This window comes from Mus caroli, unplaced genomic scaffold (assembly GCF_978045245.1).
Source record: "Mus caroli unplaced genomic scaffold, Mus_caroli_1 scaffold_12, whole genome shotgun sequence".
Classification (NCBI taxonomy): Eukaryota; Metazoa; Chordata; class Mammalia; order Rodentia; family Muridae; genus Mus; species Mus caroli.
Genome location: NW_028227267.1, coordinates 98,279,633 through 98,351,721, shown reverse-complemented (window position 1 = coordinate 98,351,721; position 72,089 = coordinate 98,279,633). Strand labels below are relative to the sequence as shown.

The window sequence follows — 72,089 nt, the reverse complement described above, 5'->3', positions numbered from 1 at the left end:
ACTTCCTGCCTCCTGGAAGTTAGATCTAAAGGCTGGGTTGGAACCCACTTGCTCTTATGAATGAAGACCATCTGGATTGGGGTGATGGTTTCTGTTTGTCCCGAAGCCTTTTTTTTTTTTTTTTTTTTTTTTTTTTTTTTTTTTTTTATTGGCACCGGCTGTAATCACTGGGTCTGTTTAGAAGAGCTGGCCGACAAACTTCAGGGATTGTTCTTGCTATGGCCGGAGGCCACCAACTGGACCACCCCTCTCTGCCTGCTGCCTACACTCTTATTAGGCTAAACCCAAGAGGAGAGTGGGATGGTTAAAGAAAACAGGAAGATGTTTCTCTCCTTTTCTCTATCACAGAACTGCTGTCTTTATAGTAAAAACTTAATATAATGCTAAATGGTTTTATTTAAGGGAGCAAGGGAAGGGTTGATGTTTTGAGGCAAGCCCTCATTAGTGTAGGCTATAATGGCCTGGAATTCATGCCAATCCCCATACCTTGGTTGGCCAGTCCAGTGCTGAAATTACAAGTGTGAGCTACCACCCTGATAAAAACACAGAATATCATACTGAAATACATAGAAACACCAGAGCTTCAGTATTGCCAGTGCAGCGGGACAGGAAGTTCTTAGGATTCCTATATAAGCACATGCTATCTGAAATGCCTCCTGTGGTCACAAGTGGTTTGAACAAGAAATGCCCACCCTAGACACAAGTATGTGAACACTTGGCCCCCAGCTGTTTGGAGAGGCTTATAGAACCTTTAGGAAGTGCAGGCTTGCTGGAGAAGTATGTCGCTGGGAGCTGGCTTTGGGTGTTTACAGCTTCACCTTGTTTCCAGCTTGCTCTCTCTCTCTCTCTCTCTCTCTCTCTCTCTCTCTCTCTCTCTCTCTCTCTCTCTCTCTGTCTGTCTTCTGGGTGTGGTTGGAAAGCCTCCCTAGCCGTTATGGACCCTGAGGCAAAATAAACTATCATGAGTTGCTTTAGTCATGGTGTTTTCTCACAGGAAAATAAGCAACTAATACATTGCCGCAGAGCCCGATGTTTCACTCTGCAGGCAGCTGCCCAGGATGAGCAGTGCACAGGCCTGGGACCCCGAACAACTTAGGTTACCAGATACCAGATCTCCAGGTTCATCGTCGGAAAAGTGTGAAGACAGTAACATCTCGAAAGGATTGTTTTTTTTCTTATGTATTTTATTTTATTTTTTAAATTTAATTTATTTATTTGGCTTTTTGGAGTCAGGGTGTCTCTGTGAAATACTGGCTGTCCTGGAATTCACAGTGTAGACCAGGCTGGCCTCAAACTCAGAAATCTGCCTACCTCTGCCTCCCAAGTGCTGAGATTAAAGGCGTGCACCACCATTGCCCAGTGAAAGGATTGTCTTATAAAATAATTAAATATGATGGTGTTTGTAAAAGCCCAGGAGTATACGTACCACAAAAGAGGTATTCTTTTCTTTTGGGCACACTGTGTGTGTGTGTGTATGTGTGTGTGTGCATATCTGTTTTCACATACAGAATTTTCCTACTGAATAGGGACGCCGTTTTACTTGTTCAAATGAAGATATTGCAAGAGGTATAGAACCTTGAAAATGGTTTAAAGTCAACTTGGCCACCAGCCATGGCTCATCTTAAGGAGTTAAGGCAGCAGGTTCACGACTCAGAACACCTAAGCATAATTCTTTGCTTCATTATTTCATGGAAATTAAGTGTCTGGGACCAGTGAGATAGCTCAGCAGGAAAAGATGCTTGATGTCAAGCCTGACTACCTGAATTTGATCTGGAAGCTCATATGGCAGAAGAAAAAAACAGATTCCTGTATGTTGTCCTCTGACCTTTATACATGTGCTATAATACATGTGTGTGCATGCACACACACACACACACACACACACAAATACAAACATAATAAAAAAGTTAAGCATCCTGCATACATATGGTGCACAGCCATACACTCAGGCACACAAAATAAGATGAAATGTTTAAATAGTTTAAAAAGTTAAGCATCAGAAAATGTGTTGTCCAAGAAAAGTTAGGGTACTTTTAGAAAACATAGAGGAGAGCATGTGGCTCATACCTTTAGTCACAGCACTCAGGAGGCTGATGGAGGAGCGCAGGAAGCCCCAGGCCAACCTGGACTACAGAAAAAATTAAGTAAACAAGCAATATAGTCGCACTGTTTTCTATGCATTAGCAATGGGATGCGATGTTCATTTAATTGGTGAAATGAGGGCCACAATCTTTCTAGAAACTCATTTAACACACATGGCTAAAAATCCCCATGGTCTATTCAAGGGACTGTATCCTAAAGACAAATACAGACTGAACATCTGCAACAGATGCAGACATGCCCCACCCAAACCTTCTTTTTTAGGAACACTTGCAGCCCAACACTGGGAAGTATGGTCACACATCAGGATGTGTGACACTCCCAGCTGTCACACATCCTAGGTTGGTCTCTACCACAGAAGCAGCCTCACCTGGGGCCATGCTCTCTCAGAGCAGCTGTCTCTTCTACCGACTGAATGACTTCAGACAGAAAACCTCGGCTGTCCGTTTTCAGCCTTGCAACGGACAAGGCTAGTTGGTCTTCCCCAATGGATCCTGGAGTTGATTGATTTACTCATCTTGTGTAAGCTTCTATCTAGTTTCCCCTACCCATGCAATCACACTCCTTTCACCAGCTCTGATCCCTGCTCCTGTCTTGCACCATAAAATAATCACAATTTGCTCCACTCTCTAGAGAAATCAAAATCAACTGTGAGAACCTTAGTGTGACTGGTTACAAAGTCAGAATCCCAAAGAAATCAAGACCTCCCCTAATTGAGGAGGTAGAATAAATAGAAGTTCCTCCCTGGAGTTAGATACCATGCCATCATTAAAAAACCATAAGATAGTCAATGACACAGAAAGAGGCTTAAAATATACTACAAAGAGTAAGATATAGGTGTGTGCCCCTGGGTTTCACCTTCTTAAGAGAATAGACCAGGAGGATTATTTTTGAGCCAGAAATACCAGACCAGACTGGACAACTTAGTAAGCCCCTATTACAAATATATAAATTCATTAAATATATTTCTAGGAGGAAAAAATACTATATATATATATATATATATATATATATATATATATATATATATATATTTCCCTTAATGCAGCATCTTAAATCAGGAATATATTTTTGAGACAGAATATCTTATAGCCCAGACTAGCCTTAAACTTTCTCTGTAGCAAAGGCTGGACTTGAACTCCTGATTTTGTCTTAGTTTTTCACGTTGCAGGGTTACAATTGTGTGCCATCAAGACCAGCTAACTGTTAATATTTTTGAAATTAATGAATGTTACTACATAGTAAACAAAAAAGGGGGGGGGACTTTAACAATGGCTATTTCTAGTAGCCCTGGCTATCCTGGAACTCATTTTGAAGAACAGGCTGGCCTCAGACTCAGAGATCCACCTGTCTCTGCCTCACAAGTGCTGGGATTAAAGATGTGCACCACCGTACCTAGGTCCCCATCCCAACCCCACCCCTGTACATTAGTTTTGTAAGTGAGAAAACTTGTATGACACAAATGTTTTCAAACTTGACTTTGCATCTCATGCCACGAACTTTAATTTCCTCCTCCTTCTCTGTGATGGTGAACGGTACAGAGCTCACAATTTGTGGCATGATGCTGGACTTCATCTCTCCTCTGCAAGTCTACCCCATTCCGAGTTCCATCAATCTTGTTTTCCTTGTTTTTCCAGTGGACTCTGTTCTTCCCACCGTTGCTACTTCTTTAGTTCAGTTCCTCAGCATTCTGCTAGATTTCAGAAATAGTATAACATTGCTAAAATGTAGGCCTCACATAGTTCTTCCCCACCATCCCCATCAATTAAATAACCATGTATTTTTTTGTTTGCTTGGAGCTTCTTTTCTTCTTTAACTGTACATTTTGTATTTCCTTTTGCTTCATCTTCTCCTTTTCATTGTAGATCTGCATTAAGAGTTATTACCAATAAGCATGCAACATAGTCAACATTAGGCTGACTTGAAGTCTACTCTGTCAAAAGAAAAATTAATCTATCACTTTTTACTTTAGTCTCAGGCAGATTCTTAGATCAAGGGCAGAAAGCAACCAAATTTCTTGCCAAATTATCACAAAGTTGACCTCTAGCGCAATTGGATTGTGGAAGTCCTTGCTTCCTTTTCCTGCTAAGCAGGACTTCCACAGGCTACATAGCTCTCAGCACTGTCTTCTAAGCTAGGATGGCTCATCAATCCCAGTTTCTAGCATTCAACTGTTTTTCTAGTCTAAAGGTCCAAAGTCTTCCATTAAAAATAAATAAATAAAAAATAAAAAACACAAGGTAAAAGTCTGTCTGATCAATAACCCCACTCCTGGTTCAGACTACTACATTAGATTACTTTTCTATTATGGTAATAAAGCATCATGACCAATATAATGTAACTTACAAAACAAAGCATTTAATTTGGGCCTACAGTTTCAGAGGGCTACGTCCATGAAGGTGGAACACAGACGTGGCAGGAGGAACAGTGGAGAGATCAAGTGTCAAAAGGTAAGCAGCAAGTCAAGAGCACAACGGAAGTTGTTCCAGTCCTTTAAAACCTCAAAGCTGCCTCAGAGTGACACACCTCTTTCAACACGAACACACCTCTCAATTCTTCCCGAGCAGTTCTGCCAACTGAGGACCAAGTATTGAGATGCGAGCCCATGGAATTCTTCCCATTCAAACCACCACCTCAGGCTTCTCCCTTGAAGCATAAAATGTGCTTTATCTGCCCGCATTTCTCCTGAATGCTGCTCTTTCTTTCCTTGCAGAAACCTTAAACCTATCGTGGCAAATTCTGACTAAGTTGGATATATCTTCTTTATGCAAGCATAACCTCTTCCCCACTTCATGTTGTTGATTTCCTGACTGAGCCAGGTATCTGGTTGGTTTTTGTTTGGTTGGTTGTTTTTTTTTTTTGGGGGGGGGGTGTTTGTTTTGTTTGTTTGTTTTGAGACAGGGTTTCTCTGTGTACCTTGGCTGTCCTGGAACTCACTCTATAGACCAGGCTGGCCTTGAAGTCAGAAATCCGCCCGCCTCTGCCTCCCAAGTGCTGGGATTAAAGGCGTGCACCACCACGCCCGGCCCTGGTTGATTCTTGATTTATAACTCACTATATAGAACAAAGTGTGTCTAGTGTAAGAACAACAACAACAAAAAATATCACTGATTAGCCAGGAATAGTGGTACACACCTGTAATTCTAGCATTTAGGAGGTAAAGGCAGGAATTCAATATTATACTTGAGTATGTAGTAAGATCAAGATGAGCCTGAGCTACCACAGAAGACCCTGTCTCAAAACAAAATCAAAATCAAGAAACAAGAAAAGGAGAAAAGAAAACAACTGATTATTATTGCAGCCAATGCAAAAATACTTTACTGCAGGGGTTCTTGGTAGAAGCATTAAAATAATGGGAACTAGATAACTCCTTTTTGGAGGGTCAATCCTACACTGGATACTGGATACTGTAGGCTATTTAGGAGCCTCCCTTTCTTATTCCTACCAAATGTCAGTACAGTCCCTGTAGATGTACCCATCAAAATTCTTCAGACACTCACTGCTGAGTGTCCCTCAGGGCAAATTGCCCATATTGGTTATCCCATTATTCTGGGTTCTCAAAGACAGATTGACTTTGTTAGAAAACATTTTGGTCCATCAGGAGTGTATCTTAGATCCATGTTTCTTGCCACATATGAGTTGAGTATGCTTGAAAGGACTTAGGATGAATAGGATGGGAAACTTCTTGGAAGGAAACTGAACAATGTCAGGGCAAAGGGATGAGGGATCTGGTACTGGGCAGAGTTGAAAACAGCAGACGACAGTGGGAATTAGCCTAATAAAATCATTCAAATTTTTACTGAACCTGGTCATTGCTCATGACAGTGCTTGCCCTTGTGAATTCACAGACAGCTAACATCCGGATCACATACGTATTTCTTGTGCTTTCTAGCAGCATAATTAACAAGAATCACTGCTAGAAAGTAGATAAAGAATATAATATATATAACAATAATTATAATGATCCCATCTCTAATTACTCCATGTCAACCTATTAAAAAGCATCCTTCAGGGTTAATGATGAGAGGATTATGGTGTTGACAGCCCTTACATAAAGGTATTCAGACAGGAAGGTACAATTCTGTATTTGGACATGAAAGCCTGTAAAGTGAGAGAAGCCACAGTGTTATAGATAATGGTTAAGAAATGAAGGAAATGGGGGAAATGCAAGCACCAGGAAGCTCATGAAGAACTTTGCAAGGTGCATTCCGCCATCAGCAGGCAGATTGGAGTTCTCAGGGCAGCTTGTGGAGGAGGGGTGCTTTTCCCTAGAGCACTAGGGCAGGGTTCCTAAATGTGTCTTCGGATTCTGTTGAATGGTTAGCCAGCCAAGAAGGGAGAGACAAGGCGAGAAGCTCCTGTTTCTTATCGACCTTCCCCCGGGATGGGCAGACCTGTCATTAAGAGATCAACTGAGATGGCAACTTTCAAAACATGGGGCCAAACCAGCAATTTAAAGAGCAGTGGGTTATTTTCTGCCAACAGTAAAGATCTTAAGACGTTTCTGAATCTCTCTTTTCTTCTTTTTTTCTTTTTCTTTTTGAACCTAAAGAAGAGTTTTACACCATCCCACTCAAATTATTCACATAAATTTAAGGCAGTTCTTTCTCTCAGGGTCTCTCATTATAGCCGGAATTAGGCAGCCATATTGTAATTCTCCAAGTGAGAGCGATGACATCAAAGGGGCTTACCCTAGAATTAGCTTTAAAATAATCTATTGGGGCTCCTGGGAAAGAAGGAATGAGCCTGTGTTTACAGAAGTTCTCTCCCTGAAGCTCAGTGAAATGAACAAAATAAAGACGACATTTTTCCTAGAAAGATATTTTTAGTAAGGATAGTCAAAGCCAAAAATAACCAACTCTCCTTTCCCCTACAACATATTTATGGTTTTCTTTATGTCTTTCTGCTTGGGCAGAGAATTTCTACCTAATCTCCCACTAGCTATATTCAATAGGAGACCTTCCTATGGTCTCAGTTTGTTCTCCTAAAAGTATGGGGAAAGACTTAAATATTATTCATACTCTAGAACTGTGACAGCTGCTGAGTATTGGGGTGTAACCCATAATCTGAGGTACTCGAGAGTCTGGAGCAGGGGGATTGTAGGCTTGAAGTCAATCTGGGCTATATTGAAACCCTAGTCCAAAAGATCAAAAAAAAATGAAAAAGATGTAATTAAAAGATTAAACTACAGGGCTGGAGAGATGGCTCAGAGGTTAGGAACACTGACTGCTCTTCCAGAGGTCCTGAGTTCAATTCCCAGCAACCACATGGGGGCTCACAACCATCTGTAATGGGATCCAATTCCCTCTCCTGGAGTGTCTGAAGACAGCAAACTCACATATATGAAATAAATAAAAATGATTTATTTAAAAAAAAAAAAGATTAAACTATAGAACTGACTGGTCCTCAGAACAAGGGGCTCGGGTTGTACCTGTCTTTACCATTTGATCACAGGGATATCAAGCAGTCGATCAACTCTGCACAATGAGAAGAAGCTTTAAACGCACTATGAGCTGGATTTTCTGACTTCGTTCATTGTCCCAGTGTGACCAGGAAATTTGTCTTTAGGGAAACAGGTCCTCCCAACCTAAAAGTTAGAACATGCTTGCCAGATAACCAGCTAAGTCAGAAGACTCTCCAAGAAAGAAGGTGAGGTACTTTTCAGAGATTAGGGATCAGTTAGAGTGTTCAAAGGGGTCAGGACCCAAATCACATGGGCTCTGTTTAGTGTTTTGTGAGTTCTTGGACTGGATATAGAAATGAGTCTATTATAGACCTCACTGGTTCCTGTTGATCAAAAAAATACTAGTCAAACCAAACTAGTTCAGTCCATTGTAATTGAAGTTAAAAAAAAAAAATCCACAGAACAAGAGCTTTCTGTAGACAGAGAAGACACCTGTCTATCTACGTCTTTATTTCTGTTAGTGAAGCAATCCAGTAGGAGAGGAATCACTTTCTAAAACTCTGATATGACTCAGAGTCACACAGCACACAGACACACACACACGTTCATGTACACATGCATCCATGTGCATCCATGATTTTCTGTTAGGTCTTAACAACATGAACAATAATGTTGGGGGCATACAGGCAGAAGAATTAAGGGAAAAAGCTTGATGCTGTGTTGCATATATCATGGACGGGAAAAATTCATTGCTAGAATGCTGACAACTATTTCATTCTGCAACTGTAGATATTCGCCATCTCTGTCTCTTCCACTATAGCTCAAACTCTTAAGTGTGTGTCTTATATGGAGTCTTCTCATTGTATCCAATATGTCCCAAAGTAAAACCAGCTCCTGTAGGTAGTAAGTACAATGTTTTCCAAATAGAGAAATAGGCCCTCGGGAAGATCTATAAAATATTTCATGTGAAGAAACAAGATTAAAATCCATTCCAATCCAAAACTTCTCAGTTGTAGAAACTTAGGGTAAGGGCTGCACAATAGCTTTTCTGTAGTGGTACCTGAGGAGTGACTAGTGTCCAACATGAGACAAAGGACCACTGGGAAGGGCCACTGCCTGTCACAGATGGGGAGACTGAAGCCAAAACTGAGACACTAACGAAGTCAACAACTGAACCAAGATGAATGGTGACACATGCTCTTGAGAAGGCTTGGCGAGGCTGTAGGAAGACGGGTAAGCAATAGGAAAGGACCAGTGATAGTTCAGATTGGGAGGCCAAAATAGGACTGAGGTTGAGTCAAACCTGAACTACATGTAAGATATCAAAAGAACAAATGAGAGAGAAGAGAAGAAAGAGAGGGGGGAGGGAGAAGGGAGGGGAAGAGAGAGAGGAAGGGAAGGGCAGAAGAAGAAGAATTTGCTGTAAACATAATGAAAGACTAATTTTATGTCATAAATTTTGTTTTTGTAAATGCTGATTTTATTTTCTCAGATGAAGGGATGAGATGAGAGCCATACTCAAGCTGTGCAAATACAGGGCTTGGGCTGAGCCCAGGGCATTTCTGTCTCTGTTCTAACTATCCCTAGGCTTAGGCCTGGGAGCTAATCTTCCAAGAGGATTCATTCAATCTGGCTTCTCTCAGCTTCTCATTGAATTGCTCTGTTTGGCCTCACACTAACTTTGGCAATCTGTTCTCATCTTCTGGCTCCTTCACGTTCTCTGGCTCGTTCTGTCTTCACCTGTGTCAAGCTTGTTTTCTCTGCAACTTAGATCTATAAAACTCCCAGCAAAACTGCCACACATACACACCTCCACCTCCACCTCTCTCTCTCTCTCTCTCTCTCTCTCTCTCTCTCTCTCTCTCTCTCTCTCTCTCTGTGCCTCTTTTCTCTGTTGTTCTCATAAGAGTTGGGCATATCCTATCTCTGACTCAGTCTGTCAAACTTTCTCTGATTCATCACTTCCAAATATGGCTGCTTCCTTCCACAAACACTAAACGTATTTTCATGATTAAGGATTAAAGATGTGTACCAAGGGTGTATCTATAGTCCAGCCAGATCTTACTGTAATCCATAATGAGTCTGCATTCCAGCCGGATCACATAGGAGTCGAAGGTCTTTGGATGTGATCCTTGGCCAGAGCAGCCAAATTGCTGAATTAAAATTTTTCTTCTAGCCGGGTGTGGTAGCCCACGCCTTTAATCCCAGCACTCGTGAAGCAGAGGCAGGTGGATTTCTGAGTTCGAGGCCAGCCTGGTCTACAGAGTGAGTTCTAGGACAGCCAAGGCTACACGGAGAAACCCTGTCTTGAAAAACCAAAATAAATAAATAAATAAAATTCCTCCTCTGTTTCTTTCTTTTGTGTTTTGTATGCATTATAATGTTGGCATGTGCCCGTGTATCTTGCATGTGTATGTGGAAGGCCAAGGGTCAACATTGGGTATCATCCTCTATATTTCTCTACCTTACTGTTCAGACAGGGTCTCTCACTGACCCTGGAACTGCATGATTTAGTTAGACTGACTGACAGCAACGCTTAGGGAGCCTCCTGTCTCCACCTCCCCAGCATTGGGGCTTCCACGCATGCGCCACCAGGCCCAGCTTTGTGTACGGGTGCTGGAGATCAAACTCAGTTCCTCACACTTAAACACAGCCCCTCAGGTTACAGATTTGTTTCTTAAGAGATTTAAAAATTCTTCCAACTATCTTCTATTTTTTTCTTTTGAGATGAGATCTGTGTGGTCCAGGCTGGCTAGGAACTCATTATACGGGTCCTCTAACTCAGCCTTTTAAATAAAGTGAGCCTTTAAAAAGCATGTGCTGCACTTGGGAGGCAGAGGCAGGCAGATTTCTGAGTTCATGGCCAGCTTGGTCTACAGAGTGAGTTCCAGGACAGCCAGGGCTACACAGAGAACCCTGTCTCGAAAAACCTAAATAGCCGGGCGTGGTGGCACACGCCTTTAATCCCAGCACTCGGGAGGCAGAGGCAGGCGGATTTCTGAGTTCGAGGCCAGCCTGGTCTACAAAGTGAGTTCCAGGACAGCCAGGGCTATACAGAGAAACCCTGTCTCGAAAAACCAAAAAAAAAAAAAAAAAAAAAAAAAAAGAAAGAAAAACCTAAATAAATAAATAAATAAATAAATAAATAAAGCATGTGCTCTGAATACCCAGTGGTCAGAAAAAATAATTCATAGTAAGTATTTGCCAAAGAAATCACTTACCCATAAAAGCACTACTACCAAGAAAGAAGTTTGTGAGGTGCTAAATTGAAGGAGCTATTCTTCTTGTGCATAGATAAATCACTCGAACCCAGATACCAGCGTTCCCTCTGTTTACTGCTTTATTGAGTAGACTTAATACCTGAGTAGGGTAGTGGTTGTAAATCAGTGTGATCCCAGCCCTAAGCATCATTTCTGGTTTGATCTCTTGAAAGGAGCTCCAGGCTTACATTTCTTAGGGGTCTTAAAAGCACACTTAAGAGTTAGGAGCATTTTATGCCGGGCGTGGTGGCGCACGCCTTTAGTCCCAGCACTCGGGAGGCAGAGGCAGGTGGATTTCTGAGTTCAAGGCCAGCCTGGTCTACAAAGTGAGTGCCAGGACAGCCAGGGCTACACAGAGAAACCCTGTCTCGATAAAAACCAAAAAAAAAAAAAAAAAGAGTTAGGAGCATTTTAAATTAAAAGTATACTTACAGACAATTATAAGATTTAGAGAAGAAAGGAGAAAAGCTTTCGAAGGAAAATCCAGCAGGATCCTCAGGATAAATGAATGGTACACAAACCTAGACTCCATGGCTTTGAGTGGCTTGAGTGACTTTTTTGGTAACATTTGCACGTGCCTTTCTACCAGGACATGGAAAGCATGAGAGAAACTGCAGCACGCCTCATGCTGTCATCTCCCAGTGCCAGGCCCAAAGAGTGACTACAGACTGGTAAGAGAAGACCCAAGCTCTGCAGTCTTGTCGTTACTGATGATCAAAATCCAGTTTGAGGATGTCTGCAAAATCGACTTGATTTTATTTTGGTTGCAGTATTTAGTTCTTGCTTTTCTATTAACTTCTTCCTTTCTGTCCACACAAGCTCCAAAATAAAAGTCAAGTGGAGTTCCACTCCCTTCTCTGTTTTGAAACAGTAATGTACGCAAAGAACCATTCTTGGCTTCCCTGTTATGAAGATATCGGCAATCTACAGAGACACAGACCTTGCCGAGTGGCTTCCAAATTCCAGGCCTTAGAATGGTATTCTTAATATAAGAATTCCAACTGTAAAAAGCAGGACTCTCACATATTCTTGTCTTCAAAGCACTCATTAAAAAAAAAAAAGTAGCCGGTCGTGGTGGCGCACGCCTTTAATCCCAGCACTTGGGAGGCAGAGGCAGGCGGATTTCTGAGTTCGAGGCCAGCCTGGTCTACAAAGTGAGTGCCAGGACAGCCAAGGCTACACAGAGAAACCCTGTCTCGAAAAACCAAAAAAAAAAAAAAAAGTAAAATAGGTTTACCCTATACCCATCTATTAACTAACTTGGGCTAGCCCTGCAAGTCTAACACCACCTGGAAACCCACCCAAATTTAAATACGCATAAAAGAAGCATCAATAATAACAATAATCTGAAATGTTAAAATAATGGCTTAGAGTGATTTCAATCCTATAAATGTAGCTACAAAGATATATATATATATTTATATATATATATTATATGTATAGATATGTATATATACATATACATACAAATAATAACACCCTTCACCTACAAAAGTAAATGATTCAGATAAAAATGTTTTCCTAATGAGCAGTGTGCTTAGGTATAGGATTATTACAGAAAAGATCAAAATTCTAATCATCCTTGCTCAATTGCATGTCTGCTAACTTCAGCTGTTTTGATTTTTTTTTTTTTCCAGTTAAATCATTTCTAAGAAACAGCAGTGTGCTGGGCTCCTCGGTGCATGGGAATGAAAGGTGATCTAGTCTTTCCATCTCCTTATTAAATTCTCTTTTAAAAGGTAAATCTGGTGATTCGGGAGATAAACTTTGGAACCGCTTTCAATGGAGCCTATTGTTGTATGTGTGAGGGGAGTAATGATAAATGCCAAATCAATGCCAGCCTTTATGTACAGCATTAATAATTCTCTTACAAAACCTGCATCAAAGTACTTTGGCTTAAGGTATTGAATTGTGCCTAGACTACTCAGTGCCAAGAATGAGTCAAGGTCTCTCACGGAAAATCTGAGCCCTGGGCTCAGTGAGTAGAAGTCCTTTCTACCAACCTAAAGGCCCTTGGGCCCACATGGTAGGTGGAGACAATAAAATTTCACAAGTTTGTCTTTTGACCTTTCGAATATGTGTGCCTTCTTACCCCATAAATAAACTCCGTGAGGGAGAGGAGAAAAACCAGCCTGAGTTCTGTTTACAATGGAGTGATTTTAGGCCACTGTTGAAGGTTCTGAAAACTCTCTTTTAATAGAATCCCATTTTGCATCATTACTGCAATGTATGTCATCAGTGAAGTGCTGACAACAGCAGAATTCCATTTATGAAGGTCATAAGTTCTAGAATGAAGCGGTTCCCATAATATATCCACTTAGGGGACACCCAGCTTTGGATGTAGTTTCGGTGCCATGACCAAGGCATTGTGTGTTGGAATTTAACTCCATTGCAAGACGTAAAATGAGATCGGAATATACTGTGAGATGTGCACCGTTGTGCAGCCTCTGTGGTGATGAGAGTTAAAATCCTTAGCATGGCACCCCCATGACTGGATCCTGGTGTTGCTTCCCATATGTGATGGCTAGTCTTGGTTGCCCAGTTGGCTACATCTGGAATGAACTACAATCCTGAATACTTGTGAGAGACTTATTTTTGCTTAGGTGAATTCACTTCTAGTCCAGACCTTTGAGGTAGGAAGACACACACTTTTGATCTGGATCTGGAAGCTGCAAGGCACACCTTTAGTCTGGGCTATACCTTCTGCTCAGAGCCTATCTCTAGAAAGAACACTGAAGAAGGAAGCTTGTGCTTTTTGCTCACTTTCTCAGTCCTACCAAGTCCGTTCCTTCACTGGTATTAGGACCTACTTCTTCAGCACCTCCTGAAGACCAGCAGAGAGACACACAGCCCTCTGGACTGAGCTACTTCAGCATTCTTGCACTTTCTGTTCATAGCCTGACCTTGTTGGTTTAGTTGAACAGTAGTCTGTAAGGAATTCTAATACATTGTGTGTGTGTGTGTGTGTGTGTGTGTGTGTGTGTGTGTGTGAAGAGATTCATTCTATAAGAGAATCCTGGCTAATATACCATGCCATTCCCTCCACTGGTTACAGGCTCTGGAAGCAAGAAGAACATCACCAACTACTTAACCTTACACTCGGAGCCATGAACCAAAAAAAAAAAAAAAACTTCTGTCCTGACACCTAAGCAGATTGTGGTCCTGTGTTATTGACATCATAAAGTACAGTGCTATGGTGGGAAATAGTCCTTCCAGGTACTAGGGAAGCTCTTTTCCTCTCTTAAAACACCCATCAGCTAGAATCTGCAAGTTCTGTGGAAAATGTACCCCTCTTGATGTCCAAGGTCAGCAATAATTCAACTGAATTAAAAAAAAAATCAGTAAATCTCTCAAAAGTGTGGTCATGGAACCTATAACTTTAGGATCATCAGGGTACTGACTAAAAATAGCACAGTTTCCAGCACCTACCAGCTGCGTTGGAATTTGCATTAACAAGATCTAGGATTTCATGTGCTCACTGAAGCTTGAAGTGTGCAGCCGGACAATTCCCCCACACACCCTGAGTCTCTCTGTTATCTCTTTCTTCCCTAAAGGACCTTCAAATCCCTCTGGTGATTGTGCCAGCTAAGACTTCATTTCCCTTGCTCAACTAAGTATCACAACTTTCTCTTTGTCCACCTCCTTCCCCAGATCATGCTAAGCATCCCCAAATCCTACCTGAGAGACACTGACAGACTGTGTTTGCTATTGGAAGATATTAAGCTTTGAGGTGATTTGTTAGAAGGCAGATAACAAATATAACCAATATAAGCAGAGGGAAGAAGTCTTGCCTGGATGCCGGTCTTTTCACTCCTGTACCATGGATATAGAGGACACCTATATCAGCAGAACATGTCTGGGAACTCAGAAGAAAGAACACAGCTGGGTGTGTCCCAGCAAGTGCAGAAACATGGCCCTTATATGAACAGCACAGATGGTTACTAAGATCTTACTTAATAGCTGACTCACGCAGGCAGGAGACATGACATATCCTTCATTTAGGGCTCCAGCTGCAAGGTTCTCTGGATATCCAGAGGTGAAGCCTGCATTAGACAGACTCCGCTTGCTAGAAAATGGCTCAGGTGGAAATGACAAAGATGTCATCTGTCGGGAGTTTACTTGTCTGGCACAGTTAACTTAGAATGCTCACTTATGGAGGTCAGAGAGTAGGTAGGGGTGGCCTTATTTAAGGCTTGCTTCAGCTGCAAGGGTTCTGGCAGAGGACACTAGGATAGAAAGCTACTCACCATACAGGTGACATTTCATGGAATACAAGAGACGTGTGTCCTTTTGCGGAGTAGGGGGTGGGGTGAATGGACAGACTCTCCAAGGTGGCAAGAAAGGGGAAATGGTTTGTTTCCTTGTTTTTGTTTTTTGTTTGTTTTGTTTTGTTTGTCTGTTTTTTCAGGACAGGGTTTCTCTGTGTCACCTTCACTGCCCTGGAACTCACTCTGTAGACCAGGCTGGTTTCTAACTCACATCTTCCTGCCTCTGCCTCTGAAGTGCTGGGATTGAAAGCACACACCACCACTGCCCAGTGGGAAAACAATTTCCTGATTCAACTCAACTTCCAAGTTCGTTCATTTCCAGTTGTGGGTCCAGAAGGAAGGCACTGTGCTATAGTCAGTGATCTGATGGGGACAAGGGTGTTCTTCTCCCACTCATAACCTCCTCACTTCAGCTGGAGTCAGAGTCCACAGGATGTGAAGAATCATAAGCCTTGATCTTGAAGAATCAAGCTCTAGCCGGGCGTGGTGGTGCACGCCTTTAATCCCAGCACTCGGGAGGCAGAGGCAGGCGGATTTCTGAGTTCAAAGCCAGCCTGGTCTACAAAGTGAGTTCCAGGACAGCCAGGGCTACACAGAGAAACCCTGTCTCGAAAAACCAAAAAAAAAAAAAAAAAAAAAAAAAAAAAAAAAAAAGAATCAAGCTCTAGTGTACAAAGCAGTCCTGAGCAAGCTTTTTATGCCAATAGCAACTCAAGTTCTTCCAAAAGTCTGTGACATGAAACTTGGAGATAAACATTTGAATGCCAAGGTGACATAAGACTAGCCAGCACAGAAATGTTCTTCAACAACTCCTAGCAAGACAGAGTTGTCCTGTTTCACGAAGCAACCATTCTAAGCTCCAAATAGCCCCCCAAAACTTGAGGGCACAGGGAAGCACTCAGAAAGTACTATGAGAAAACAAGGACTGACCAAGGGGAACTTGCCTAGGAACACTTTTTTATAACCTTCCTAACAAGAGTAGGTGTTTTGTTAAAAAAAAAAAAAAAAGTAGCAGTTCAAAATTGTACTGAAAGCCTATCTAAAAATAGGCCTGTAGTCATCCTAAAAATAAGTTGCCTCTCCTATGATAAGAGGAGTGACAGATATGATCAGACCAGCATGTGAAGCATCTTTGATATCAATTTGGAAAATGGCCTGGTGGAAGAACCTGAAGGAAAGAGAGTAGAGGAAAGATGAGGAAGGGAGAGAGGAAGGGAGGGAAGGAGGGAGAGAGGTGAGGAGGGAGGGAAGGACAAGAAAACTGGAAGGCACACACTGTTTTCATCCAGTGCATATTGATCTCAGCAGATTCAAAGTAGGCAATGCAGTTCTTTTCTAAGAACACTCTAAGTCAAGTTAAAATATAATAAACTGCATGACACCAAACCTGCAAAGATCCACTGGGTTTCCAAACCATTACTGCTGAGGGTGGCTACTGGTGTGGCTCAGTCTTCTTTAGAGGCCACTGATAGAATTCTCAGGCAGATGCTGTGACCAAGCAGTAGGCCCAAGGGTTGTCACTACAGATGACTACTCTGGAAAGAGATAGATCTTATCAGGCATCTTAGAGCAAAGTGGACTCTGCCAGCAAGATGAAGGCAGGGAAAGTGGCCGACAGGCAAAGACCAACCGGTTGCTGAGGCTTCCCTTTGGGTGTCAGGCTTAAAGAATACCTATGCCAATGAATTAGGTAAAGGAATGGAGAAACGAAGTATCATATCTAAGACAGGAGTCTTTTCTTCTCAGAGAAAAGGGAGAGGATGATGATGTCATATGTCCCAGGAGTGCTGCCAGAGGTACAGGAGGTGCAGAAGCTGTGCCCAGGCGCTGAGGACAGACACCTCCAGTGACAGAACCAACAGCTTACTTTGTTTTATCACTCCCCCTGACTGGTTTAACATCCCACATTGATCACCAGCGGGATGCAGGGAGGGAAACAGGAGAGACCACAGAGGTGGTGATGGGTACTAAACCTCCTTCCCTTCCCAGCCACTACAGCAAGGGTGGTGCCCACTGACTCCCCTAAATTTGGGCCTAACTGTAGGGGGACAGGGAGAATCTTGGGAAATGATCAGGGAAGCTATGGGGACTGCTTTCCCTATGCATGGCTCAGTGACATAGGATGATAATCCAAGGGCTTTCCAACCACAGGGGAGGCGGTGGTCAAATGGAGAGCATCTCCTATGATTTGGTACCCAGAGGGAGAGAGAATTGGAGCCAGTGCTTCTCTGTTCCTCATGCCCCCCCCCTGGCTCAGTTGGGTGCACACAGGCTTATTGAGTCCTTTTGACTTCAGGGCAACAGGCCAGATGTCTATTTCAAACTAAGCCACACCCTCAAGTTATTTACTTCAGTACTCAGTTCTGGTGCCAGGACTGGTGACACCAGGACAGGCAGGTTGGGCAAACTAGGGTCTGTCCCATGGGAGAATTGAGATGCTTCAACAGAAACTTTTGATCATAAGCAATACCTGCTCCTCCTGGCTCAGTGAAGAATAGCATCCCTCCAGGGTGTGGTGTGTTGGCCTGATGTAGTTGCGCTGAGGGGAAGACTTAAATGGCTATGGCTGGCCTCTGCCCGAGCTGGCTGCTGCTGCCAAACAGCATGAACCTTGTTGGGGCACAGCTTTGTGGCTTTGTGTGGCAGAAGCAATGGTTCTGGGATTAAAGGCATGTTCCACCACTGTTGTCCATGGGCAAACTTTTAGGTATATACAAAATCAATAATCAATAATGTAGGTATGTACAAAATTAACTCACAAGTCAGTAGCCCTCCTATATAAAAATGACAAATGGTATGAGAAAGAACTCAAGGCAACAGCCCATTCATAAATAGCTTCTGAGGTGATGTGACTCAAAATTGCCCTTGGGCTCAAGGAGAAGCACTATTAGGAGGTGTGGATTTGTTGTAGTTGGTGTGGCCTTGTTGGAAGTGGGTCACTAGGGGGTAGGCTTTGAGGTTCGAAATGTTCGAGGTAGGCCCAGTGTCTCTCTCACTTCCTCCTGTGTGTCAATCTGAATGTCAACTCTTGGCTCTTTCTCCAGCACTGTGTCTGCCTACATGCTGTCGTCATGCTTCCTGCCATGACAATAATGGACAAAGCCTCTGAAACTGTAAGTCAACACTAATTAAATGTTTTCCTATTAAGAATTGTCGAGGACATGGTGCCTCTTCATAGCAATAAAACCCTAACTAAAATAATTGTTATTGTTGTGGTCTATATAAAATGATTCATCTCAGACCAAAATATAGCCTAAAAGAAGTGTACAGTTGAAAGAGATATAGCTCATTAAGGTTGGGAAGGCAGAGCCACAAGTGTATGAGGTAGTTGGTCACATCAGATCCCTAGTCAGGAAGCCAGGATGTAAGTCTGGCTACAACTAGCAAACACTATTAATAATGAAGCAACATAGCCGGGCGTGGTGGTGCTCGCCTTTAATCCCAGCACTCGGGAGGCAGAGGCAGGCGAATTTCTGAGTTCGAGGCCAGCCTGGTCTACAAAGTGAGTTCCAGGGCAGCCAGGGATATAAAGAGAAACCCTGTCTCAAAAACAAAAAACAAAAAACAAAACATAAACAAAAAAAAAGAAGCAACATACAAAATTAACTTACAAAAGTCAGTAGCCTTCCTATATACAAATGACAAATGGTCTTAGACTTGACCCATCCCAGCAAGCTTCCAACTCTTCTTCTTTTTTTAAATTTTATTTTATTTTTAATTTATTTTTTACACTCCATATTCTGCCCTACCCATTCACCCTCCAACTGTTCCACATCCCACACCTCCTCCCCACTCCACCCCGTCTCTACCTGGATGCACCTGACCTCTCAACTCCCTGGGGCCTCCAGTCTCTTGAGGGTTAGGTGCATCATCTCTGAATAAACACAGACTTGGAAAGTCCTCTACTGTATGTGTGTTGGGTGCCTCATATCAGCTGGTGTTTGCTGCCTGTTTGGTGGTCCAGTGTTTGAGAGATCTCAGGAGTCCAGATTAATTGAGACTGCCGGTCCTGCTACAGGGTCACCCTTCTCCTCAGCTTCTTTCAGCTTTTCCCCAATTCAACAACAGGGGTCAGCTGCTTCTGTCCATTGGTTGGACACAAATATCTACATCTGACTCCAGCTTCCAACTCTTTTTTTTTGTTGTTGTTTTTCGAGACAGGGTTTCTCTGTGTAGCCCTGGCTGTCCTGGCACTTACTTTGTAGACCAGGCTGGCCTCGAACTCAGAAATCCGCCTGCCTCTGCCTCCCGAGTGCTGGGATTAAAGGCGTGCGCCACCACGCCCGGCTAGCTTCCAACTCTTAAAGGTTCCCAGCCTTTTAAAACAATGCCATCAACTGGTGACCACATGTCTGAAGACCTAATGAGGGATGTTTCACATTGAAGCCGTATGTAGTTTGTATATCTGAAAGCTGTTATAATTTCCTAGGTAATTTCAGTTCATTTAGTGACAGTTTCCACTAAAGGTTATATCCAGTGGTGGGCTCTCAACCACACTGCCCATCAGAGGAGCTACAGACAACAGCCTGCCTTCACTGTCTTAGAGGGCTGCCTTGGGGTATGTAGTTGTCAACTATAGAAATGTCACAGTGAGGGCCTTCACCTAACAAACAGATATAAATAACAGGTTCAGAATAACCCAAAGACACAGATTTAGAGTAACTTAAAAACAAAACAAAACAAAACAAACAAGTAAGAATATGTAAGAAATGAGATCAAAATAGCTATGACACACTGGCAATGCCCTCCGAGGCCTTAAGAGTCTTTTTTGTTGTTTTTTTGTTTTTGTTTTTGTTTTTCAAGACAGGACTTCTCCACGTAGACTTGGCTGTCCTGGAACTTGTTCTGTAGACCAAGCTGTTCCTTGAACTTGAAAATGGATCCTTGTGCCTCTACTTCTCTGCTAGGATAAAAAGCAAGTGCCATCTTTTTTTTTTTTTTTTTTTTTTTTACAGTCCAATCTTTATCCGCCTCCCAGTCTGTCCTCTGACTGTTCCTCATCCCATTCCTCCTCCCTGTCTCCAAGAGGATGTCCTCCACCACCCCATCAAACCTCCCCACTCCCTGGGGCCTTGAGTCTCTCGAGGGTTAGGTTCATCTTCTCTCACCAGGCAGTCTTCTGCTGTGTATGTGTCAGGGGAGTTTTATTTATATATGTTCATGTGATCAAATTTTATATCAAAATAAAGGAAATGATGATCCACTTTCTGCTACGTGAACAGAGCATATTCCATACTTCTGCTCTGATAATAATTTAATGAAAATACAAGGAACAAATCTGTTTGTTTATTTTACATCCTGACTTCAGTTTCCCTTGCCACTCTCTCCTTCCAGTCCCTCCTCCCAACCTCCCCTCTCCCCTGCCCCTTTGTCTTCAGGAAAGGGCAGACCTCTCACTGATATCAAAGAACCACAGCATATCAAGTTGCAGAAAAGACTAAGCACCTCCTTGTTGTTCCCACTCAGGAATCATTCTCGGACCCCAAAAGACCACCAAGGACCTTATTCTGATGCCAATCACACTAGGGTCTTATTTTAATTTAAGCTGGAGCTTGGGCTCATTGCTGACCCTGACTAAACAGGATGGGAGGGTGAAGCCCTGAGCCCTCAGCAGGACAAGGTTTTATAGGAAATGTCAAGCAAGCGAGGGGGTTTCCAAACTGGCAAGCATAGAATTGCATGACTATTATAACATATGTAAGCCAACAGGTGGGTGCTCTAAAGCAAAACCATCAACAATCACAAACGGTCTGAAAGTACACCTGGAACAATCAAAGTAATCTTGATTGGCTGTTACTAAGGAGTAGCTAGGGAGTAAGTCTGGGGCATGGGCCAGAGGCAAACTCTGTGGTTCTTCCTAGAATGGGTGCAGCTTGGGTTTAGCTGAGGTCAAGTTCTTGGGCTCTTTTTCTTTTAAAATGGAGGCTGGCCCCAAAATGCAGCAGGTTTGGCCTCTCATCCTCTCCTTTTAAAGCTGCAGGAGGCAAACCAGTAGAGGGAAAATGGTCCCAAAAGCATCCAACAGAACCAGATACAGACCCTGCTCCCACTGTTAGAAGTTCCACCGAAAACCAGCCTACATAACCATAACATGAATACAAAGTGTATAGGTTAGACCTGTGCAGGCTCCCTGGTTGTTGGTTCAGTCTCAGTGAGCCCCTATGAGCCCAGGTTAGTTGATCTTATGGGTTTTCTTATGGTGTCCTTGACCCGTCTGACTCCTACAATATGTTCTTCCCCTCTTCTACAGGATTTCCTAAGCTTCAACTAATGTTTGGCCGTCTTATCAGAAAATCTTAAAAAATGAAAACATCAAACTTTGTGTGTATAAAAAGCCCTGTAAACCAGCTCTCAAGACATCTTACAGTGAGTACACACTTTTCAAGTGGTTTCTTTGGCATCAGCAAAGGATTTAATTAACAGAATTTATACCCAAGTCACCGGCCTTTTTTATGTGACAACAAGGACATGCAAACATCCTTATTTTATCTGTGGACTAGTTATGGGCCCCATCCCAGCCCCACCTAACATGACCTATAGGACATCCATAGCCCAAAATGACACAGTATGTCTTATCATCTATCTATACTCTCCTGAACACTTCAAGCAATCTCCAGATCACTAGGAATACCTAATACAATGCAAATACACACAGATCTATGCAAGAATTATCTAAAATAGATTCAAGAGGGTGGTGAAAGCTGGCAATCTCTTGGTGCCCACGGGCTGCAGAAGTTCAAAGTTCCAGTCCTCCTACAGGAATGAGCTTCTTCGATCTTTCTTTCTTTCTTTCTTTCTTTCTTTCTTTCTTTCTTTCTTTCTTTCTTTCTTCCTTTCTTTCTTAAAGATTTATTTATTTATTGATTGATTGATTGATTATATGTAAGTACACTGTAGCTGTCTTCAGACACTCCAGAAGAGGGAGTCAGATCTCGTTACGGATGGTTGTGAGCCACCATGTGGTTGCTGGGATTTGAACTCCAGACCTTAGGAAGAGCAGTCAGGTGCTCTTACCCACTGAGCCATCTCGATCTTTCCCTAGACTTTTACAGCTTTCCTGGACCTTGCAGCCACAGAGATAATTTTTTTCTTTTGGAGAGATGATTCAACATGATGACAATGATGATGGCAAAGAAGAGGAAGGCAGAGGCCCATGGGGTCAAGAGAGCTATAGGTTTGATGGTTCTTGGCCTCTGGAGGAATTCGGTTTCAGCTTCAGCTCCGGAGGAGACATGTGATTTCCTGGCAACTTTGGCTCTGATGTTCAAATACAAAATTTCAATAGTATTTTCATCGAGATGGGGGCTTGGACCTTGCCTTCCCACTTTCCTGAACTTCCAAGTCTTGAGACAGTCAGTGACACCTAAAGAGAAACTGTAGGAAGGGCAGACACTATAGGACTCAATGCTTAAGTACCCAGATAGTCACCAACCCAGGATCTTTGAGGGATACTTGGAGAGTCATGCAAGACCCCAATCTCCCAAACTAGCTCCAGATTGGGAGTCCCAGGGACCTTTTCATTGGAGAACATATGGCCTGTGACTCCTCATTCTAGAGCCTGAGAAGACAATGATCTTGGCTCCAAGGTTTCCCAGGAAGGACTACTGTCTACTTCTTCAACCTGAGCCTAATCATACTTTAAGAGCATCTTTGTGACTAAGATCACTAAGCCCCATGTGACAGTGGAGGGGCACTGTACTGTGGTGGACAGTGAGGGCCAGAGAGAAAACACAGCGACCCATCAAGAAGCCCATGATAGTTCCAGAAGTGATCCAGACTCTCAAAGATCTTTAGCTTTGGATAATCTCTTTTCTACCATGGCTTTGTTCCTAAGGTGGTGGTTTCAGTCCTGGTAGCTTCGTTAACTTTTAGAAGCCTCCAGATCCTTTCTACTCCCTTCCCCTTGCCCTTGCCAACAAGCTTAGCTTTTTCTATCATCCTAGGGTCTTAAGCATGTGAAAAACTTAATTGAGCTTATGGCAATCTGTCATTCATCCAAACTGACCAATAAAGCCTTTATTTATGCTAAAAAGAACCTTACCTAAAATATACTTCTAGAATAAAGTTTCTGTAGGTCCTAGAAATATGTTTCTCTTTAATTTTTACAAACACTGGTAAAGGAATAGTCAGCTTGTAGATGTTTACTTTGGAGGCTATAGAAGCCGACATGCATTGAAAGATAGAAATATCTTTTTTTCTTTTTTTAAGATTGATTATACTTTATGTATATAGTACACTGTAGCTGTATAGATGGTTGTGAGCCTTCATGTGGTTGTTGGAAACTGACTTTTTAGGACCTCTGCTCACTCCAGTAAAGCATGCTCAATACAGCCAACTCGCTCGCTCAGTCCCTGTTTGCTCTAGCCCAAACATTTATTACTATACTTAAGTACACTGTAGCTGTCTTCAGACTCACCAGAAGAGGGTGTCAGATCTGGTGGTTGTGAGCCACCATGTGGTTACTGGGATTTGAACTCAGGACCTTTGGAAGAGCAGTCAGTGCTCTTACCCGCTGAGACATTTCGCCAGCTCCTGATAGAAATATCTTGAAAATTCGTTATTGTCACTAAATAAGTGAATTGCATATTACACATGGCCAGTGATAAGACTTACCTAATAATCACTATATACAAATCTAAATGAAATAAAAATGAATTTATTTAAATATTATAAATAATTAGATTTTTTTAAGATATTATTAAAGTGTGATTAGCCATGGAATATGTCGAACTTCTGTTTTAGTCACAAACATGAAAAGTGTAATAGATTAACCATAAAAGTATAATAGATTTAGTCTTCACTAAAGCACTTCTGTGTATTTCAAATAATTTTTTCTTGCAGTGTTAGGAGTTCAAAGCAAACAATTACCGTTGATGAAAGATGCGTAGTCAACTCCCAAAGTCCTTCATGCAAATACATTCAGTCCCTGTGTCAATACTTGTAAACGTATAACTAAGGCAGGACATAGTCCCAGGGACTGGAGTATTGCTGTGATAGGCCTAACCACGATATTGTTTGGAGGAATGTGGAGTTTGGAACGTTGGACTTGGAAAGCCATAGAATGCTTTAAGTGGGACTTAATGGGCCACTCTAGTAGGAATATGGAAGACACTGGCGCTGAGGATGATGTGAACTGTGGAGATTCTTCTTATGATGTTTTGGTAAAGAATGTTGCTGCTTTCTGCTCTTGTTCACAGCATCTGCCTGAGGCTAAGGTAAAGAGATTTGTATTCACTACATTGACAAAGGAAGTTTCAAAAAATCCCAGCATAGACGTTCTCCTCTGGTTTACTCTCATGAAGAGTGTTTTGATCAGTTTAGCAAGCTTAGGAAAAAAACAACAAAATGTATGGTTTTAATAAAGGAGTACCAGGAAGTGAAATGGAGCTAAATCCTGTGTTCAAGGATATTAAATAGAATTAAGGGAGTGGTAACCTTGGGGCAAGATCCCACCAGCTAATTTTATTGTTTATGTGTTTGCAGTTGAACAAGGGATAATTATATCTAAGCATTATTATGACCTAGTTATTGTTTTCATTTGAACTTTTAATCTGAAATGAATTACGATTAAGAAATGGAGGACACTGGGACTGGGACACTCTTCTGGTGTGTGTCTGAAGACAACTACAGTGTACTTACATATAATAAATAAACAAATCTTAAAAAAAAGAAAATGAAAAAGAAATGGAGCGCACACCTGTGATCCAAATCTTGAGGCTGGAAGACACAGGCTTTTGATATAGATCTTGACATGGGATGACACACACTTTTTTTTTAAAGATTTGTTTATGTTATGAGTACACTGTAACTGTACAGATGGTTGTGAGCCTTCATATGGTTGTTGGGAATTGAATTTAGGACCTCTGCTTCGCTGTGGTCGGCCCCACTCAGCCCCAAAGATTTATTTATTATTATAAATAAGTACACTGTAGCTGTCCTCAGACACACCAGAAGAGGGCGTCAGATCTCATTATGAGTGGTTGTGAGCCACCATGTGGTTGCTGGGATTTGAACTCAGGACCTTCAGAAGAGCAGTCAGTGCTCTTACCCCCTGAGCCATCTCGCTAGCCCGACACACGCTTTTGATCTTGAGGCATAGTGGTCATGAAAAGTGTATGCCCATGCATGGTGGTGTATGCCTTTAATACCAGGAGGCAGAGGCAAGGAGATCCTGTAAGTTCAAGGCCAGCCTGGTATAGAGCAAGCTCCAGGTAGAAATGCTTAGGTCCAGGCGTGGTGGTGCACACCTTTAATCCTAGAAGTCAAGAGACAGAGGCATGAAGGTCTCTGAGTTCAAGGTCAGCTTGGTCTATAGAGCAAGTTCCAGAACAGCTAAGCTTAGGCAGTGAAGGTAACCACTGGAAAACAGAAAGCTGGTGATAATGTAATATAACAAGGGGAAAATGTTCCAGCCCTAGCAAGCAGGAGAACATGGCAGTTTCAGTCATATGGCTCTGGCGTTAGAGTCAAGAACAGACTGGGGTAATTGATGCTTGTTAGCTGGAGCTAAGGGATTAGTGGTAATTAAGAATAGATCAGCACCACTGAAGTAAAATCTTCTGGGAATTGTTTTCTGAGAGCACAAGAAAAGCTGTGTTCCAGAGATAGAAGCTGGACTTTGTAATGTTGTAAGAATCACCCAGGTGGCACTGGGTTTGAAGGTATGAAGGGGTCACGAAGAACAGCTGAGGCTTAGCACTGTAAGAGGCCAGGAAAAGCCATTGGTGAAGGTGTAGCCCATAGTTGATGGCCCAGGGTCATGCAAAGAAGACTGAGGCTTCACATCATGAAGCGATCCTATGAGAGAAGACCCCAGTGTACTGGAGATGCCAGTACCATGGGATGACCACCAAGAAGAGCAGCAGTGGAGTGAATCAACCAGAGCCTAGAAGGCAAAACTGGAGGTGTGACAGAAGTCCTTTGGAGGAGTCCAGAAGATGTGTGAATCCCAGACATTGGAACAAGAGGCTGTAAAGTTGAAGTTGCTTTGGATATCTCAAGATGTTAGAGATGGCAAAGACATGGGATACCTGCTGAGGAAAGCTGCTAACAGGGAGTAGAACCAGTTGTTGCAGTCAACAGAGATGGAGTTGTAGATCTCAAGAGTGCTTTGGCATCAGACAAGGATGTGCAGTTTAAAGTTTGCCCAGTTTATTTCTGTCTCACTTTGGTCCAGCATTCCCTATGATATTTTGGAATGGTAATGTATATCCAGTGATGTTGGAAGTGTGTGATCTGCTTTTTTTTTAAAGACTTGTTTATTCATTTAATGTATATGAGTACCCTGTTGCTGTCTTCAGACATACCAGAAGAGGGCATCTGATCCCATTACAGATGGTTGTGAACCACCATGTGGTTACTGGGAATTGAACTCAGGACCTCTAGAAGAGCAGTTAGTGCTCTTAACCGCTGAGCCATCTCTCATGATCTCCTTTTTTATAATTTGATTTTATAGGGGATTACAGTTAAAGAGACTGCATGAATTTCAGAGGATAGTTTGAACTTCAAACTTTTAACATTGTTGAGACTGTTAGCCTATAGGAACTTTTGAAGTTGAACTCAATGTATTTTTTTTTGCATTATGCTATGGCTAGGTATGCTTCCATAGACTCATATGTTTGAACAAGCCTTTGTGACCAGAGTGTAATGTAGTGGTTTGAATATGCTTGGTCCAGGGATTTGAAGTATTAAGTGTGGCCTTGTTGAAGGAAGTATGCCACTGTGGGCATGGGCTCTGAACCTGTGAGCCAGCCCCAATGAAATGTTTTCCTTTGTAAGAGTTGCCTTGGTCACGGTGTCTCGTCACAGTGATGGGAACCATAACAAAGACAGTACCGTCCCCCCAGATTTATTATGGTGATTCACATTAAAGAAATGGGCCACACATTGCTCAGCCTTAGTCTCTGCAGATTTCTACAACAAACCAATAATCTGTCCTACAGGAGCCAAGTCTTGAAAAAGTGACTAAGCAAGAACTGAAGGGTATAGGGCAGATGTGGCAAGCACTTAGGAAAAAAGAAGGGGAAAATTTCAAGTTGTCTCATAAGGGATTGTTGAACAGTATAGGCTATTGTTCAGACCGAGCCCCTCCTGCAGTAAGCCTCAACAGACCAAGTCAAAATGAGTCACTTATGCCAAATGACACATAATCAAACAGGAACTTAAAAAAAAAAAAAAAAAGCAAATAGATCCTGAAATAGATGAGTTTTTCAATGAAAACTCAGTTACAGTTTAACATGAGTCATGATAGTAAAGCAAATATCCTCTGTTGCGGTCCTTAGACATAAACAAAAAGCAAAAGCAAAACAAAGAAACAAACAAACCAACCCTAACACTTCAACCCATTAGTTTCCCCCTCAGTGTTCTTCATAGTTAAGTTAGAGGAATATTAGTTCTGGATATTGTCCCATTACTTTAGAACTAAGACGTTGCACATAGGAGAAATACAGGGAGGCAGGAAGAGCTGCACAACAGGCATGCAAACACACAAATGACGTCACTAGAACAGAGCACTTGGCTCTAATCCCAGACATGACAAAGGCATGTAGGTGTGGTGTCCCAGTATAGAATGTAATTCAGATCACTTCATTCCAACTGTCAACAGCTTATCTAGTCTGTTGTTACAATGATGGAAAACAGGAAAACTTAAAAGGCCTCCAAAGTAGCTTTCTGATTACACCTTGTTTTTTTCCAATTTATTGATTCCCCAAATATTTATATAAGTCACTTGGGGACCTAGTTTAAAATGCAGGTAGTAAGGTAGAGTCCTAAACATCATTTATAAGTTTCCAGGTGCTGATGCAACTAGACATTGATAATAAAGATACTATTCATTCTACAACACACTGCCATGACACACTTGCTAAAAGACACTTTTGCCACAAAAATGCCTCAGGAATCCACAGTAATTCAGTGAGTCATCATTACACTACACCCCAGCACTGGTTCAGAATTTCATGTAGGATAAGCTTGCCTTTTTCCTATTACCCTCAGTCCAACTCAAATCTGCTTTTGTTGTCTTGCATCTGAGAAGAAATGTACATACTGTGAAAATAGATTTTATGTGTGAAATTCAATGAGTTTTGATAGATGTACACAGCCAAGTAGCCCTCTCCCATGAACATCTAAAAAAGTCCATTTCAGTAACCCTGGGTAATTATAGAGTAATCCAACTCTATAAATGTTCTTCTTTTTAGAGCCTTATGTCTTTAAAAACTTCCTTCCTAAAAGCACACCCCGACCAACACGAGCACACCTCTCATTAACTCCCACTGTGGGTTTAATTCCCTTTGTCTGTCTTCTGAAGCCCCCGTGTCCCACATATTCCTCCATGGTTATCAGATTGATCTTTCAAAGTTATAAATCTTCACTCTTGTACTTAAACGCCACCCCTGTGACTTAATATCACACTGGCAGTAAATCCAAATGTCCTCTCCTATAGCACGCTTCCTTCCCTGCCCCCACTTCTTCCTGTGTGCAGGTCATGGATCCTTCTCTCAGGACGTAGAACTTGGAGATGCTGTAAACACTATTTCCTGTTCCTTCCCACTCTCCAATTTTCTCTCACTCCGGTCTCAGCTTTGGTCAGCTCTGCACAGAAGGCCTCCTTGTCTCCATCACTGCTTTCAGCGTCCTTTGTGTGTCTTCTACCTATCTCTAATCAAAGGGGAATGAACTCCACGGCCAGGGCATCAGTTAGCACTGTTCACAGCTGCTAACATCTGTTGTCTAGGATGGTTACCATCTTGTTGCAAGTAAACGCTCAACAACTGTTTCCTGTATAAGTAAGGAAAGATAACATGCAATGTGTATTCACACTGGGAGTGAAATTCTGGACCAGTGATGTTCTAATACGTGATCTTCTTGAAATATCAAAACAGCGAGAGAGCATTCACTAGCAAGAGAAATCTACTCAGCGGGGGGGAAAAAGCAGAGAACTGACCTTTAAGTTGTAGCAAAAACAACACAAAATACAGGTAAAGTCAAAGTTTATTCACATAAAGTTTAGTCAAGTTAATGAAAATATTAAAAATTTTGAGTTAGTTATGGCATCAGAAATTTAACTTTTGTTGCAAATAATACAGTATTTGGTGTTTCTGTCAAGATGCTATGCTGCCGAGAGAGCAATGGCATTAAATCTTAACTCATCAGGGTCGCGTTCCATGAACTTCTTGCAAACTTCTATGGCATCCTATGGGAGGGAAAGTATAAGTTTTCAGTTTATAAATTCTGTATTTTTTTGATTCACACTAATTTTATTCTAAAGACTTCTTTTTCCAATATGAAATGAAAACTTAAAATGTCGAAAAATAAACAAGTGGCAAAGTGATTTGCTTAGCATAAAATATAGTAAATACTGCCACCACGTCCCTCTGCCTGTATCCAGGGCTGATGGTGAGAGCCAGAGTCTTGGCAAGCATTCCACTCAAGCCCCACCACCCCTCCCCCGCTTCTCAGAGTCTTACTAAGTTGCCCAGGTTGATAAACTCTCTCTGTACCCAGGCAAGTAATTTCCCATTCCTTTTTTCTAATTTCTCCAGGTAGTTGTGATACTAATGTTTGCCATAAAACCCAGATGATCAGGAGGTTAAATGCTCAGGAGGCAGAACTCTGCAAGTTCAAGGCCAGTTGGTCCACACAGATGCTTTCAGGCTAGAATGTTAAATGTAAGACCATCTCGAATCAACTTTTAACCTAAAAAAATTATATCATGCTTTGATGTTAAGCCACACAATTTGTTCCCATGAAAATATCTCTAAACCTGGGATCAAGTCACAACTGATGGTATCAGATTCAATGGAGGATGACCTATAATTAGCAACTCTTTTGCCTTTTTCAAATTTAAGCTTGTTCACACAGGGCTTGGGAACAAAGTTTCTTGCTTGTATAGTTTTAAGATGAATTCAAAATTTTGTTTGGGGATGTTCTAAAATGATCAAGGACCATGAAGCATCTACAGAAAGAAAACTTGCAGTCATCTTTAAAGATGTTTAAAGATGACAGGAAAGTCAGGAAAGTTTAAAACAGGCCAGTTACTTTACTGTTACCTCTAACAACGTCTCATCACTAGTTTTCCCATGGTTAATTGGAAATGGTTTCCGTCCATCTGTGGAAAATAGACAAATAGTTTAAATTCTTTCTTATTCTTACCTACCGATTTCGCTTAACAGTGAATCAAGGAAAGTCACATAGTTAAAGTAATATATCTTAAAATAAGATTATCAAATATACAATCTATGGCTTTAGTTTCCCCCAAATATCCACAATTAGCATATGTATACCATTTGCATTTAAAGAAACTACACATCTGGATCAACACCAACTCTGAGCAGAGGTTTCTTCATTAAATGAGTGCTTTCTACGGCTGCACCTTCTGTCCGTGAAGCAGCAGCAATGCCTCTCTAGGTCACTGCTTGATGGGTCCCTGGCATTTACAGTACACGTTTTGGTTAGGGTACATCTTATCTTCAAGTAACAATTTTCTCCTTTATGTACAGGTCCCTACAAAAATCCCCAGTTGGCCTATAATAAATCTTTCTTGTTACTTTTGTTTTGTTTTTGAGACAAGCTTTCTCTGTGTAGACCAGGCTGGCCTTGAACTCACAGATTCCCCTGCCTTTGCCCCCAAGTGCTGGGACTAAAAGCTGCAGTCACCCAGAAATCATTTTTTACTCTTAGAGATACAAACGCTTCTACACTTTTAAAGCTAAATCAGAGGATCTTATTTACATAAGAATGACATGATTTTATCAATGAAAAGCCAGTGTGGCTTAATTGTATAGTATCAATGAAAGTATCATAAAGCAACAATTCAGCTAAGAACTATTTACTAAAATATTTATGCAACTTCACAATAATCTTCAGTAAGCTAGTCTTGTCTATTTTATGAAAATGTGCATAATGATAAGAGCCAATGCTAATCAAAGTGAACTTGATCCATATCCAAACTTTTTAACTTTCTACATAATGAGATCTTGTTTCAAAAACAAACAGAAAATAAATACAGTAATAAAATACTCTCAGCCGGGCGTGGTGGCGCACGCCTTTAATCCCAGCACTTGGGAGGCAGAGGCAGGCGGATTTCTGAGTTCGAGGCCAGCCTGGTCTACAAAGTGAGTTCCAGGACAGCCAGGGCTATACAGAGAAACCCTGTCTCAAAAAACCAAAAAAAAAAAAAAAAAAAAAAAAGAGTTAGATACTGACCATTGTTCTTGGGAAGTTGAAGAAAACAAGCAAAATGAAACTATACACATTTCATTCTAACACCAGTTTAGAGCAAAGATAACTGCGAAGCTAGAGAGGCAGCCTTCAGCTGGATTTCGTACTCATGTTGTGAGGTACTGGGGCTTGAAGCAAGTGTACCAAAGATGCTAGGAAAATCTCCTGCCATTCAGCCCTATCCCTAGTCTCTCTAGACTTTGTAATTCGAGGGGAGAGTCACCACACTGACCATCGGCCTGGCCTTGAACTCACTCCTAGCCCAGAGAAGACCTGAACTTATGATCCTCCTATCTTGCTGGTAACTAGGATCACAGGCCTGTAACTGTCTTGGCTTAATTTTGATATGAACGGTAACCACTGGCCAGGCACAGAGACACACACCTTTAATGCCAACACTTGGAAGGCAGAGGCAGGCACATCTCTGTGAGTTTGAGGATAGTCAGGGTTATATAGTTAAACCCTCTCTAAAAAGGGGGAAGGTAACTTGATGAAAACTTACATATTTACATAGATAGTCTCAAAGGATCTCCTGAAACAATACTAACTAAACCAAGTGACAAATGTTAATGCACAGAAAATGATCCAAGTAGGCAAATGGCTTCTTATACAATGGACTAGAGGGGCTGCAGCATCTCTGCGCTATATATAGTGCTCTTTCCCCAAACATATAAATCATGGTGACATAGTAGACAACACGGGTCAAAGGAAAACTCCAATAAATGTCCTAGCTTCTTAAAAATAAATGTCACTGACATAAAAGGCAATAAAAGGGATTCAAGAAGACAAAGTTCCAGAGCAGGCCACCTAACTTCCACAGCTGAGCCTGGGTTCACTGCTGTAACAAGCATGCTCTGAGCCAGGTCCCTTCATGATGTCGCATCACTGCTACTGACACATGGCAGTCCTACAGAAAAGTATTCACCTCTTTCAAAGAGAGACACAGAGCGAGATTACAGTGTGTGACTTATTTTCAAATGTTTCGGAAATACTAACAGGGTTTGACAAACCTAGGAGAGAGGTAAATGGAAGGTCTATATACTATCCTCGTTCCCATAAATATCCAAAACTATTCTAAAATACGAGTTTTTCAAGCTTACTTCTAACAGGCAATAATTCATTAGTTAACATTTTTAAAATCTGTTTACTCTGTCTACTTGGAATTCCCCATTGAACTCCTATCTGCTAATTTATTCAGAAGGAGTGATTCATTTTTAAATCTGTACTACTTTCCTCTACATATACTAGGAACGTTCTGAAGCCCCAAAGAAAAGAAAACCAGAAATAACCTGGTCCCTTTTATGAGTTAACTTCACAATTTAGTAACGAGTAAATAATTAAACACTGCCACCATCCTCTGTTAAGCAACTGTCCTGTAGGAATTACTGCATCATGCCTACAATCAGATGGGTTAAAACTAAGATTACACAGGATGGAGGTGGACCTCAGCTGCACACTGCTTGCCAAGAGTATATGAGGCCTAGGTGAAGTCCCAAGCACCAATAAATACAGTGATTTTTAATTTGTTGTTTCCTTAAAAATAGCATTCTCTTAATCTCGATTTTTAATTCATGAGTTCAGTATGAATTATTCAGCTTGCTCAATGTTCCTTTTGAATTGATTAGGACCATTCCTGTCAGTCACACTGGGTAAGAGCTGATTTCTGTGGAAGGAATCAGTAGCTCTCTCTGTTCTCTACTACACTTCCAAGACGGGAGTTCTTGACATCTCTGAACATCTTTACACTCACTTTAAAAAAAAATCCAATTTCCATAGGATTCTAATTTTACATATTTTTTAAAAATTGTAGTGTGTGTGCATGTGTGCAGGAGCAGGCTGCTCACCCCCAGAGCTGGAATGACCGGAGGTTGTGAGCTGCCTGATATAACTGCTGCGGACCTAGACTTAATTTTCTAAACATCTTGTAGATCGCTGTCTTCTCTGTAAATTCTCTCATTTTCAATGCTAACATCACTCTTATGATCTCTGATTATATATTAAATATACTGTTTCTCTCATCTTTTCCGAATCTCCTTTCTCGTCTTATTTTGTTTTTCTTCCTTGCAGGCAAGGGAAGGAACGCAGAGTCTGGCTTCTGCTAGGGAAGCATTTGACCACTGGCTTCTACTCCTACACCTTGAAGTCAGCAGAATGCGTATGGCAAAATTCTGCTTTCAGAAATCAACCAGACACAGGAGGCCTTCAGTGACTATTTCAACCTCTCTCCCATGCGGGTTCTGTAGAGCTAACCCATCACGCAGTACTGTCTAACGCAGTACCTTCTAACTGGCTCTGCAGGTCAGCTTATGTGAGTAGCAATGACTTCTTTTACGTTTAGTATGATTCTGACTCAAATCACAACACTCCTGCAGAATGCCCGTTTCTCTTTAGTGAAGGACATGACTTTATTACTACATTTCCTGTACAACATTTATAATTCTGTGATTTATATTTACAGTCACAACCTGAGCTACTTTATAACACTGCTGCCTTTAAATAAGCTAAGAAAATCAAAAGTGGCAGCTAACAGACCCATAGCAGAGAGGCAAGACAAGACTACACATGCATGGTTATTGAAAACACTTCTCCTTTGTTTCTTTTAGTTAGGGTTTCTCTTTCTTTCTTTCTTTCTTTCTCTCTCTGTCTCTCTCTCTGTCTCTCTTCCTTATACTGGGACTTCTTTTGCTTTTCAATACTGGGACCATATCTCCTATCTAGGCATTTTCTCTAGTCACAGTTCACCTGTTTGTAAGTAAGTTTGTAAGTAACAAAAGATTAAGTATTTAATCATTGTGCTTTGCCTTAAATAAGAAGCCATTACCAGACTAATATACATAGGGCAATACAAAAATCTGAAAAAGAGTGATACGCAATACTATATAAATACATTTTAAAAGTAAAGAAGTTCACTCAGATATGACAACTAATTCAGTAGCTTATCAAACATTGTCAAAGTAACTCATAGACGTTTCTTGTTTATTTTCTGCTTTACCACAGTGCAGAAGAGGTGTATATAAACATTCTTGAACTATAAGATACTAGAATAACAAAAACATTTTTTCCTAGTTAAAAAAAAACACTAAACAGGAAAAGGATTATTCTGCCAACTCAATTTTAGATCTATCAATTTCAGGAAACAAAGTGAGAACAACAAGAAGAGCCTGGTCATTACTCTCCCCAGGATGAATTAAAATGGTTCTTACCTAATTCATAGAGATGCCCATCTACATGTACTAACGCAATAAAATGAAGATCTACTTTTTCATCTATACTTGGTGCCTGGAATAGGAGGGAAAATGTATGAAAAACATTAGTAGTTAAACAAATCAGTCAAGTACAAATAAATGTATATAAATGATATCAAATGACAGAAGACAACATTCACCCAATCTAATTCAAGGCCAGTTACTGATCTGAGCACAGAGCGACATGTGTACGTTTGTGACACCATGTTCACCATCAACAAGGAAGGCACATGTTGTTTAGTTCACCTAAACTGAAAACTGAACACTTGCTTAACTTGAAAGTCCCAGTGTCCAGCATAAGACGCTCTCTATGTGCACAGCGTATACACAGTGCATATTGCTCAATGAAATGCATGACTGAGCTCACTTATGCAATTATAAAACTTTAAACTATGAATGTTAAAACATTTTTCATAACTCTTAAAGTTAGCAACTCTTTTGAAATTAAATTTTAGGACACCAGAGAGAAAATCATCTGTTGCCTGAGCTTAAAAATCTCATGCTTTGAACAATGCAGTATAAACAATCTTTCCAGATTCCAACAGCTTATAAATGAGAAGAGATAAGGAAACAGTCTGATGATTACAACTGTAGAAAGGAAACAAATAAAATATAAAACCCTGTTAACTTCTACTTCTTCATTCTTTAACCCTTAATAAACTATTTTAACTATTCCTACATTTAAACTATTTAAACTATACCTACATTCCCTTTTATCAAATTCAATTTACACAAGTAATACATTTCTCAGACAGTTGAATAACTTAGGTAAAGTTATATAAGCTGGCATTTTATAATATATAGTAAATGTGTTAGCTATTTACCAACTCTAAGTTAAAAGGAAGTGTAATCACAGCTAAATACATATGGAACTTTAATTATTTGAAGCAAAAATTTTGAGGTAGCTGAAACCAAATTATGTCTCCTATTGTCTAATATCTTTTTAGGCAACACAGTATCTTATAACTCCAAGGTTGTTATTTCCATCATCAAATAATTATATATTTTCCATAGTTTAATATAAACGCATTTGATGTGGAAATCAAAGTTACAGAATAAGCACTACCTTTTCACTCATTACTGTTTTATTTCACAACGCATCCAGAGTGGCTCCAAATATTTACTGACATAATGACTCATTTAGTCTTATTCTTTTTTAATTATTTCCCTTGAGTTATAAGTGAAAGAAAATCCTCTTAAACTGCTAGGGCAAACTACCTCTTGTCCATTGCCGTCTAGAACTAAAGAACTCCACAGCTGTAGAAATCAACGTTACAGTTTACCATCATTCCATTCCTGTACTTCTCTTTAATACAGAGCCCTCTCACAACAGGAACTGACATGAATAAGACAATCTAGTTTTGTAAAGTCTTGTCTCCTAAAGATGCTAAAATATGTTTCGTATTTTCCACCATGCTGGATAAAGCCCAATCTTTCTTGAATCTAGTAGTCCTTCAAATACTTGACATGGGCGACTGTCAATTTCCTTAGTTCCTAGTCCAGAAATGGCTGTGGTTACTCAATCTCCTATCATTTTATCAGTTAGAGGAGAGTCTAGTTTTTCAAGGCTGACCCAAGGCAAATCCTTATAAATTCATTAAAACACAAAAGCCCTACAAGGAATTTCTTAACTGGGAATCTTATTTTACAGACAATAAGATAATATTTAAAAATATTAAGTATACAAAGGCTCTGAGTTTCAGTTTTCATAAATGATTTCCTTGAACAAGTGCCTTTAAGAACTGGGCATCATTTAGCTTCCATTGTTCATATCGCCCAGTGAGGTGCAAGGCAGCCTTGGGTTTCTTATCCTGGTTTAAGGCTTGTGAGTATTAAGATAATAGTTTTGTTCTACTACATATGGGTTTTTAGTTAAATTTTTTTAACTTTAATTTTTCTTTAACATGTGTAGGGATGTTTCCTGATGAATATCTGTGAACCATGTACATGCACTGTCTACAGAGGCCAGAAAAGAATGTCAGATCCCTTGGGGCTGGAGTAACAGAACATTGTGAACTGCCATGTGGGAGCTGGGAATTGAATTGAGATCCTTTGAGAGAGCAACCTGTGTTCTTAACCACTAAGCCATTTTTTCCAGTCCCACCCCACTGAGGTTTAAATGACATTGTGAAAATATTTGTAACCTGTTAAGTGCTATATAAACCTTATATATTATATTAATATATTGTCACAAATGTAAGCAAGTATCAAATCTAATGTACCAAAATTATGTACCAATGTCCCTTTTAACGTGAAGTGGAAATTAAAATACAAGTCTCAAACCAGGTATATTATAGGCACATGCCTCTAATTCCAGTACTTGAGAGGGTAAGGCTGGATGATCAAGAGTGTGAGTCCAGAGCTACACAGTGAGGTCCTGTCTTACAACAAAAAGCAAAATCCCTCACAAAAGCAATGATCAAACTCTAAAGCCTTCAAACTCTTCTTAAAAGGTAAATGTGTCAACTTTCTTCAGGACCTCCTTAGTTCTGGGAAGCTTTATCCTTAGACTAAATTCTAAAGTCAATCACTCAACAAGTATCCCAGGAAACCCAAGAGTAAGCAAGCAGCGAGTTCCTGCGTGCCTGCCTGTCCAGAATAGCAAAGAACATAGCAAATATGAAAAACAGAAGCTATAGATTGGGACATTTTGCCTTACCAATGACATTTCTGTGTCTTTTAAATCCCCAATTTAGAAAGCTTATTAATCCCAAAGGATTAAAAAGTGATATAAATCAATCAATTATCAGTGCATTCATTAACTATTAAATATAAGTTTCACATTAGGAAATGGTTTAAGGTATAATTATAGGGCACTTAATCTGTACTAGGCACTGATAGAATGCTACATTTGTATTGACCAACTAACCACAGATCTAGTTAGGTAGGTCATATATGTATCTTACACTCAAGAACACAGAGGTAAAGGCCTTAAGTGACACGTATGAATGGGTAACATGTGATGGCCCCTGGACTACAATTCATGCAATGCAGCTTCAATCCATGTTATTAAGCACTGTGCTATGGAAATTTTGCAAAGCAATAAGGCAATGGAATTAATATGAAGCAATAAACAATAATACACAAAAACATAAAACTGGAAATGGCAAGGTTTATAACATTCTCATTTATGTTTAGAATTTGTAAATACAGAAAATTTCCATACATATAATTAAGTGAATTGTCCCCTGGTCAGAATGTACAAAATTAAACTGTACTTTGTTCTTCCAGTTCACTCTATCCTTCACTGGGCCAAACCGTACATAGCACAGTGAGAAGCGTAAGTATCAAATGGATGGATGAATAAAAGGGACAAATCAATGGTGTGAGGAGAGAGGTGGGGTGGAAAGGAGGAGAGGGTAAAGGAGGAGGGAGGGGAAGGGAGGAGAGGAAGAGAAGGAGAGAGGGGAGGGGAGGTGGATGAAGAGAAGGAGAGGAGAGGAGGAGAGGAAGAGAAGGGGGGAAGAAAGGAGGAGAGGAAGAGAAGGAGAGGGGGAGAGAGGCAGTCTGTTGATATTCAGTACAAATGGAAGGTACAGGACCATACTGATATTTGGTGGAAGCAAATGATCAAAGAAAACTGTTGACTTGATAGTTTGAAGGTAGCTTTAAAAGGTAAAAGGGGGGGGGGACATTTCACTGCTTTTAAATGTTAAAATGTATGTGTAATTAAACTTCCTCTTGCTTCAAATGCCATAATGATTTATAGAAATAACAAGTCTCTGTGGATGTACGGCATACACCAAAGCATTCAGATACTGCATGTTTACACTGGTTCTATCAAGGCACAGCCTGGGCTTTCAGGAGCTTAAAACATCACAAAGATAAGGGCTTGGTTGCTTAATTCTGCAGTTTATTTTAATGCATGAGAACTGTTAGAATTCTATCAACTTTGATATTTACAGTTATATATATATATATATACATATATATATACATATATACACACATACATATTATAATAGCTGACTGATAATTTTAGCTTACAAGAGAAATAATAAAATTTGCAGGACACCTATACCAGCACACAAGGAGCAAATTTCCACCTCCTAATTGGAAAGATGAGAAACTGAACTGGCAGGAAAGATTGGACCAAGATTAAGCCAAACACCTGAGCCACATCAAGGAATAAAGTAGCTTAGATGCAACACACTACACCATGAAGGGTTTAGACTGAGGACAGACTAAGTAAAGCAATCCAGAGGATGGCAAGAGACTAGTCATGCTCAGAAATAGGAAAAAATAATAAAGGAATAGATGGCAAAGAACTCAGAGGTACATAGCATTTGTTGACCTAAGTTATCTAAGTGAAATCGGAGTGTTGAAGGATAAAGAAACACACACACTTTAACAGTTCACAGAAACTTAGTGTTATTACAAATGCCAGTCAGTACTCAGCAATAGGCAGGGACCCACAGATTCACAGAGTATGGAGTGGAAAGATGGATATTCACCAAGGCGCAAGCAAAAGTCAAGCCAGACTGCAGAGCATGGAGGTATGCTTGCAATTTTATTGGGGCAGAAAAAGCTAAATGGTTGAGTGAACCAAGAGAAAAGCACTTTAAAGACGGAAGACGTTTAAGGAAAAACAAACACACAAACAAAAGAGACTGCCCTTGTCACTGGGAGAAGAGATGGAAGATTGACTACACTTACAACAGAATGGAGACCCAAAGATGGCAGGCGTAAGAAGGGTCGCCAGCGACGAAGACGGAGAGATGGACTGGTAGCCTTTGCAGGGCCTACATGGTTACGTTTGCCCCAGGGCAGGGATGCATGGTGACACAATGATGAGGCCTTCGCTCTGCAGTGGCTAGAATGAGGCTGTGGTGAGGATGGCGAGGAGGACTACATAATTAAAAGAGAGAATATTTTACTTAGACCACGTTACTGGGAGATCGTGAATCTTTAAAAGCAACGTATGGTCATACTTGTATTCATATGGTCGAGTACCTTCAATAATTGTATTCTAGTCAAAGATCACATATGAATGTTGGGTAAAATGGGAATTTATAACAAAGCACAAGGTTATATTCCATATCTTTTTAAGTGCTCATCTGAAATTTTACATATCCTCGTTTTCATTGCACAGACTCATGAAACTAAAGATTTAAAAGCCACTAAAATAGTATCGCTATATATATCAGGTTTTAAAAATGTAACACAAAAATTATGCAACAGACAAGACACATAAAGAACAAAAGCAGAGAAAAACCATATCATAATAGGCACTGGTAAAACCAACTATTTAGAGTATAAACTCTAATAAGAGAGAAGTAAGCCCTTCAAATTATAAACAGGAGTAAAGCTAACCCTCGGGGGTGAAGACCCGAGTCAGCTGTCCTTGTCATTAGCTGACAAGTTATAAGGAAGAAAGGCATCAGAGCCTACTGTCCATCTTTCAAGTAAATAGTAACTATATAAACTGCGTACCACTTATTCTATGTCGGGTACGCTTTGAAGTATTTCCTATCTATCCGTTCATTTAATCTCCCAGTAAGCTAGGGGGTCATCCCAACTCCACACAAAGCTTACACTCAGAGCAAGCAGAGCACCAATGGGCGATTGTCAGAACCGAGGTCAGGCCACCAGCATGTTGGAGGACTGCAGCTACTAGATGAGACTCTAGAGCTCAGTGGCCTTAGTCACCAGCACAGAGTCTATGTGGGGCCAAGAGAATGTTTCTGGTGCCAGTTTTTAATTATATTAGGTTATAGTGAACCCAGGTATAATTCTCTTAAGAATAGATACTGGGGGACAATTTTCCAAATGCTGTTGTTCCAGGTCAACTTATAACCATCACCTTCAACAGATAACATCTGCTGTATTGGAGATTTATTTCTAGCCTGACAAAGCCACCATCTCTATAGGTACAATAAGAAGAAATGAAAATAAGGATCGTCAGTTCTTTGGTGATAATACATTTCATCAGCCACGACATTAGGGAAGCGCCTTTAGCTTGAAATGATCTCCAAAACTCTTCTCATTCTTAAAAGCCTTTGTTGGTACTTTATTGGCACTTATGAGTGCCTTATACACTAGCCAAAAATACAATTGGCATTTCCACCATGGGGGGGTTAAGAAAAGTTCAGCACGTCAGCACTCACATTAACCATCCAGCAGGAATATACAAAGGGACCCTCAGCTCGAGTCCATGTGGGAATACAAGTGAGTATCACCATAGTGTTTGCTCTCACAGACTGCTGCCATCAGTCTGCATTCCTTCAGACGAGGGCCAAAGCCAAGAGGAGAAAAGGCAAACCCATGAAGGGAGGAGAGCAATGGAGTAGAGAGTGACATGGAAGCCGGGACTGAAGAGCAGGGCAGACAAACTGTCTTCTCAGGAGCTGGGAAGGACAGAGTGCCATGACAGTTACTCACTGAGATGATGATGGCAGATGGGGAGATGAAATGCAAGGAGGTCTTCTAGACCAAGAATTCAGGTAAAAAAAAAAAATCAATCACACACAAATAGTACAGGTACAACATGGTCAAGACTAGGTCTGGAAGTTGATTTTTATCTTTCAATCTAATAAGTTAATTGTTATCATTCCATTATAGAGCTGATGATTGGGCAGATAAAAGGGAAGGAAGGTGGAGCAGAAGGTGATGGGGAGAGAAGAGAAAATTGGAAGAGGGAGAGGAGGAGGAAAAAGAAAAGCAGAGCAGAAGCACATGGCCTGGAGAAACCGAACGTTCTAAGGGGTCTCACAGATGTGAATACGGTAGTGGAGCAGTAGATCTGCCCAATCTAGGCGCACAGCACATATTCATATTAATTGTGTTGTGTTTTCATTGCCGGGGCATATTTGGGTGGAGATTTACTGCCAACAGTCCAGAAGGATGCTGCATATGCACTAGGCTGCATGGCTGGAGAGGAATGTCAGGTTGGAGCAAGCATTTGTTTTACAACAGACAGTAGGCAAACCAGCATTGTCCTGGGGGTAGACTCCCTCTCAGCCCTTTAAGTATGATGAATACAGAAGGTCCACTAAGTATAGACGGAGGGAAAACCCTCATAGTTACAGCAGTGCACTTATCACCCAAGCTTTTACACTAGCAGAAAGCTTTCATCTATCTGCCACCCTACATGCTCATTTTGTTGGTTCTTCCAGGTCTGCGGGAGGCTGGGCACAGTGGTGCACACCGTTAGTGCCATAAAGGAAGGTGACACAGGAGGATCACTTGAGTTCAGCAGTGGGCCTTGCTGAACACTGGGCCTTAGTGCTATGCTGATAGGATGTCCACATTAAATTTGGCATCAATATGATGACTTCCTTTGAGTGAAGCACTACCAGCTTCTCTAAGGAGGGTCAGAAATAGAACAAGTTAGGCACTACTGTAGAATTCATAATTACTTTATCATGGTTCCAGCAGATTTTGTTTTTATAATATATATTTTCTAAAAATATTTTTTTTAAATTGTGTGTGTTTAGATATGTGCAAGTGAGAGCAGGCGCTTGAAGAGTCTGAGACATCAAACCCTCTGCTCTGCCAGAGTAGCAGGCACTCTTCACCACTGCGCTACCTTTCCAGACCCACCTATTTGTGTGTGTGAGTGTGTGTGTGTGCGTGTGTGTGTGCGCGCGCGCGCACACGCATGGCACACGCCCAGGGTCCCACTGTTGCTGGAAGACAGTTCTGTTACCCTGGAGAAGGAGTTAGAGGTGGGTGCTGAGAATGAAGCTTGAGTCCTTTAAAAGAACAGCATGCATTCTTTTTTTTTTTTTTTAATTTTTTTATTAGGTATTTTCCTCATTTACATTTCCAATGCTATCCCAAACGTCCCCCATACCACCGCCCCCCCAACTGAGCCATCATCTCTCCAGCCTCCTTTCCTATATTTTGTCATCTTTCTGTGTATTGTATTTAAAAATGACCTTCTTATAGACACCCTCTAGTTGAGCTATGTTTTTCAACTGTGTTGACAATCTTTCAACTTATAATGTCTACATTTAAATGATTTACATTTTATTAATTGCATGCCATTTTTCCCTGTGCTTAAATTTTAATCTATCTTAATTTTGTTTTCTCCACTTATCCTCTATTCCTTTGTGTCTTTAAAAATTATTTTTGTGGGCTGGAGAGATGGTTCAGAGGTTAAGAGCACTGGCTGCCCTACCAGAGGTCCTGAGTTCAATTCCCAGCAACCACACGATGGCTTGCAACCACCTCTAGTGAAATCTTGGGCCCTTTTCTGGCATGCAGATATACATGCAGAAACTCAAGACATTAAATTAAAAAAAAAACTCTTTAAAATTATTTTTGTGATTCTATTTACTTTTACTATAGGTATGTTTATACATGGTTTCTCTCTGTAGCTCTGGCCATCCTGGAATTTGCTCTGTAGATCAGGGTGGCCTCCAACTCAAGAGATTCTCCTAACTCTGTCTGGGATTAAAGGCACACACCACTACTGCCTGGCTAGAGTGCTTTTCAAATAGAGCACCCAACTTGATACATACATTAGAACCCACAGCAGTATTACCAAAATAATTTCCTCACATTCTTTGTACTATCTTCAAGTATGGCATAAGCATCCAATATATGTTACTGTTTATTCAGACAATTCAAGCTTCATTTTTGGTTCTAGAGATAAGGTCTCAGTTTGAAGCCCAAGTTGGCCTAAAAGTTGAGCTTCCCTGTCTGAGCCTCCCAAGCACTGGGATACAGGTGAGGGCCACCATGCCCAGCCACACAATTGCCTTTTATTGACAATATAATAAGAAAAAAAAATGGAGCCACAAAGATCAGGGGTTTAAAGTACCCGCTTGCTCTTGTTTGATTCCTAGCACACACATCAGACAGGTCACAGTCGCCTGAAATTCTAGTTCACGCAGGACTTGATGCCTTGGCCTCTGTGGGCACTGCACTCATGTGTATGCATGCATTTGTTCACTTAAGAATAAAAATCAATCTTCAAAAAGAATTTTTTTATTTACCTTTATTGCTCCATCTCCAGTGATTCCCAGTTTCTGCATAGGTCCAAATGTCTTCCCGTTATCACAATGCTTCTGAATAGAGAAACTCCTTTTTATTTCTTACAATGGAAATAAACCGGCAGTAGGTCTCTTCAGCTTTGTTCATTATAAAGGTTTATTTCTCCATTTAAAATGCCTTGTCACTGAATTCATTATTTGGCAATAGTATCTTGTGTTTTAACCTGCATGGTTTCTGATGAGAAATCCGCTATAATTCTTTCTTTATCTGTATCTGATACACCTGTTTCTTCTGAGTAGCTTGAACAGTTCTTACACATATTTTGTTTCCATAAGTATGCACATTTCATATTTGAGAGGGTGTTTGATGACAGGAATACTTGTTCTGCCTTATTGTCTCTGAGGTTCTTCCAGATGTAGTTTGATGTCTTCGCTTCCTTTTGAAAGCAGTAAACCATCAAGTCTTCGATGGTTTACATCTGAAGGCCTCACGGGCCTACTCTTTCCCACTCCCTCCTCGCCTCCTCCTCTCCGGACTCCACTTCTATGGGTCAGCATTGGAGACTGCTCACAGCTCCTAGATCTTCTGCCTTCTTTTACCCAGCACATTTTTATTTCTTTCATAGGGGAAGTGACCTAAGGAACTTTTACTGCCTTGGCATAAAGTTCACTGAGCCTCCTGAAAACATGAGCTTGAGTTCAGGCACATTTGTGCCATGATGTGTATGTGGAAGACTGAGGATAACCTTCATCTTGGTCCAGGTTTCACCTCTTTTGCGGCACTCTCTCTTGTGTTTTGATTCTTGTCCACATACCAGGCTAGCTGGCTCATGATCTTCTGGATTCTCGGGTGTCTGCCTCCCATCTCACCATATGAATAACGGGATGACAGACACTCATACATAGCTGGCTTTTCTGTGGTGCTCACAAGTGGCTATACAAGCCACTGACCTATCTCCACATCCTAAATGTAATTTGTTTTCTCGGGTGTTTTGTTTTGTTTGTTTTTGTTTTCCCCCCTAACAACTAGAGAATTGTTCCAGGCATTCTTCACCCCTGGTCCTGCCTCTCAACATTAGCATCTCCATTTAATTTTTTCTTATAGTTTTCAACTCGACTAACAATTTCCACGTATTGATACATTTTGTCCATTTTGTCTACTTCAACCTTTAATGCCATTATTACACATTCTCTGATAGTTTGAACATCTGCATTGCATATGGACTTAATTCTGTTGTCTCCTGACAGAATATTAATGTTTCCCTTTTCTTACTATTTTTGGTTAAAAGTCAGACATCTTGTATAGTATCATAGACACAAACAGTACTGACATTTAGGCATGCCCCATCAAAACCTTAATTTAGAGCAGCGAGTCTAATCCATCCAGAGGTTGAGCTGTTCAGTTTTGCTTTTGGTACAGTTACCCTCAGTGTAAGAGTAGATTAAAATCTAGCATTCTCACTAAGCATGAGAACTGGGTTAATGGAATCCTTTTTCAGCTCTGTTGCATGAAATGTTCTAAGCTTTTGCCCAAAGCCTATGCCCAGAGGTCTTTCTTCATGAATTCATTCATCTTCACATCAGTACTTATGGTTCTTCCTTAGCACAAAGAGCTTTCTTTGTTCTTATTCAACCAACCAGTGCATAATTCCTTACTTCCTCTCTATCAAGCACTGGAGGTTCCCAGGGAGTCCACCTAGTAGTTAAGGATCTCTCATAGAGAGACTGCAGAAGGGATTCGTTTGGGGGTCTTTAAGCTTTGTTCTCCAGAAGAGAAGAGCCCAAGAGCCCAGGTGAGTGCCTTCTCACAGTGGTCGCTGTCTGCCTCCTCTATGCCTTCACCTGAAGATCTTTCCTGCCTTGTCTACCTGCAGTCAAACTCCTGAGTACCCAATGAGATCTGGGGAGAGGGGGTGTAACTCTTCTCTTTGGAGAGCTCACAGAGACTGTATAGTCTCCTGACAGCCTATAGCAGTTTGCCTTTCATGATCTGCAAACGTTTATATCTCTTTCTTCCTTTTTCATTTGTTTAATAAAAGGTGGCACTCTGTGTTTCCTTTCTCATCAGTCATATATTTGGGTGCCTATATACCTCAATAATTGCATCTCCACATTTCTCAGTGCAACACACTACTCTCTAAACAGAGATAGAAATGATGCACCAGGAAGACATCATTGTGTTTTTATTGTTGTTAGCTTTCTATACCTGTGATGGTCTAACAAATATTTACAGAAATATCTCTATATACTGATCAAGCAACAATAACCACAGCTAACAATATTTTATACTAGATAGTCAAAGATACTGAGGCTATAGATTCCCACAACAATCCCATAAGATAGAAATTCTGATTATTTCTAAACACAAAAATATAATTTTTGCTCAAGTATTGTCCTAATATTTATGTGTGATTCTAGCTCTCTTTCTGAACATGTTTTTCAGTGTGAGCATATGTAACAGAGGAAAGAGTGAGGAAAACAAAGTCATAATCCTGGCTAAGTAGGTTTCAAACATCTTTGTATCTTTTGGCTAACATTCTACAGTATTAAAATGTGGATGATATATTATTATACTGTCTTGTTCCCCATAATGTAATAGCAGCTCTTATCAAAAAGTGTTCCAAATTTTGGAGCTTGTGGTATTAAACAAACAAACAAACAAACACCTACCAAGTGAGCACCCCATTTTAGATTGTGATCTTGGATTAGGGATGCTCAAGCTGCATTTAAACAACAGTGAAGCTATTAGTCAATGTCTTGTGGCCTCTATGTCAGACTTAAGGGTTTAATAAGTAACTTTTGGTTTTGGTTTTGGTTGTTTTTTGAGACAGGGTTTCTTTGTGTAGCTCTGGCTGTCCTGGAACTTGCTCTTTAGACCAGGTTGGCCTTGATCTCAGGGATCCTGCTTCTGCCTCCCAAGTACTAGGATTAAAAGTATGGACCACCATGGCAGGCTAGTAACTATTTGAAGTTTTAAATATTGGAGCAGTAACTCTAAGTTTTCACTCTATTTATACTTGCATTTATCTCATGATGATAATCTCTTTCACAAGAAGTATTGCAAAGTCATCAGCAATTATCAACTAAAATTAGTAACAAGCAACAATGTTTGCCAGGACATTAACAGAACCCTATGTCCCACTGGCAAACTACACTGGAATCTTGATGGTGTAATGAGACTATCTACAGCACTCTATATAGAACATGCAATGATGTTGTACACTTTAAGGATATTGTGGTTTGACTCCAGATTATTATAACAAAATAAACATAGAGTGTCATGCAATTTTTTAATTGTCCAGTACAGGTAAAGCCATGTTTTAAACTAGCTGTAGTCTATTAATTATAGAACATTATATCTAAAAGTATCATAGACAGATCTTAATTAAAACCTTTTACTATGGAAGTGCTAACAGTCATCTGAACTGGTGGATAGTGGTGCTGTCAGGCACCTTCACTTAGTCAAAAACACTAAGGGGAGAGAAATAAAACAAGGTGTACCGTAAACCTCTGCCTCAATTATAGTTCCCCAAGCAGACACTTTCTGGAGATCTAAAGATACTATAAAGATATTCTACTCTTCATGCAGAACAGCATTAGAAACACTAATTTAAAAACAAACAACGGCGATGACTATAATTAGTATAATTCTGCCTAATCTAAGAACAATGATGTATCTGACTGGGTCAATACCACATAAGCAGGGCTTTTTAATCACAAAACTGGATTTATAACAGCTGGCAGCAATATCAAAATTTTCCATAATACAGATAGCTACTTCCCTTCAGCACTGTCAATAATTTAACTGGTTCACAGTTGCGTCTTTATCATTTCTACCTGCATTCCCCAAACATAATTCTAATTTCCTTTCTGATTGTTAAATTTATAACTATTTGCAGGAAGAAGGTAAATAAAATTAAAAACATCTCAGGTCCTTACAGAGAAAATTTCCTTTCACAAATAATATGTACACACTCTATTTATTTAAAAAAAAAAAAAAGATAAAACTATTCTTCAGATAATTTAACACCAAGCAATTAGAACTGCTTTATAGGCCAAAATGAAATTACCTAGAACTTTAAAACAGAGACAGAGAACCTGGCTAAAAGTATATTCTCTACTATATTTTTCACATTTTTACATTAAATAACAAATAAATGTTTTTAAAGAATAACATTTTATTTCTCTATTTTATTTATTTTATTTACTTATTTGCTTTTCTTTTTTGGTGTTAGGAAGGCTCTATAATGGTGTTACATCCCCAACACTGACTGATTTGTTTGCCTTTAAGATTTTATTTATTTATTTATTTATTTATTTATTTATTTATTGTGAAGCCTTAGAGAAACTAATGAAATCTTCAAAAGGGATAGTTATGGAAATAAATACCATGAACTAAACAGAGTATACTGAACACCTTTCTTTAAAAAAAAATTAGCTTCTTATATTATGATTATGACTTCTTAATGAAATATACACTTGTCTATAATTGAGTATAAAAGATTTCTGTTGTTATTTTTATTGGTATTTACCCCATGTATGTGGGTCTGTCTGCGTGAATGTATAGCACACTAGTGCAGTGCCCACAGAGGTCAGAGAAGGCATCTGATTCTCTGAGACTGTAGTTACAGGCTAGAAGCTGCTAGTGCTCTGAAAGAGTATCAGGTGCTCTTAACCTCTGACCCATCGTCTCCCCGCCTCACAGGGTATTCGTCTAACACTAGGACCATCACTGAGTCTTAAAAATAGAACATGGAAAGAAAAACAAAAGCCTCTTTAGGGATGCTCAATACAGCATAAAAAGACTATAATTATATAACCTTTTAAAGATACATACATGTATATATGTGGAGATACATATATTCGTATAAGGCTTTCAAGCCTTAAAATCAGTATTATTATTTAATTTTAAATGAATTTCTGCAAATTTTAGGTTAGATTTCAGCACAATACACTGGATGAGAGGAAATTTAAAGTTGGGATTTAAAATAGAAAAAGTCAGATCCATGCAAAAGATGAAAACTTCTCCCTGTTCAACTGGCAAAGATGACAAAATTAAGCACAAGCTAGAAACCAAATCCATAAACCAGCACCACAGACTCTCTAGGCAATGTCTCTTTACCGTATGAGGCAATGTCCACAGCCTCAGACACTCTTGATGCTTACTCTCCCTTGCAGGGCTAACAACTGGGTTCTCAGCTGAGCTCCTCATTTCTAGTATTACCTGAAATGTAACCTTACTGGTCTCAAGCTACCTAGACTAAGTCTCAGAAATTCTTTTCATATAATTTGAGAGTAGCCCCAAGTAAGTTTTTCATTGAGTACCAAGTTCTTGTGTCCTAAAATGCCTTCTGATCTGTAAAGTTAGACCACAATGAACGATGAATGATGTTAAGTAAGACTTTACCATTTCCATATGTCAATTCTGTCGTTATAACTAAGGCAGGTTCAGATGGGAGAACAGCATCTAGTTAGATCTGAAAGGTGGATTTTCTGAGGTCAGGATAGATGCTTCCCTTCAAGGAATAACTTACCACTCTCATTTCTAACATTTGGGAACTGGTAAAGGAGGCGAGAGGTCAGAGAAAGGCAAGGCTTCCCTGCATTCAGGGAATAGAGTGAGAAGCAACAGTGGAAGGAGGGAGCCCACACAGGGCATGAGATGAGGAGCTAGCCAGGGACCCCATTGTTTCTTACTTTGAAAACAAACTAAAATCAACTTGCCTCCAAAAGCTTTACCCCGAGTCTTGGAAAGGAAAACAGGTTGTGAAAAGTAAAGTAAAATCTAAAAATGGGCAGAAAAATTTCCAACTTTATAAAGAACTTACTTTACTTTCAGTTGTGTCTGTCAGTGTGTGTGTGTAAGCTGGAGCTGCACTTGCCAGGTGTCATGAGTCACTGACATGGGGCTGGGAATCGAACCCAGTTCACTGCTGAGCCATCTCTCCATCCTCTATAATTTCAAACTTTTTGGAAGTTTGGCAAGTCCAAAATTGGACTTACATGCCTTAATCAGAAACTTAAATTCTACATAGGAACTGAGTTCTTCCTAACAGCCCTTTCCTTTACAGCAAAAGGAAGAAGACAGAAAAGCCCTCAAGGAAGGGTTATAAATGCGAGGGAGCCTTCCCCTCAGGTATTTGGGAGCTGGTTCGGGCTGAATGGGCTGATTTCTGCTGTACCTCAGGGCTGGCAAGATGGCTCACAAGGTGGCTCCTGATGGCTCCTGCCACCAAACCTAATAACCTACAGATGTAGGGTGCTGGGATCTACAGGGTGGGAGAAAAGAACTGTATCCAAAAGTTGTCTTCTGACTCCAAACACAAGCCTGGTATTCACTCACAAGCGTGCGGATGCACACAAAATAAAGGTAGTAAGATATTTTAAAATCATAAACCTCTTCAATTTGCATGAAGGCATAAACTGTATCTACAAAATAACTAGATTCTAACAGCGTCTCTCACACACAGACACACACACACTTGGTTATGTTAATATGAACTCTCCAGATGTTGATTTAACCAATGAAAGATTGAAATACTATTATATTTTATACATGTGTGCTGACAAAATATAGTTTTTCTTATTATTCCCTAACATTTAATATCTAACCAATAAGAAATCTACAGATAATTTTAAGAACACAAGAGGATATATATATATATATATATATATATATATATATATATATATTTGAATATATATATATATATATATATATATATATATTCAAAGGACACATAAAATGAACAATGAATAAAAGTTAAATGAATGTTTTACACGAGGAATTTTTTTTATGAGTATGCCTGGAATAATCTATCCACCAAAAATACCAAGACACAACTGTATGTGACATATCCTTAATTATATATACCTATCTGTGATTATATATTTGAAATTAGAACGTTACTCAGCAATTAAATAAACTTGTGTGTAAAAGTCAACAACACTAACCAGTTGCATATTGCATTATACATTAAATTTGATTCTATTTTGTGACTTAAATTCATTTCCCAAACTTACTAAAGAACTTATTAGCAAGGTACCATTATTTCCTTTTGTCAAACAACGAAAAATTTAAAAACAGAATTTAACACTAGTATTAAAGTACACTATTTACATGTATGAAATTGTCAAAAAAAATCAATTAAAAAGGGGAAACATTCAAGAATTTAAAACTTGCATTGGCTATGCTCAAAGCCATTAGTGAGTGGAATAGAAGATCTCTGAAGAAAAAACCTTTCTTATTCATGTTTACAATGTACAGCTTCTAGCAAAGAACATGCTTAATTCACTTGTTTACCTGACCCAGTAAAGGAAAGACAGTTACCCTATGGACTGAAAGCCTTATGCATGTCTATCCCTGTAGCCCAGTAATCACAACCATGAGGAACCTCTTTGGAAGAACCTGCAAGGAACATCTGGGTAAAGACTGATATTTAATGAAGTATGAAAAGATTTTTTTCTAATAAACTTCTGAAAAAGAACTACTTCGCTTATTCTAAAAGACTGAAATTAAATATGTAATGCTAAATGTATTTTTTTGGTATACTTTCAATTTTAGCATGTTTACTTAAAGGAATAAACTTGCGTGCTTTCTGTCTGCTAAAAATCCAATAATAATTACTATAATTTACCCGGTGGTTCTTTCTGGCCAATGACTGAAAGTGGAGTTGGAAGGCAAAGACCACTTGGGGTTTTCTTTCTCGCCTTCATGTACAACTTGCAAATGTCTGTCCGCTCTTGCACTATGGACTACTCATTAATTGTTAGAAATGCTCAGGCTCTCAGAGTCCTTGTGTCTGAGAGAATCTTTTACTCTGCCACGAGTCTGGTAGAGGCCCAGGCTCTATCATCTTCAGCATTCCGACAGGACTGGATACGTATAGTCCTTTTTAAATTAAGTAAATATGCTTATATCTAATTATAGTCATGTTTAACCATACATTTAGCATTGAGCCATACAGTTCTGTAGCATATATGTAGAACAACACTTTTGTTGATCAAAATTTTGCTTAATATAATCTCAGTAAATTTTCTAAACATGGCACTTTTAACGACAAAAAAAAAAAAAAAAAAAAAAAAAAAACCCCGATAAAATTGCTACAGAGATGAAATTCAAGTACAACTAAAGGGCTATGAGTTTACTGTTTCTCAGACAGTCCATTTCCCACCCCAGGTAGGATGGCGATCACTTCAGTGCAAAGCATGAAGTGGCTACACAGTCAGCCTGTCAGCTTTCTATCGTGTTGTGTGGCCTGGCATGGGGGCACACACCTGTGATCCCAGCACTTGGCTGGCAGGACTAGAGGTGGACCACGCAGCGGGACTGCCCGAGTTCAAGTTCTGGCTAAGCCTTGGGGACAGAGGCTGAACCTCGCCTTGCGGCAGCTGCTTCATCTGTAAAGGGAGATAATACCTGTAATCCTAAAGCTCCTATAGAGGCACACAGCACACACTGAGTCACTTCTGCACCACTGTTAAAGGGACAGCAACCTAAGCACACTTTTATTCTGGCTATCTGGAATAGAATACAAAATGGTGATGTAGCAAGTAAGAGATCAAAGGGTTGGGACTCCTCCACTAAAACTTAATGACCAGTACCCCCTCCCAGGTTTCTGTTGTTGTTGTTTTTGGGTTTGGGTTGTTGTTTTAAGTTTAGTTTTAAAAACGAAAGCAGTATCTTTCAGTGAGTCAACAAAGCTAAGTGAAGTGGGCCTACTGTCTCAATTTCTGAATTAGCTAGTGTCTGACAGACAAGAATGGTGAGATAGTGAAAAACATCTATGGAACAACTCAACTGTGGCAGCAGACCATAGCCAATATTCTGGAAAACAAAACAAAACAAAACAAAAAACCCCAAACACAAAAATATTAGTGGGTCAACTTAATGGACTTCTCCTCGGGTTCACAAACTTCAGCATACAATACACCTCCCCCTCAGCCCCTCCCTTCTCACAATGTTCTGGGTGTCAAATGATACCATCTGTGTCTATGACCAACTTCAGTACACACTATTAACTAACGGCTTCTCTTTCTCTGTCCATTCCTTTTAACACCTAAGTGACCCCGAGTTTATTTTTGCCTTTCCATTACTCCCTTCTGAGAGTTTACAAGATCCTACCCAAAGACAAAATGTTAAAAATATCTGCCATGACCATAAGACTTAAACACATAAGCCAAATGCCTTTCATAGGTCAAAAAACACTACAATCCATTACAAAGAAAATACAATTTCACGATATAAACTCAATTAATTCATAAGCCCAATTTGATAAACACTAGATATAGCATCTCTGGTACCTCTGCCTATACAGTCCAAGCTCCCTTTGATTTGGCTTCATTCCCATTGCCATTCAGGTTAAACTTTCTCAATGCCTAGTAAAGTAATATCACCATCAATTCACTGACTACCCATCACCATTCTTAAGCAAATTCTGAGATTAACTCACTAATCATTATAGTAACCTAATTATAGTTTAATGAGGTAGGCATTATTAGCTTTAGTTTACACACGGAAAATATATTGCCCACATTAACAAGCAGAGGAATCAGTATGAAAACTACATCCTGTGTCCTAACCTTTCTCCTACGTTATTTTTTACTGAAGCCTGCTTCAGCCAGCCTTCCACTGGTAATGCAAAGCATGTATGACAACCGAGGTCCATGTTCTCACGGAGCCCACATCTTAATAAGTCAGCAAGATGAAGAAATAAATGAAAGGGAGAACAAGCTTGCTACAGACTTTTAAAAGACCGGGAAGGAAATGGCATTTGACGATAGACAGTAATACAGGTAGATGATGAAAGAAGGCCTCCCTGGAAAAGGACTGAAGGCGAGATCAGAGAGGTAAGGAAGGGGCCATGCCATCTCTGCAGCGAGGACAGGTATCCCAGAAGGCTAGGTTACCAAAAAGTCCAAATATGGTATGAGGCTGAACATCACACCAAACCTAAAGTTCTATTACCAAATCTCTGTTATTTGATAGTGTCCTGGTTAGTTTTTTTTTTTTTTTTTTCAACTTTTTTGTTTTGGAGGTGGCTGGGGTGTGTGTGTGTGTGGCATCAACTTGCCACAAGCTAGAATTATCTGGAAAGAGGAACTACAACTGAGAAATGCCTCCTTCTGTTGGGCTTGTAGTCAATCAAGCCTGAACAGCATGCTCTTGATTAATGAAACAAGAAGAAGAGAAAAAAAATTGTCCCTGGTAGAGGTTTAAGCTGGTTGTAAAATAGATTTGAAGCTATATATTGTGGGTCTTTTTCTTCAGTGACAGAGGACATTAATATATAATTACTAGGGGACAGTAGTAAGATCATCTTAAAATCTGCAAATCAATCCCACAAATCAAGGGACCTCATGTAAAAAAGCTCTAGTTAAAATATTTACTGTAGAACTCCAAAAAAAAAAAAAAAAATCTAAGATTGTGTCCTTTTTGTTTATAAGACCGTGTTTCACTGATTATCCACTGATAGCTAGTCTGGAGTTTACTATATAGACGATGCTGGGTTAGGCTTCGCAAAGATTCTCCTGCTTCTGCCTCCCCTTAGTGCTGAGATTAAAAGAGTTGCCTCTGACTGTATACCTGTATCATATGCACATAGGTACCCAGAGGCCAGATGAGAGCTTCAGACAACCGGAAACTGTAGTAACAAGGAGCTATGAGCTAGCCCAGGTGAGTGCTTGGTACTGAATCCAGGCTCAGTTCTGGGAGAATTATTCTAGAACAGTAAGTGCTCTTACTGTTGAGCCATATCCCTAGCCGATGATCCTTTTTTTAATTTTCATTTTCATAACACAAAAGACATTCCTAACCCCATACTGGAAACAGTAAATATGTAGTGAGCCTTATGTGTAAAAAAAAAAAAACAGTTCTGAATAGTTTGAAATTGCAAATAAACAGAACCACAAGAAGAGATAAAATTCCCTAGCTCAGAAGCTCAGGTGCTATTATGGACTTATAGGAGGAATGTTATGTACCACTAAGGTAGAAACAGTAGCAAGTAAGTTTAAACAGATTAAACAGATCCTGGGCCTAGAATTGGTAAAAGGTAGGAAAATGTACATCACTGTTTGTTTGTTTATACAGGGCTTCACTATGCAGCTTAGGTGAGCCTAGAACTCATTTTGTAGACTAGGTTACCTCAAAGTGCTGATCCTTATGCCTTAGCCTTCCAAGTACTAACATTTTAAGCTTATGCTACCACACATGACTTAAAAAATACATATTTAAGTAGCTAAAAAGAATATGAAAAATAAATAAGTGCAAATCATTGAAGTCACATGGAAGAGGGCATAGCATAGATAAAATATATCCAGGTTATAGAGTGCTTTATGTAGAGGGTCACATTGAAGCTAATTCTGAAGGCTGAGGAGAAATCAGAAATGCAGATGCTGTGAGAAGAAATATTTTCAGAAAGAGAAATTATGAGAAAGAACAGGAATAAAATAAGAGATTGCTAGAAAGATATGTTTTCAGAGAAGTAGCCAAAGTAGCCAGGGTTAGGGGAGGCCTGAAGACAGGCAGGCTAAAGAGGGCCACATTGACATAGAAATCGGTAATTGTGGAGCTGGAGAGATGGCTCAGCGGTTGAGAGCACTGACTGATCTTCCAGAGGTCCTGAGTTCAAATCCCAGCAACCATATGATGGCTTACAACCATCTGTAATGAGATCTGACGCCCTCTTCTGGTGCATCTGAAGACAGCTACAGTGTACTTAAATATAATAATAAATAAATCTTTAGGCTGGACTGAGCAGGGCCGACCGGTGCAAGCAACCTTCATTCCCAGCAACCACCTGATAGCTCACAACCATCAGTACAGCTACAGTGTACCATATACATAAAATAAATAAATAAATCTTTAAAAAAATGGGTAATTGTTATAGATAGCCCTGGGGCTAATTATATTTGATGTTAATTCTGTTCTCTGGTGAGTGGCTGTGAACAAGGAATGAGTCAGCACTCAGGTGATTTCCTGTTAACCTGCTTCCCACCTTAATTTGTAAAATAAAGGAGAGCTGACCATTGGGCCAATAAAAAGGAAGGTGGAGCAGAAGGTGGGAGAGAGAAGAAGGAGAAAAGGGAAGAGGGAGAGGATGCGAGGAGGAGGAAGAAGAAAAGCAGAGCAGAAGCACATGGCTTGGAGAAACAGCAAGTTCTAAGGGCATGTAATCATATTAACTGTGTCAGTGTTTTGATTGCTGGGGCATATCTGGGTTGGAGAGATTTACTGCAACAAAAGGGAATGTCCTCAAACTCTGTTTTTCAACTTGATGTATCTCAGAGGTATAATGCATAGAAACAATGCGGCTCTAACAGTGGTTCTCAACTGTGAGACATGATAAAGCAGCAGAAGAAATTCATTCTAGTGGGAGTAAAGCTTATGAAAAGCCCTCTAAAAATACTACCTTCCTTCCAGTCCACTCTGAGAATCACTGCACCAACTGAATTAGATGTTAGGAAATGTAATGGAGGGAAGCCTGTAGAAACATGAAGGGACAGAAAAGACGGCCTGGATAATAACCTCAAACAAGGACACGTGTACTCTGAAATGTCAGTGGGTCATTCCTGTGGTGGCATCCAGGATTACAACGTATGATGAAGTTTTAGTCTGGACAAAAAGAGATGGGTCTGTCATTCAGATGCTAAACCAATAACTGGATGAAGCTCCAGAGGGGACACAAGAAGAAGGCAGCACAGCACTCTTGGAAGTGATTATGTCTGAACTGCTTTATTATAAGTAATTGGCATCTTATTATAATCTTCTATTGGTCCTCATCACTAGTTTTAACTCTGCAACACATACTTCCTAAGGCTCACAACAAGCCATGTAAACAACAGAAGCACTGGACTATTTCAAGGCTGCCCACTACACTGGTCTACTGTAAACTCAATACAAACCAACAGTCTACAACGTTAAGAGACAAACCCGAGAGCAGCTTGGAAGGGATAATTACAAGGACACTCAGTGCTTCAATTAGTCAAACACCCAGTCATATAGTCTGAAAGAATAAGTATAGCTACATGATAGTATCAAAGTATTTCAGCCTTAAAACAGACTTAAGACTAATCTAAAATCATCTTAATTATAAAAAATTTCCAAGTATTTTTAAAGTCAACAGGCAATATCATCCCATGTGTGAAATGTGAGTTTTTCCTCCTGTTTGCTAATATAAAGTGTACAAAATAACGAGCTTTATCATGACATTTTCATAATTTCTCCATTTCACTGGCTCCCTTCTTCTTCCAAAATAATCTCTGCCCTGGAAAGTATCATTTCAAGTCACATATGAAGAAAATGTACAATTGCCTGGAGCTTTAAATATACCATTGGCTTCAATTAAATTCTAGTCATTCTAACTGAATATTTTCTGACAAAGTTCCCACAAGAGTGAGGGCTTTAGAAAAGCAGAGGGAAGGAACAGATAAGTCAATAAAGTCAAAAGAGGCAACTGAAGGAGCAGAGACAGACCCGGCAGAGCTGCTGAACACCATGTGGCCCAGAAAAGAGTCACTGAGCAAGGCATGACAGCGATGCCCAAAGACCACACAGGCTAGGTGGATGTGTAGACGCCACAGGAATCTGACAGGAAGCAGCAGGCCACCTACCACAGGTCCTGCTACACCTGTCAACAGCTTTGGCAAAGTGGCCCAGACATTAATGTAGCATGGTAGCAGCCTGGGCAAAACATTTCATTTGCTATCATTCTCTATGGCTGCTGCTGTTGCAAAAACAAATTCTAAGGAAAAACAAAAAGAAAACCAAACTGGGGAAATACTTTTCCACAAGTCCTACAATAGAAGATCAAAGTTACACACAGCAACATTTTTTGAAAAGAAATGTGAAATACCTCAGTCTGACCTTCATGTGCACTGGTTTCATGAGTAACTCGAATAGCCTGTAATAAGAATATAAACTATTTACAAAAACATAAAACAGCTGTATCTATCTTTTAAGTGAAAACAACAACAAAGCTCAGTTTTTACCATCTAGAATCCTGTAAGGAGGCAGGAGATTGGAAGAACTTTAGGAGCAGTTTAGCACAAAACCTTTCAGAACTGTAGCTCAGTAAGCAAATGAGGTGCTGTCCTTTCTACCCACAAATCCCGTAAGCATTAAGAAACAGACTAGTTCATTGGTTCTAAATTTTCATAGTGCAAGGAGAGGGTCATTTAGCTTCCTTAATTGTTAGAGCAACACTTAACACTTTATTCACTTAAGACTGGAATAAAGTGAGCATCTCACAGAGACCGAAGACGCTCAGCCATCTGTCTCTCCAAGGTGCGTGCTCCTGCGGCTCTGCCCGGGTTTATGCTTAAGCATGCATTTCAGTCGGCAAGTTTAAAACGTGGTGCAAAAGGCATGCATTTGTGAGAAGCTAGGGAGCCCAGCTAGCTAAACTTCAAACTGCTCCAGTCAGACCCACTCCTATCAAAGATGCAGAGAAATGGACGTAATAGAAGATCAGGGTAAAAGTGTAATTGTTGTGTAAGTATTAAAGCCTTAAGACATGCAAACCGATCAGCAATTTCTCTTCTAGGTTTTAATATGTTGATGTATTTAATGTACATGATTATATGAAATTAAGAATGGTTCTAAAACCTCAGACAGTAATATATTTTACTCAGGTTTGTAATAATTTTAAGTAGTGAAAAAGAGAAAATTCTTAGATTTCAAACAGCATTTTACTAGTTAAATATATTATACAATGGAAAGCTATTCAGCCATTAAAATAATAATGTTAAATATATACTTACTGGTGTAAATACGTTTGTGATAAGTGAAAAAAGCAAGTTATAAAACAGTATTACAGTGTGATCAAATTAAAAAAAAACCTATTGTGTATATACATACATGTTTTCTATAAAAACATCCGTGACCGCTCCCTTTCACTGGTGGAATTACTAGCAACTAGCAAGGTTCTTAGTTTACTTTTATGCAAAATAGGATGATGTATAAAATTCTAAATATTTTTAAACTTAAAGCAACTAAAATAGTTTGGAACACTAAACAAACAGTATCAAAATGTACATCATACTTGTAAGTTCAAAGAACTTATCATCTACTGATGCTATTGACAGGCAAAAGGCCTTCAAAAGAAAAATGATTTTCAAAAATAATGAATGTTTAAAACAATTACTTCAAACTGGATCAGAGGGTCCAGGATTTAATTTGCAAACTAAATCATTTGTTCATCTGCTCTGGACACAGAACTGCCAACTGAGTAACATTACAGATATTTCAGGTACAGCTCCCTCAGTAAAACTGAAGCCCTTTCTTACGGATAAGACAGTGATGCCTCCCCAAACTATGGCTTCAAGACAAACCGCTGAACAGAGCCTACAATCCTGTAAAACTGCCCGTGGATGAGGTTGGATAGAAAGAAGGTACTGACGTCATAGTTCTCCAGGTATTTGGCTCTCTCTTCAGGGCTCATTGATACAGACTCCTCCAGGAACTTTTTCAATGTTGACCCTGATTCTGAGAATTTCAAAAATGATTAAAAATTTAATTTTAATTACAAAGAAAATTAACAGTAAATGTAGTACAGTATTTTTTTAGGTAAAACTTCTTTAACTGGTTAAGAATCTAAGAGTCTTGGGTAAGTAATTATGTCAAATACTCTTTTGCTGATCCTGTTCATCACCAATATGAAGAATGAGAAGGGCTTATTTCTCTCCCGGCAGCTTACACATAGACACATTCCCATAACCATTATAGTTGGAGAGAGTTAGAGCACCCCCTACTGTTTAATAAAGTTAACACATCTGAAGAGGAAAACTGGAACAGAAAGTGGTTTACCAAAGTGCATCTTGTCTTTGTTGTTCGCAATGGCATGGATTAGTCCAATCGTTCCACAGGCATTGCTGATGGTTTGTTTCATAAAATATACTGATGATGTCACATCTTGTCCTTGAGATTTTATCTTTTCCTCCTCTTCTGTTCTGAAGACTTCATACTATTGGGGGGAGGGGAAGACAATAGTCCACAATGCAAACACTACACACTGAACAAGACAAGTCTGTAAAGGAAGGCTATGAAGGACGAGGTGCAGCCTAGCGTAAGAAAATGATTTAAAGGACCAGACCAACAAAAGCCTGAGGCAGAGCAGTAACTGTCTGACGCCAACAGTGTGAGAAAGACAAGGCATTCTCACATCGGTTATTTTACTCATTGCCTGCCTGTGAGATACAAGGGTCTCACCGTACTGCTCAATCCAGTCTGCAACTCCTGAGCTCCAACCATTTTCCTGCCTCAACCTTTCAGGTAGCAGAGACTGCAGACAAACTCCACAGCACCCAGCTTCACTCACCAGTGCTACAGGCAGGCACTGGCACAAAGCTGACGCCAGCTAAGCTTATCTTTAAGAGAAGAAAGCTAGAGGTAAAAGACTAACAGAAAGCTTTATTGCCAATCTATAATCATATATCTTTTATTTTAATAAGACACTAAGAATCCCTTACTTTTTATTCTGCTGATTATATGTAACAAAGACATCATTTGTTTTTAAAGACTATGTTTTTATTCAACACCAAAAATCTGCATTTACCAGAAGCTATATATCTTGCTTTACAATTACCTTTTCTGTGATGGGGAAGAGGAGTAACACTGCGCACACTGGTCTTGGTACCATGCTAAGAAGTTCAGGTTCCATCCCGTACACATCAACAAACTGCCAGTTAGGATGCAGGCCTAATTGCTTGAGAAACTAGAAAAAGAAAAACCAGCAAAATGTTAACTGATCAGAGAAAAGCCCTGTTAACAAGGAAATGATCGACAAGTGTGTACTATATATCTAATATATACAAAGCAATGTGATCAAGTATTACTAATGTTCAATAAGAATGCAGAAAGCAGCACTACCAAACACAGACTATACCACATAAATATGTATAGTCCTTATTTATCAATATACCAGAGCCTGAGAGGTCAAAGAACACAGTAAAGCAAGTCTACTATCAATAGGGTAGGTAGAGAGCAATTTACATCACATACCAAACAGTTAAAACCCTAACATAGGAAACAAATCTGTTCTCAAAATCTATAACTTTGACATTGAGTATGTTAGCTAGGATTTCATCAAGGACATACAAGTTACCTTAAGAACTTATTTCCAGCCTTTAATGCATCAATTAAATAATGAATTATTATTTTAGTACATCAACAATTTATACTGATATCCAAAAAATACATCTGGGGTTTAAAGACAGATAGCTAAGCATTTTGCCAATAAGAGAAAATTACATGTGCCCAGACACACATGCAGGCAAACACTTCCAAGATAGACAGACAGAAGGATGGATGGATGGATGGACGGATGGATGGATGGATGGATGAAGGAAAGGCAGCTAAAACTCTCTCTTGGGAAGAAGTACATGACATGTGTTGCACCAGCTCTCCATCAGCTGCATGGTCTGGAACACAGAGAGCCAGCCCCCCCCCCCCTATGTCATTCTTCACCAGATTACTACTCAGGACTGCAGGGTTCACAGGCAGAGCTGAAAATATTTCCCTTTCTCTTCTTCACTTCTTGCAAATTTACTGGTCTAGGTCAGTCAATAATCAATCCTACCTAGAACCCAAAAAAGGATTTTTTTTTAAAGGCTCAGTGTTAAAGGAAGAGACCCTAACTTATCTTTTTTCCCATTGCTAAGCACTGTATCTAGCCAAATCACAGACACTCAAGTTACACTGCTTGAACTGAAATGAATACACTTCAATAGATAGCTCCGCGTGTTACGTAAGCTTGTTTATGATGAACATTCAATGTATACTCCCTTTTCTGCCTGTTACAGAAGATTGGGACCTTCAACTCCTTTATCTACAATCTGATATTCATTAAATCAGCTCTGCATATTACCATGATGGAACAGACATCTCTGAGGTAGGCAAGCATTCAGGGTTTAGCAAGCCTGGGACTTTACTTGGTGTGGCTAGTTCATACCCCTCTGCTGAGCTCCAGACCCTTACCCACAATGCACTATGCACACACCCCTTCCTCTGAATAATGCACTCAGCAACCTGTTAGCACACACAGCCCATTCCAAAGAATGGGAAGGCCGATCCAGTCTGAACTGGTTTGGGGTACATGTGCAGTTAAGCAAACTGTACTTAAAGTGAAAATCCTCTATTAATCTGTCCAGACATAATTGGGCATGGATATGATTAAAATCAGATACATCATAGAAAGGCATATGTATAATACAAAAATGATCATGTAATTTAACATCTCTCAATCAAAATAGAGAACCAGTCAAACTACATCCCAAACTAAACTTTACCTTCACGTGAACGTATAAAAGGAAGTGACAAACACCAACTGGGCCCTAGAAGGGCTTCAATTACATGGCTCACTGTGCCCCTCAACAGTGTATCTGACTTATTCCATCATTTCACAAAATAAAAGTCTTCCTGCTACCTTTGCAAATTTCTGTGCATTGTTTCAGTGATTTGAATGCGATGTCAAGAATCTGAAAACACCAAGACTACCCAACTAGTAACATCTCTAATTGTAAGACCTGATCAGAGGATTTGTTAATTTTGATACTCATAAAAATCATACTTATTATAAAGTTACACAAAATGGCACATATGGCTCAGTAGTTCCATGCATGTACTACAAAATAAAGAAACATTCTCACAAGAATGCAGCCTGGACAAAACTGCTAAGTTACTGTAAAGAGACTTTAGTATAAATCAGAAAAGCTAACAAAAATAAGCACTAAGCAAGATTCAAAGTCTAAAGGCACCAGTTACAATGACACTGATTAAGACCAAGCTAAGAACACAATGAATGATTAAATAGCACATTGTCTTAAATCATAAGAATCATTAAAACTTAACAAGAATTACTTCTTGATGAAAAATGCCATAAAAATTCAATTCAATGAGTATCTCTTAGCTCAAACCTCTGGATCTGGGTTGCTATGAGTCACTCATCAGAAGCCATCACATAATACAAGAGATAAACAGTTTAAAAGTTAACTACAGCAGGCCATGGTGGCAGACACTGTTAATCCCAGGACTTGGGAGACAGACGCAGGAGGCTCTCTATGAGTTCAATGGCAAGCTGTTCTACGTATTGAGTTCCAGACACAGTGAGACCCTGTCTCAAAGAACAGAGTAATCACAAAACTGCCCTGTTTCCATACAAAACAAACTCCAGATCTGCATTTAAAACAAACACGAAAATGTTAAAAAGACACATTTTGTAAAAGGTCAACTACAGTTAGTTGAATAGTATAAACCCAGACAGTTTTATTGTCTCATTTTAAAAAACAATGTGGTATTCTACCATAGTCAAGTTTAAAGGTAAGTAAGAAAATCTACGGAACTACAGCAATTTTTTTACTTAAATTTGTAAAACTATGAGGAAACACAAAATAATAATCTTAAAAACTGAACTCGTGGCTGTGGGGGTTTCAGGTGGAAAAGCGCTTGCTTTCCACGTAGCTTGAGAACCTGAGCTCAGTCCTTCAGAATCCACATAAAAAGCTGGGTGTGGAGCACTCCTGAAATGCCACAACTTGACAGGCTAAGGCAGGAGAATCCCTGGTTCTTGCAGGCCAGTATAATGAAACCAGTGAGTTCCAGGTTTAAATAAAAATAAAAAACAAAGGAAAAACCCCCAGGAAACTAACCAGATTCCCGAAGAGTTCTCACAATCGCTGATGTTTACAGAACCATCTCTACTTATCTGAAGTGCTGTGTTTGGATAGCACAAGAAGGGGGTTATAACCTCTAGAACCAGTCTTTGGCCTTTTCCTGTTTAAACACTGGATAATAAAATAACAATATCAACACAAAAAATCTAACTGATTAGTTCACTAAAATTCCACAACTTTAAAATTTTGTTTAATTAAAAAATATAATTTATAAATTACAATATGCAGCCATGAAACTTTTTTTTAATTTTAAAAAATGCCTGTTTTTAAAAGAAGATGGTATAAATGAAATCTAGGCAGTAGTGGCACTATAAGTACACTATTATCATTATTGTGTCATAATGCATTTAGTAATCCTAAAAAAAGATAATTTTGTACTCTACAGTCCAAACACAAACTTGCCACCAGATCAGGGATATTTCAATTCAGCCACTGTGGCAAGCAGCTGTAATCCCTGGCACTCAGGAAGATGGGGCAGGAAGATCACCAGTGCCAGGCCAGCTGGGTTATTGCAGACATATGCAGTCTCACATAAATCAAAAATAGTTCTCCTTTAAAAAGACAAGAAAAGAAGAGGAGAGGAAAGGAGGGGAGGGGAGGGGAGGGGAGGGGAGGGGAGGGGAGGGGAGGGGAGGGGAGGGGAGGAGAGAGGAGAGGAGACAGGGGAGAGAGGAGAGGGAGAGGACAGAAGGAGGGGAGGGGAGGAGAGGGGAGGGGAGGGGAGAGGAGGAGAGGAGAGGGGAGGGGAAGGGAGGAGAGGGGAGGGGAGGGGAGGGGAGGAGAGAAGAGAGAAGACAGAAGAGAGAAGAGAGAAGACAAAAGAGAGAAGAAACAGTAAGAGTCCCGGGGAGAAATCACTTTCTTTTAAACTCTGTCCTAAAACTCCTTTCTGCAGCCTTCTCCCCACCCTGCCAGCGGGGTCAGGGACTGGTCCAGGGCCTGAGCTTTCTAAGTGAGCAGCTTCACCTGAGCGACAAAGCTCTCTCAGGACCTCCTTTGCTCCTGCTCGTTACTGGTTCATTAGTGAGTGTAGTTATGACATAATTACACTTGTCTAGCGACTGCTTCCTACTACTGCGAGTAAGAGTGCACTGCTGGAAACCGCATGCATGCATGGAACTAGGAAAATAAGTTAAAGAGGAATCACAGCTTAGAAACTAGCTGAACAAAGTTTAACAGACTGACTCAAAATAAGACAAGAGCACATTTCCTTAACCCCAGGATAGGAAATCACTAGAAATATTTTATGCGGACGTTACAGAAAAACAAGTTACTTCACAGCAGGTTCAATGTGGACTAAGTACAAATGACCAGAAAGAGACACACACTGGTTTCCTCAGAAGCATCTTTCGGGACAATACAGCAACAGCTCACAGAACCAAGCAAAGATGACGCAGCATGGATTATGATAACAGTATTCTCTTTCATAATGGCTAAGGACAAGGGGAGGACCCCAAAGACAGTGGCCAGGGACCATAGGATTTAGAGCCACACCCCAGTGGAAGACAGTGTGGTGGTTTCAATAAACCCCTCAGGGATCCTCACAGATCTCAGCACGTGGTCCCCGGATTCGGCAGTCTCGCTCCAGGAGATGGATCACTGGAAGCGCGCTCTGAGTAGCCTCACCCTTCCTCTTGGTTGTGCCCAGCTTTGTGTTTGTGGTTCAGCAGTGAGGTCTCAGCTTGCTGCTCCAGCCTTCATGCCTAGCATGTGCAGCTAAGGTTTCCCCACCACCATGGACCACCCATCTAGAACCATAAGCCACAATAAGCTCTTTCTTCCTTGAGCTGTCTCTGTCATACTGTTTCATCACGGCACCAGGAAGGTAACTGATACATGTGGGCATGCATGTTGGGGAAGACCGAAATGACTCCACCTTGGTTGAAGACAGTGCTAATATGAAGAAAGAACAATCAGATTTGTTCTACATGCTTTCAATGGAAGGACTGATGAACAATTTAAGGAAGTTATAAGAAGGCAAAACGTCCCAGCAGAAATAAACAAACATCACTTTACTAGTCAAATGTTCTTCTCATTGCTGTAAAAAAAAAAAAAATTAAAGCACCTTAGAAGACAGAATTTTGTTCATTGATATACTCAGGGAGGGTGGGCAGTGGTGGTGCACACCTGTAGTCCCAGCACTTGGGAGGCAGAGGCAGGTTGATCTCTGAGTTCGAGGCCAGCCTGATCTACAGAGTGAGTTCCAGGACAGCCAGGGCTACACAGAGAAACCCTGTCTAGGAAAAAGAAAGAAAGAAAGAAAGAAAGAAAGAAAGAAAGAAAGAAAGAAAGAAAGAAAGAAAGATAGATAGATTGATTTAGGGAGACTTGGGTGGTGTGGCATCAGTGGTAGTGAACGCCTTTAATCCCTGTATTCAAAAGGCAGAGGCAGGTAGATCTCTGAGTTCAAGGCCAGCCTGGTCTACATAACAAGCTCTAAGACAGTTAGGACTGGAGGGGGGAGGGGAAGGAGAAGGTGAGGGAGAGGTGAGAGAGGAGAGGCGAGAGAGAGAGAGAGAGAGAGAGAGAGAGAGAGAGAGAGAGAGAGAGAGAGAGAGAGAGAGAGATGGAAAGAGAGAGAGGGAGAGGGGAAGAGGGAGAGGAGAGAGGGGAGAAGGGAGAGGGAGAAGGAGAAGGAGAAACCTAAATAATTTCACAAAGTAAAAACTTTGAAGAAATTAACCGAATACAGTGGTTCATGCTTACAGGAAGCCAGAGTTCAAAGCAAGCCTCAGCCACTACAAAACCCTGTGTAAAAAGAAAAACAGGGAGGAGGAAAGAGTAGGGGTGAGGGAGGAGAAAGAAACCAAACAAAAAGAGAAAGGGAAGGGAAAGTGGTAAAGGAAAGGGAGGCTTGGCGTGCATACATTAGTATGTCACACACACACACACAAATGTATATGTCTGGAACTTGAGCTATACATGACCAAAAAATACTGCCATAAAATAACTACAATAAAGTGACTCAAGCTACGGATAAGCAGTGAAGACTCTGAAGCAACAAGAGACTCAACATTCAAAAACCCAAGTGCAGCCTGGGAAGCTCAGCCTGGGTAGAAACAGGCAGCACCTCTCATCCGGCCTCAGTGCAGGGCTTGCACTGCAATCTAAAAACAATCGGTGAAGGCCATTAGTGTCTGAAGCAGAAGATTACAAGATGTTGTGTGCATTTTTCTAAAGCCAAACAAAAGCGGGGATGACGGCTTTTAGGGGAGAAAATAAGCACAACTAGTTACAAGTCCACAGTGGCTGACCAGGTCCGGGCGAGTGGCTTGCACTGTGAAGACAATCTACACAATCAGAAAGATTACAGAAAAGATTAGACAGCCAGGATCTCAGAGCACACACACAGTAGGCCAGAGACATTTACACAAGAGAATCAAGAGACACGATGGCATCTTCAGAATGGCATGGTCAGGGAGAAGAGCCATCGCGCTGGCTTGAGCAAATGATGCACTGCAATGCCTTTGAAGACACAGGAAGAAAGTGGTTCAGAGGACGGAAACTCATATTTCTTTTTCAGCTATATTGTTCGAGGTATTAATAGTACCCAGATGGAAATATCAAAGTAGTTAAATGCACAGGTGTTCAAGATGGTGAAGAAGGAAGCGCTTAGAGGGCCACTGGGGCCATTGATGTCATGGCAAATGTTATAAAAACAACAGATCAGGAAATACCATAGAGGAGGACACCCACGCTCTAGAAGGCATGGCATTGCTTTCCTTGAGGCTGTGATCAAACCCCTGACATAGCAACTTAAGGTTCACTTCCAAGAGTTGGTGCTCTCCTTCTATCCTGTGGGTCCCAGAGCAGTCTCAGGCCATCAGGCTTGAATGCAAGCACCTTGACCTGCTCTACCACATGACTTTTTCATTCAGTCCTAGGCTGCAGACCACAGAATGGTACCCATATTTTGGGTCTTCCCAACAAAATAAACCTAATCTAGAAAGCCCCTCATACAGCTATATCCACCAAGTTGACAATCAAGGGTGACCTCACAAAGGAAGTCCCCAGGAACCTCCAAAGAAGGCAAAAACAGAGACAGCCTAAAAAGTAATTGGGAAATTAGAAATACCAGAATTATCAGAAAAGTAAAAATGCAAAAAATGATGTTTCAAGAACGCAGGTTGCTCTTCTAATGCCACTAAGAGGCCAAGAGATACAATGAACCCATGTCAGAGGAGTGGTCACTATAAACTGATAGGAGTAATAATCTAGCAGATGGCCTCCAACTCTAGTTCTAACTTTAATCATTTACATAAGTAGCAAAACTATGTCACGGAATGCTTAAGTTTCCTTTAGATATGAAACAAGAAAATATTACTTCCTCAATAACATCACAATTAAGAATAATTCTAGGGAGGTTTCCTATTTAAAAACTCATAATTCTTCTAAGTTACAACTATCTCCCTCTCTCTTCTCTCCCCCGCTCCCTCTTTCTATATACATATATATTAGATAATCAACTGACCATACTCAAATGACAATAAAATTACATGCAGGTCTAGTACACTCATAGGTGATACAGTTACCCAGATTAACTATTCTTGTTTAAAAAGTTATAATTCTTTTTTTTTTTTTTTTTTTTTTTTTCCGAGACAGGGTTTCCCTATCTAGCCCTGGCTGTCCTGGAACTCCCTCTGTAGACCAGGCCTGCCTCTGCCTCTGCCTCTGCCTCTGCCTCCCGAGTGCTGGGATTAAAGGCGTGCGCCACCACGAAAAAGTTGTAATTCTTAATGTTCAATTATCTGCGACTTTCCATCAGCTATTTTTACCCACTTAAATATATATATGTAAATAAGGTAGATCTTAATTTTTTTTTCTATTTTATTTTAAGTCAAATCCGTAGCAAAACGAAGTATCTTAAAAGAGGTCGACAGGATACTAAAAATAAAAAATAAAAATAAACAAAAAAATGGCTGTTTACCGGATGTACTATATGTCACAGCTCTTCTAGATGATGCCTAGCAGATATTACTAATCTTCATGCTACAGACATAGGATGACTGTTCTCACATGACACCAGGCATCCCCACAGCATAAAACAGTCCTCAAACTAAGAGTTAAGAAGACCCATAACTGCCAGATGGTCCTGGGACTACAGGTGTGTGCCGCCACATGTGGCTAGAAAACAAGAAGTAACCAAGTGACACCACAGCATGGCACCTACTAGATTCTGACCCAACCCCTTGTGAATTTTCTCCTTGCTCTTTCAACAATGGATAATGATGTATTTGCCTGGCTTTCCTTTCTGCCTTCCCACTGGATAGAAAAACAATCCTAATTTAACCACCAAAGTATAACTAGTTCCTGCTCAGACAACTGGTAATACAAAAGGTGTCCTCAAAATTTTATTTAGTGTAAGCAAATGCATTTTATAATTTATCAAAGCTATCTAGGAATAAGGTACTATATCTGCCAAATCACAGACTTTGTGTTGTTATATAAACTTTGTATTGTTTCCTTAAAACAATAATTAGTATCATTTTAATCATTATTTTCATTTAGTATCACTAGATTTTTTTTTTTTTTTTTTTTTTGGTTTTTCGAGACAGGGTTTCTCTATGTAGCCCTGGCTGTCCTGGCACTCACTTTGTAGACCAGGCTGGCCTCGAACTCAGAAATCCGCCTGCCTCTGCCTCCTGAGTGCTGGGATTAAAGGCGTGCGCCACCACGCCCGGCTAGATTTTTTTTTTAAATCAACTGATAAGGCTAATTACATTGATAGACTTTAAATGGTAAATCAAATCTTCAATATAAAAAAAGGTTGCCTTTGGTTATGGTCTTATGTTGTTAAAATGCATCTATTGTTGAAGGCCTTTATGGCCATATTAATAAGATACAAGCCCACAGAGTGAGCATTTCATAATGTGTCAAAGTTATCTAGGAATGAGGTTCCAAATCAGCTGAATCAGATGTTAAGTGCCTATATATATATATATATATATATACATATATATATATATATGTGTGTGTGTGTGTGTGTGTGTGTGTGTGCGCACACACACACTTTCTTCTCATAGTTTGTCTAGTTTGGGTACAGAGGAATACTGGTCATATCTCTGTTCATTTATCTTTATATATAATTATATATAATTCTTTCCATGATCATCATCAAATGCTTTAAAAAAAATCACTTGAGGAATTTGAACATTAATAAAAATCTTTACGAGTTAGGAAAAAGTGGAACTTCTTTAGCCTGAGAGAAAGCCTCTCCAAGACCTCTGTAAGCTCCTAACTTTAGAATGAAGGAGTCTAAGCTTCCCCAGCTAAGATCAGAAACCAGCACTCCGAAGCCATAGTTAAGACATTACCAAGTGAACTAAGACAGGAAAAGGAGATAAAGGTGTTTAGTCTGGGACTGAGCATGTGACTGCAGAGAACTCGTCTGTCTGTCTGTTCAGGAAATCCTCCAGACCCACCGAGAAGATGCCAGATACACTGAGGCGCAGTGCAGCTACTCCCTGAACTTACTACGGTTGAGGATGTGGGCAAACTTTTAAATTGCATTCAATACATAGCAAAGAACTCAAGAATGAAATTTCAAAGCAATACCATTCACAAGAGCACCTCAAATCATCAAATTTGTAGGTATCCAACAATTTTTTTCCCCAAGAGCTATGTGCTCAAACTATCAAACACTGATGGAGAAATCAAAGACCTAATTAAGTGATGATACACCTTGGTCAAAGATGACAAGATCCGCTGTAGTAAAGGCACACCCCTCAGAATATGTCTATCCAGTTGCCGCATTCACAATCAAGTTTCTGTATAGATTGACAAGCATTCTAAAATTTATCTGGGAGGTAAAGTAATTAGAAAAGCCTAAATAATTCAGAAAAGGTACAATGCTGGATTCATACAATTTGAGGACTTATAAAGCCACAACAAAGAGAACGATAACCGAAGGAGGAACAGACAGATCAATGGAGCGAAAGCTATCACATATATAGTAAATTGCTATCGATAAAGTGTAAAAATCACTTTGCATTACAGCTCAAGCACACACTTCTTTTTATGCACAGAAGTTGGAAATTCTTTGAGATTTTTCTCTTGACAAAATAAAATGCACTAGGGAAAGAGATGAGCAAATTTCAAAGAGTCGAGAACGAAAGGAAGCTGGCCTCTTCCAGAAAGGGTGGTGTGAACAGCAAGGCAACGGGGAAGTGCTGGCTTTTAAACTTTACACAGTTCACCTTACTAAGAAGATAGGAAGTGATGCTAACAAAAATATATAACAAACCCACATAAGCTACAGGGAGTCAGGCCAGTGAGTCAAGGCTCCTCCCACCAGCAAATACAGAAGACCTGTGTTTAATCCCAAGGACCCACCTGAGGGACTGAGAGAACTGAATCTAGAAAGTTGTCCTCTGACCTCCACCCGAAATCAATGAAACAATAAATGACAAAATAAATGAAAACACTTTCAAAAATTCCAAAAGACAAAGGATGTCACCTCTAACATAAAGCCTGTGTGTTTTATACAAAGAATTTGCTAAAACGCTTTAAAAACCAAAAAACCGTTAAAAATAACAATAATAATAATAATTGGAGGAAGGGAGCAGGTTTTTAGGCAGCATTTCAATTCAGGCTGGGCTGGAACTCAAAATCCTCTTTACCTCAGCCTCCCACACGCTGATACTGCAGACATGTAGCACGATGTCTGGTCTCAAAAACATTTTTAAACGTTGATAATAGATCTTTATCCTTCGGTTATGAGAAGAAAGATGGAAGAAAAGTATATAACAAACTAAGAGAACTGTTAAAGGTGAACTAAATCTGAGAGCAGAAAAAAAAAGGCTAATATATATATATATATATATATATGCATTCCACCACCTAATTTGGGGTCTGAAAGGCATCCCAAGCCCCAACCTTCAGTATCCAAAACAAACTCCCTTTTAAGAGTAGCAGGTGGCTACGCATTGCAGGACAAGACAACGATTAAACCGGGCTTTGTGTGGTACAGGAGGCAACGACCAGGTCCACCTTTGAAAGACGGGAAGAGAAAGGGGGCGTGGCAGGGAAGAGAAGGACCTTGATGGGGCAAGAGAAGATGACTGAAAGGTGATTTCATTGTACACGAGGTGGATGGAATTACCAGAACTGGGTGGGCAAGTTTACAAAGCCGGGAGTCAGGAAGTGTTGGCAAATTAGTCACCTAGAAGGGACAGGGTCAAGGAACAGGATGGAACCCGCAACGGCAAGGAGACGAACCAAGATGGGGAAAGGCACGGGGTGGGGATACCAGGCGAGAGGCTACCAAACCTCAGACCCCGGGGCCCCCTGGCAGCGCCGGCGACGCGGGGTCCGACGGAGGGACAGAGGACGCTCGCTGCACCGGCATCTCCACGAGCCAGGTGGTGGCCCGAGAGGGGCGGAGCCGCCCACAGCCGCAGCCTGGGGCCGCCCGCCCGGGATGAGATCCCTGGATCCTTGGGGATGCAGAGGTGAAGGCCAGCGGGGAGGCTGGCGGGGAAGGCGGGAAGGACTCCGGGGTGACAGGCACCGACCGCACTCACCTGGTTGGTGACCTGAAACGAGACACAGAAGAGGGTTTAGCGACGCGCGCATGCGGGCTGGCGCCGGCCTCCCGACCCGCTCAGGCCCCGGCTGCGGAACCCGGCCGCGCTCACCTCAGGGTTGGCCTCCAGCGGCAGCCAGCGTTGACCCTCCATGACTGCTCCGCCGGCCGCTCTCCAGCTCTGACAGCCGCCACCGCCGCCGCCGCCGCCGCCGCCGCCCCCGCCGCCGCTTCCGCCCCCGCGCGCTCCGGCCGGCACCATCCAAACGCCGCCCCGAGGGGGAAACCAACGAATGGACTTCCACGGCCCCCAGGACGCTTGATCTCTCCCTACGGAGACTCAGCCCTGGAGTTACTAATGAAGTTGAAAGGCAAATTAAACTGATAATCCGGAGCCATGTCCCAGTTCATGAGAAAAAGAATATTTGATCAACGGTGACCTCCCCTCACACTTGGACTCTCC

The 72,089-nt window shown here is 40.5% G+C and overlaps 1 protein-coding gene across 3 annotated transcripts; it reads right to left on the bottom strand.

The window, feature by feature from the left end:
- Positions 1 to 29,003: 29,003 nt before the first annotated feature.
- On the bottom strand, positions 29,004 to 71,845 carry Uchl3 (ubiquitin C-terminal hydrolase L3). 3 transcript variants are annotated; one of them, XM_021181780.3, is made up of 10 exons: positions 71,739 to 71,845; positions 71,625 to 71,636; positions 60,018 to 60,146; positions 59,240 to 59,396; positions 58,833 to 58,918; positions 57,288 to 57,335; positions 51,712 to 51,834; positions 34,454 to 34,529; positions 30,080 to 30,138; positions 29,004 to 29,223 (listed from the first exon to the last, which is right to left on the bottom strand). In XM_021181780.3, exons 1-10 carry the CDS (start codon positions 71,778 to 71,780, stop codon positions 29,140 to 29,142), a joined length of 816 nt encoding a protein of 271 aa, XP_021037439.1. In that variant the 5' UTR covers positions 71,781 to 71,845; the 3' UTR covers positions 29,004 to 29,139. The 3 variants fall into 3 exon arrangements, with proteins under 3 accessions (XP_021037439.1, XP_021037442.1, XP_085684939.1); XM_021181783.2 differs by lacking the exon at positions 51,712 to 51,834; XM_085828813.1 differs by lacking the exons at positions 51,712 to 51,834; positions 57,288 to 57,335.
- Between the last annotated feature and the right edge of the window lie 244 nt (positions 71,846 to 72,089).

Excerpts from the sequence above, each read along its gene's own strand:
- Uchl3 (XM_021181780.3), bottom strand. The coding sequence starts at position 71,780 with ATGGAGGGTCAACGCTGGCTGCCGCTGGAGGCCAACCCTGAG. Across the intron at positions 59,397-60,017 it reads TCTTCCCCATCACAGAAAAG|TATGAAGTCTTCAGAACAGA; the intron begins GTAATTGTAAAG and ends TCCCCCCAATAG. Across the intron at positions 51,835-57,287 it reads CACATGAAGGTCAGACTGAG|ATGAAGCAGCTGCCGCAAGG; the intron begins GTATTTCACATT and ends CTCCCTTTACAG.